The sequence below is a fragment of the Mytilus trossulus genome, chromosome 14, assembly GCF_036588685.1.
Source record: "Mytilus trossulus isolate FHL-02 chromosome 14, PNRI_Mtr1.1.1.hap1, whole genome shotgun sequence".
Classification (NCBI taxonomy): Eukaryota; Metazoa; Mollusca; class Bivalvia; order Mytilida; family Mytilidae; genus Mytilus; species Mytilus trossulus.
The window spans coordinates 484,338-556,426 of record NC_086386.1 but is presented as its reverse complement, the minus strand read 5'-3'; the positions used below and the strand labels follow the sequence as shown (position 1 = coordinate 556,426).

General features: G+C 31.8%; 3 protein-coding genes across 5 annotated transcripts; 2 read left to right on the top strand and 1 right to left on the bottom strand.

Annotated features, from left to right (window-relative positions):
* Positions 1-16,064: 16,064 nt before the first annotated feature.
* On the bottom strand, positions 16,065-20,677 carry LOC134695976 (uncharacterized). Its single transcript, XM_063557481.1, has 3 exons — positions 20,538-20,677; positions 19,322-19,549; positions 16,065-18,814 (listed from the first exon to the last, which is right to left on the bottom strand). The coding sequence occupies exons 1-3, from the start codon at positions 20,589-20,591 to the stop codon at positions 16,229-16,231; spliced, it is 2,868 nt and encodes a 955-aa protein (XP_063413551.1). The 5' UTR covers positions 20,592-20,677; the 3' UTR covers positions 16,065-16,228.
* Positions 20,678-21,004: 327 nt separating this feature from the next.
* Positions 21,005-26,416, top strand: LOC134695977 (uncharacterized). Of its 3 annotated transcripts, none has more exons than XM_063557482.1 (5): positions 21,005-21,257; positions 21,900-22,730; positions 23,227-23,576; positions 24,784-25,036; positions 25,528-26,416. In XM_063557482.1, the coding sequence occupies exons 1-5, from the start codon at positions 21,053-21,055 to the stop codon at positions 25,665-25,667; spliced, it is 1,779 nt and encodes a 592-aa protein (XP_063413552.1). In that variant the 5' UTR covers positions 21,005-21,052; the 3' UTR covers positions 25,668-26,416. The 3 variants fall into 3 exon arrangements, with proteins under 3 accessions (XP_063413552.1, XP_063413553.1, XP_063413554.1); XM_063557483.1 differs by lacking the exon at positions 25,528-26,416 and adding an exon at positions 24,147-24,193; XM_063557484.1 differs by lacking the exon at positions 25,528-26,416 and adding an exon at positions 24,147-24,193 and having other exon boundaries at positions 24,787-24,920.
* A 37,471-nt stretch (positions 26,417-63,887) lies between these two features.
* LOC134696856 (uncharacterized) lies at positions 63,888-65,412 on the top strand. The gene is made up of 2 exons (XM_063558812.1): positions 63,888-64,757; positions 65,281-65,412. Exons 1-2 carry the CDS (start codon positions 63,888-63,890, stop codon positions 65,410-65,412), a joined length of 1,002 nt encoding a protein of 333 aa, XP_063414882.1.
* The last annotated feature ends 6,677 nt before the right edge of the window (positions 65,413-72,089 follow it).

Sequence of the window (72,089 nt, the reverse complement as noted above, 5' to 3'; positions counted from 1 at the left end):
AAAACGACTTTTAAGAAAAATGTGACCGTACGAAATTCTGACGACAGGGCAAAAACCAAAGAAGACATACTTGTCTTTAAGTTAAGACCATTTTTAGCCGTGTGTTATTTGGGGAGATTAAACTCGCGATCTAGACGACTTTTTACACTTCTGTCACCGCACTAATATATGCATCAGCTTCTTGAAATCACCCACATATAAAAAAAGATGTAAATTAAAACGTATGATTGCCAATCAGTCAACTCTCCATAAGAGACAACATGACACAGAACTTCACAACTATAGGTCACCGTTCGGCCTTCAACAATGAGTAAATCCTGTCAATTTTGGAGACAAATAAGTGTAGTCTTGATATGACATTAGATGAAGAATCAACCACTATTTTGGTATGCAAATGTACAGTACATAATTATTTGTCTTTTCTTTTATTTAACCCTTTATCAGCATGAAGCACATGTGTCCGTAAATATTGTGAATGCAGTTTTTTTTTTTATTATCTGAAGAATAAAAAGTTCAATTTCCTTTGTGGCCGAATGGTCTGGCAAAAGATACACTGTACCATCCATACTTTTTTCAGTTACTCATTTCTATGAAACATATTCAGTGCATTAAAACTGATTCCATTTTTGATATACAGTGTTGTTTATACTTTAAAAATAACTTGTATTTAATAATGCAATTTGACTTAATGCATACATCAATCAATTATGTGTTAATCTTAAATAAAGGCAACAGTAGTATACCGCTGTTCAAAACTCATAAATCCATGGACAAAAAACAAAATCGGGGTATCAAACTAAAACCGAGGGAAACGCATTAAATATAAGAGGAGAAAAACGACATAACACCGAAACGGACCAAACATCAGACAAAACACCACGAGAATAAAAAAATATATAACATGAAAACCAAATACATGAATTACGGATGGACAAATACCGTGCCACGTCTTATCTCAATATCTCAAAAATAAGAGAAAACACAAACCACTCAACGTTAAAATGCAACACACACATAAACGAACAATAACATAACAATGGCCATCTTCCTGACTTGGTACAGGACACTTTTAAAGGGGAATAAAAGTGGTGGATTGAACACTATTTAGGGTCACTGTGACTTGACATCAGTTTCAGTTACATTTGGATTTGCATGCTTACATAAATTGTTTTAATTTGTTTACAGTTCTTAAATTGGAAATGGTTGTATGGTAACAGCAAGATGTCACAGGTCCCAAAAAAAGAATGAAAGTCCTCATGAAATAGAGGTAATAGATATAATTCATGTTACAATAATCTGTCTTAAAACCAAACAAAAATAAAACAGAATCATTTGAAAGGTGTTTTTTTTCTCCTTCATGTAGGCTACCACAATATTATTTAAAGAAGTGTCATGAGTACCAATGCGACAATTTTCTATCTAAGACAATGTAGTTCAAGCTGCAGTATATATGGTCTTAATGTAGAACTCAACTCTTAACAAAGAGCAAGCTACTTACTGCTATATAAGGACCTATTGTTATGTTTTGTATTTAAAACTTTTTCAGGTTCATTATGTGTACTGCTACTTTGAAGGAAGGTGATAATACATGTATATCTCCTAAACTGTTCAATGCTGCATAATCTATATTTACAAACCTTGTTAGTATATTACACTTACCACTGGTAAGAGATTGAGGTTCAAGTCCTCGACGGGAAATATATAGATGTGCATTTATTGTGTTGACAGTTTGAGTTTTTGTTTTAGTAAATGGTCCCAAAAAACATATAATCATCTATTTGTTAGTTATATAAGTTAACTAAATATCAGCATTCTGCTTGTCATTACTTCTGTTCATTTATCAGTGAGTGACCTTTAGGATTTTTATTTGTTGAAAATATCACCCTTCTAGTTCTAAATAGATATAGGAAGATGAGGTGTGAGTGCCAATGAGACAACTCTCCATCCAAATAACAATTTAAAAAGTAAACCATTATAGGTTAAAGTACGGCCTTCAACACGGAGCCTTGGCTCACACCGAACAACAAGCTTTAAAGGGCCCCAAAATAACTAGTGTAAAACCATTCAAACGGGAAAACCAACGGTCCAATCTTTATAAACAAAACGAGAAACACGTATATATTACATAAACAAACGACAACTCATGCGAAGCTCTGATTCCTTTTATGGATTTGGCTATACTTTTTGGACCTTTTGGATTATAGCTCTTCATCTTTTATATAAGCTTTGGATTTCAAATATTTTGGCCGCGAGCATCACTGAAGAGACATGTATTGTCGAAATGCGCATCTGGTGCAAGAAAATTGGTACCGTTAATTTTATTACTACCACTGGGTCGATGCCTCTGCTGGTGGACTATTAGTCCCCGAGGGTATCACCATCCCAGTAGCCAGTACTTCGGTACTGGCATGAACATACGGATTTTTTGTGTTATTAAAATTTGCTGTTATAAAATACAAGAAATTATTATAAATTAAGGAATGTATCTCCCTCATGCAAAGCTCTGATTCCTTTTATGGATTTGGCTATACTTTTTGGACCTTTTGGATTATAGCTCTTCATCTTTTATATAAGCTTTGGATTTCAAATATTTTGGCCGCGAGCATCACTGAAGAGACATGTATTGTCGAAATGCGCATCTGGTGCAAGAAAATTGGTACCGTTAATTTTTTTACTACTGTACATCAAATTCCTGACTTAGGACAGGTGCAAACATTTGCAGCGGGATTAAACGTTTTAATGGATCCAAACCTTTTCCCCTTTTCTGATACAATAGCATAACATCACAACATAGAAAAACATACGATAAAATATCAATAGGCAGACTTAACTCAATCAAAAAACGTATGATTACACAATGAACGAATAAATTTGATCTGCGATATCTGAATACAAATGCACAGTTAATTAAATATTAGAGACAAACATTCATGACCAAAAAGCTAACAAACAAATTCAAACAAAGCCATGGCAGGACATCACTGAGAAAAATTTAAAAAGCACACAAGTACAAATCAGATGACATGATGAACAAAATTTAAAGCCCTTGTGTAATTGTCATTTTTGTATATACAATTTCCATTGTTTATTTGTGATCTTGTCCCAAATACATTTAGGGCTAATTCAAGCAAAGCACCAATTTGTTTACATAATTTGGCACAACGGTAATAGACGTATACTGAAAAAAGACCAGTAACCAACACTCAATTTTTGAACTATCCTTCCTATCATCCCACATAAAGTTTATTAAAACAGCCATTACTCAATGTTCCTTATATTTTTTACCTGATTTTTATTTGTTATTCTAACAAGCCCAAATGACGGAAAGCATATAAGCACAAGATATATAATTAATATTTACCTGTCTTATATCTAACATTTGACATTACCAATAAATAAATGGTGACGAAGTCTATATGTATAAATGTTCATGCTGTATCTTCAATATTACATACACATTTTTGGTATGTTACGCATATTATGGATAAACAAAGAAAGCTGTTTTCTAGTTTGAATTGTTTTACATTGTCATATTCTGATCCTTTATAGCGGACTATGCAGTATGGGCTTTGCTCATTGTTGAAGGCCGAAAAGTGCCTATAGTCGTTAATGTCTGTGGACAGTTGTCTCATTGGCAATTATACCTCATCTATTTTATGTTTACAAAAAAATGAACATTTATAATTTGTGTCTTTTTCTTGTTTTGTGGATATCCTTAGTGGAAGGACCTGCTTTAGAGTCCAGCAATTGCTCCTGTGCTATAGGAAAATCAGGTACATGTGGCCATGTTACTGGTCTTCTTTATACTTTAGCACACATGAAAGTTTCAAATCTGAAACCAATTCCATCTGACATCTTGAAGACTTCTTTGCTTCAGACATGGCATATACGTAGAGGTTAGAAACTGAAAGGCAGCCAAGTTCATGATGTGGTTGTTTGTGGATATGATTCTAAATCTCCGTATAGGCAACCCCGTGGTCTCCGGTCAACTCTATACAATCCGTCAAAACTGGATTTTTCACCTGTAATTTAATTATCTGGCTGAAGCAGTTCTAGCCAAGAAACAGACACAAAATTTGGATAATTTCCTACAGGGTCTGCAATAAGTTACCAACAAAAGCTGTCATCTCATTATATAGTAAATATCTTAGATGAGGACTTCCCAATACTGCCAGTAGATAACGTCATGATAAACACTGTCCAAATTGCCTTAGACAGGAATAAAGCTTCAATGCAATTCAAGTCAGTATGGATGAGACAAGGACCATAGAAGTGATGACCAGACTCCAGAGTAATGATTCACGGTGACATGCTCTTCGTCGAGACAGGTTGACAGCATCAGTCGCTGGCGACATAGTCAAGAGGAGAGCAGTTTTGTTTTCTTCCAAATATTATACCATGTGTTGTTCAATTCTATTCATCGTACTTGTGATAATCTTTTTATAAATAGTCCATCTGTCTGTGAAAATAGATTTAATTTTAAAATGAGGTGAAATAAGAATACTAGTCTTATTCGACATAATTGTATAGCTATACATAAAAAAAGTATTTAAAGACTGCACATGATTTCATTGTTTTGACCTATATAAAGGAGCTCATTAACAAACAAGTTCATTGTTGAAGACTTTACATCAACTGTTAAAATGTTTAGCTTTACAGAGTTATCTCCCAGTAGTGTTATGTACCACCTTAAAGTAGATTGAAACCATTTGATTTAGCATCTTTCAAAATTGTAAATTACAGATGGGTGCACTCCTAACCTGTACAGCAAGTTAACTTGATAACCAGTCATTTGGACTGGTCAAAGTTAACCTGTGACCAAATATAGGACTGCTCTGACCAGTCCTAGGACCAAAATCTAGTTAACTTGAAAAGCGGACTTGGTCCTAGGACTGTTTTTATGTCTGCCAAAAAGTTAACTTGGAAACAGGTCCGCTATTGATATAAGTTAACTTCAAACCAGTCCTGTCATAAGTTAACATAAGTTAACTTCGGAACCAGTCCTGTCATAAAGTTAACATAAGTTAACTTGGAAACCGGTCCTGCCACAAAGTTAACTTCTGCTTGGACAAATCCGATCAAAACCAGACCTGTTCCCAAGTTTCATATGAACCAACAAGGCCCTGTACATACAATACACTCTCAACATGTACAACCTTCTCCAACTCCAGTGCAAAACCAATGGTTACAACAACCAGTTCATCCTTTATTCCAGCAGACAGTTCCAGCTCCACCACCTTATTTGTTTATACAACCAAGTAGAACTCATATGGCACCCTCACAAAACATGCCAAATAGTCACATGCAAGCCCAGTATCCACAAATGATATATCCTAGAGCTGCAGTTGCAACACAATTATCTCCATTTGATAGTAATAACAGTATTGCTGTCACTCCATCAATTCATCCTCATTCTCAAATTCTCCACATGCCCTCTACTCAAGGAAAGGTACAGACAGACACATCTAGTAATAAAATTGTCCCAGAGCTTATCACAAAGTCTTACGTTTCTAATGACACAAGTAACAGTTCATCAGGAGATAGTAATAACAGTTTTGCTGTCAATCCATCTACTCATCTTCATTCTCAAATTCACCATAGGTCATCTGCTCAAGGAAAGGTACAGATAAACACATCTACTAATAAAGATGTATCGGAGCATATCATAAATTCTTATTCTTATGTTCCTAATGTCATAAGTAACAGTTCTACAGGAGATAGTAAAAACAGTTTTGCTGTCAGAAAAGGAAATGAAATGAAAGCAAACCTGAATGATTCTTCACAAAGTGGTCAACCTAGAGATTCAGCAAAACCATATGTTGATCCTAAAAATCCTGATCCCAATATCATAACAAATTTCCAAAACTCAAATAGTAAAAACTGTTTTGCTGTTGAACAAAGGAGTGAGACAAGGATATCAGAAAATTGTTCTGCCACAGTAGGATTGCCTCCAAACAAGAATGTTCAACACATCTACAATCCTTTTTTAGACAAAGGTCAAACATTCCTCCTAGACCCAGATATAGCACCCCCTGTGACAAGAATGATATAACTTTAAGAAAATCAAGTCCGCTCCGAATTGTTTCTTTCAACATTAAAGGCTTTAATTCCAACAAAATCTACTTTGATCAACTTCTTGATAAACATGATATTGTACTGATACAAGAACATTGGCTTTTTAACTATGAAAAAGAATTATTGAAACAACATCATTCAGATTTTATAACTTTCTCGAGACAAATTGATGATAATGAACCCTTATCTCCAATCAGTAGACCAAGAGGCCATGGAGGTATTGCAATTTTGTATAGAAAGTCCATGTCAAATATGTTTTCTCAACTTCCTGATGGAGATAACAGAATACAGGCTATCGAAATTTCAACCACAAAAAACCCAATCTGTCTTATAAATGTATATCTCCCTTCGAGAGGTACCGACAAAGGGCATGATGCTTATAGAGCAGCTTTGGACATCTTAAAAGAATTACTACTGAAATATCAAGGAACTCATTCAATTATTATCGCCGGCGATTTTAATGCTTCATTTCATAGACATTACAAGGACTCCCAAGATGAACTATTTAAAAACTTTTGTAAGGACAATCAAATAGTGCTACCATCTAACTACCCTATAGACCATACGTACCATCAGGGTGATTCAAAATCACAGATAGACTACATTTTAACAAAATCTAGAGAGAATGATGATGAGTCAACTGATTATATGCAGGTGAAAATCCTAAAAGAAGGTCATAACACATCAGACCATTATCCCGTCTCCGCTGATTTTTCTGTTAGTTTACAGACCGCTCAAAAACAACTAAGTGGAGATATTGTGACTAAGATTAATTGGGAAAAGGTTGATAAAACAAGTTATGAACAAAATTTGAAGGAGGAACTAAAAGATAGAAAATATCTGAACATGAGAACACCTTACGGTATTGAACAAGCTACAAACCAGCTAATATCTGGTCTAACTAATGCTTTAAATCTGAGCTATCCCCGTAGGAAATCCAAATTTAGTAGAAAAAAGAAGATCAGCTGGTCTCCACAACTTGCTAAAGCTGTAGGTCTGTCAAAAAAGGCATTTTATCTGTGGAAAAAGGTTGGTTCACCTCCGTCGAAAAATAATATTTACAACTTAAAGAGACTAGAGACGAAACGTTCGGTCAGATCAATACAAAGACAACAAACCGCTGACAAAAGAATTAAACTACATGAAGAAATTATGATGGCTTCAGATAGGGACAAGGATCTGTTTTTTCGACTTATTAAAACTCAACGATCTTCTTCTTCTCATTTCACACACACCCTTAGAACTGAAGAAAAAGAAGCATCAACTCCAAATGAGATAAATAATGTCTTTAAAGAACACTTTGAAAAATTAGCCAAAACCAATTCAAATCCTTTTTTCAACACTGGTCATGATAATCTTGTCAAGCTAGACATGGAAACCATCGTCAACATCTGTGAAAACCAAGAAATAACAATTCAACCTGTTACTTCAACAGAAATCACCGAGCGTATTTCGATATTAAAAAGAAAAAAGGCTGGGGATGTAGAAGGCTTAACTGCAGAACATCTAATTTATGGTGGAACAGAGTTGACTGAATTCCTGGTAACCTTAATTAACAATATATTCTATACAAAGCATGTACCTGAAGTCATCAAAAAAGGTCTTCTGACCCCTGTCCACAAAAAAGACAAAGACCCTACTATTCCATCCAATTATAGAGGCATCACAGTCATTTCCATCATTTGTAAGATTTTGGAGCTTTGTATTACAGCCAGAATTGAGGGTACACTAAATAAACATCAAAACAAGCTTCAGAAAGGCTTCACTAAAGGTGCATCCTCTATTAATATTGCTCTTCTCATCTCTGAAGCAATTAATGAAGCCAAAGATAAAAATGAGTGTCTTATTCTAATAACTCTGGATGCAGAAAAAGCTTTTGACGTGGTAGACCATATACACCTATTTTGGAAATTATATCATCAAGGAATTAATGGAGCTTCATGGTTACTAATTAAGGAACTATATAACAAGACAACTACACAAGTTAAATCTCAAGGATACATCTCAGAAACATTTGTAAATGAGCAGGGAGTCAAACAAGGAGGAATTCTCTCTGCCAATTTTTACAAGGCCTATAATAAAAATATCCTTGATACTCTTGAATCCACAAACATAGGAATTAAAATTGGAACGAATTATGTGGGTTGCCCAACATGCGCAGATGACATAATGCTATGTGCTGGCTCAGAACATGATGCCTCAACCCAACTCCGCATCATTGAAAACTGTACCAAAAACGATCGGGTAAAGATAAACAGCAAAAAAACTGAAATTCTAATGATTAACAAGAAGAATAAAGATATAAATCTTCAACTTTTTAATGAAAAAATAGAGGAAAAGCAAAACATCAAACATTTAGGAATTGAAAGACAAGAGAAAAAAATAATCCAAATGTAGAGAAAAGAATCTCTGCTGCAAGAGCTACAATGTATTCACTATTAGGTGCTGGATTACATGGAATAAATGGTATAAATCCTCTATTATCTTATAAGCTATGGCGGACTTACGTTATACCAAGAATGCTCTATGGAATTGAAATTCTCAACATTACTAAAACTGATATCCAAAAATTAGAAGCTTTTCAGAAAAAATCATTTAAGCAAATTCTATCTTTACCACAAAGAACTGCAGATGCTGCTATCTATATCTTGCTCGGAGCTGAATCCATTGAGCAACTTGTACATAAAGCCGTCATTTCCTTATTTCTTAGAATATCGAAAGATCCCAACTCAATCGAGTGTAAAATTGGAATTAGACAGCTAGCTACAAAAGATGATAAATCAAATAGTTGGTACATAAATGTGGACAAAACTCTCAAATCTTATGATCTTCCATCCGCACATGAGATTATACTAAATCCGGAGAAAAATTGGAAAAGATTGACTCATGATGTCATAGACCAAACCTGGAAAAATAGATGGACCGAAACTGCTAGAAGTAAATCAACGCTCAAATATATGGAAGTTAACAATTGGAACTTTAAAAAACCAAACTTCTGTTGGAGCAGTGTCAGAGATCATAAAAGAGATGTTAGCAAAGGGATAATAAAATCCAGGATACTTACAGGAACTTACAAAACCCAAAGTATTACCAACCGTTTTGACGTTACAAAATCTGCAGAATGCAAATTATGCATGGTAGGACCTGAAGATTATAAACATTTTCTAATCAAGTGTGAAAGTCTGAGTTCTGTGAGAAAAATTCATCACAATAGACTGAAATGCCTACTAGAGGATAATCAAATACCCTATTGCAGTATAATTGATTCTGATGAGGATCTTCTCGAATTCTTGATTGACGTTTCTAGGAACGAACTTATAACTGTGTCTCAGCAGAGAGATTTAGAACGAATCTGCAAAGACTGGATCTATGCATTGCATGCTAAAAGAACCCAACTTTTGGAAAGCAAATGAACAATCAGTTGAGTTCTGGGTTTAACTTGCAAGTGGCTGTCAGTCGTGGGAATGTAACATATAAGAAGTAGTAAACTACTATCTCTATATACTTAATTAAATTCTAGGTGATATAGCTGAGTACTACATAGTTAAACCATAACTAGAGAATATGAATGTTATTTACCCCTGTAAATAATCTTATAGATCCAAATTGTATTGACAAAATTTACTGCTTTACATAAAACTAATTTTACAAGTTTCTTTTTATTCGTATCCTTTACCATTTTAGATTTTAAATACATATATATATAATTTAATTATGAAACCATATGCTAGCCCATAAAATTCAACCCATTACTAGTACTGATTAGTAGTTCCTTTCAATTTCCTTTGTTAAGGGGAAGTTAAACAACTGATAAGATATTATTTTTATCCATTTTAAAATTTTAAGATGTATAGTGTACATACAAGTTCCTGTTTTTAACTAATTTTTAGTTATATCCTATTCTAACTCTGTTACTATTATTTTATTTTAAATTTTAACTAGTAGATAAGATTTTAAATAACGCAATTTTAAAAATAAACAAAATTTTTAAATGCGGTGACCCTGCAGATAGGGTGGACTTCCTGAAGAAGAAGAAGAAGAAGAAGTTAACTTTTGACTGGTCTGCTCTACACTAAGTTAACTTGTAACCAGGACCGCTCTTCGTTGATTTAAAAAAAAATAATATCTTTTTTTCATAGTATAATTAAACATCGAAAATAAAGTATTTTGAAAATTAATACTTCCGTTTTATGAACAGGATTAAATACAAATATTTGAAAATAAGTACGCACAGAACGTAACACAAATTTATCTGTGATCTGACAATCTATCTATTATAAAAACGATATCGGTTACAATGATAACAGGCACTGAATATATATATATATATTCCGAGATCAAAATCAATCATATTATGTATATTTTTTAAAAGAAGTATATTTGATGTTAGGTGTATACGTCCTTGTTAGTTATACATCCTTGAACTATGCAGCCACAATCAGCAATAGTTTAATTCATTTAAATAATGACTACAAATTTTTGCTCGCCTAAATTAAGGGTGCCAGCATGTCCTCTTTTTATTCAAAATACTGATACTAACAAAATTTCAGTAGTTTTGATGCCTTTCAGTTGACCTGTACAACAAAATTATTTGACCGCATCCACCAAAACTGACCATATATGCACTTTAATTTGTAAATCTATATACCCGCATAGTAAATCAGCCATATTTTTATGTCAGGATTCAATGTATAATACAATCATGACAATGGACAGCAAAATTGCAATATAATAACAAAAAAGTTTTGTTCGCATAAATTTAAGATACCAGCATGTCCTCATTTTATTCAAAATATTGATACGTAACAAAATTTCAGTAGTTTTGATACCTCCAGCTGATGTGTACAACAAAATTATTTGACCGCATTACAAAAACTGACCATATGTGAACTTTAAATTGTAAATCTATATACCAGCATAGTAAATCAGCCTTATTTTTCATGTCAGGATTCAATGTATAATACAATCATGACAATGGACAGCAATTTGCAATTTAATAACAACAAATTTTTGTTCACATCAATTTAGGATACCAGCATGTCCTCATTTTATTCAAAATATTGATACTTCCTGTACGAACTGTGACGCCCGTATATGACACGGAAACCAGGCGTAAAAATCATACTTTATCCTGGCGGCATTGCAGTGTTTACAAAATGCATGTCCAGGCGTCAACCAGGCGTTAACCAGGCGTAAATTAGGCGTAACTAAGGCGTAAACCAGGCGTAAAATTAGGCGTAATATTTAAATGAGTACGCCTGGTTCACAAAAAAATAGGCGTAATATGCAAATGAGTACGCCTGGTCAATAAATAAACCAGGCGTAATATCCTTTCATAATACTACACATATTTTAGTTCTGTGTATTAACCTAGCTGTGTACTTTTGTGTATTTGATACAAACTTCTGTACTGTTGTTTTTATTTCTTATTGTTTGACAAAATACTTGAAATATTAACCATTGAAGAAGCTAATATAGAAATAAATACATATTATGCAGACAATGGCTCAAATAAGTTTATGTTTAAATAATAATTATGAGTTTTTTATGACCATTATTTTTTCTTGAAATCTAAGTAGCATTTTAACTAAGTTGTTTTTGAAAATTATTGTATTTTGAACTAAAATATAAATGATAATACTTCAGTTTAACTTCAAGTAAAAGATTTTAATGTTATTATTATAATTCAAGGATAAAGGTTTTGGGATTTCAAAAATTCTGATAGAACATAATTAATACTTAATTATACTCACATTATTATTATTTACCATGTACTACTACTTTCCTTTTATTTCACAATTTTCATTAATTTATTTGATTCAGTGTTTCCAATTTTAGATTCTTCCAAAAAGCACAAAACAAGCAAATTATCCCTGAATATATGAAGCTGCCATAGCATGTGTCCACCTCTTGAAAACTAAAACCAAAGAGCCAAATTTTGAAAAAAATTCCCATGATCCTTTAAACAAAGCATTATGGGTATTTTTGTTTACGCCCGTAAGAAAATTTACGCCTTGCTTATTTCAATTTACGCCCGTAAGAAAACTTACGCCTTGCTTATTTCAATTTACGCCAGGTTTACTGCTTTTTTCTACGCCCGTAAGGACTACAAATTTACGTTTCCTGCTCCCTTACGCTTGGATCTAGACACGTAACTACCACTTACGCCTGGTTTACGCCTTATAATTTCGTACGGGTTAACAAAATTTCAGTAGTTTTGATACCTCCAGTTGACTTGTACAACAACATTATTTGACCGCATTACCAAAACTGACCATATGTGCACTTTAATTTGAAAATCTATATACCCAGACAGTAAATCAGTCATTTTTTTTATGTCAGGATTTAATGTATAATACAATCATGACAATGGACAGCAATATTGCAATATAATAACAAAAAATTTTTGTTCGCATAAATTTATGATACCAGCATGTCCTCATTTGAATCAAAACATTGATACGTAACAAAATTTCAGTAGTTTTGATAACTCCAGTTGACTTGTACAACAAAATTATTTGACCGCATCCACCAAAACTGACCATATGTGCACTTTAATTTGTAAATCTATATACCCGCATAGTAAATCAGCCATATTTTTTATGTCAGAATTCAATGTATAAAACAATCATGACAATGGACAGCAATATTACAATATAATAACAACAAATTTTTGTTCGCATAAATTTAGGATACCAGCATGTCCTCATTTTATTCAAAATATTAATACGTAACAAAATTTCAGTAGGTTTGGTGCCTCCAGTTGACTTGTACAGCAAAATTATTTGACCGCATCCACCAAAACTGATCATATATGCACTTTAATTTGTAAATCTATATACCCGCATAGTAAATCAGCCATATTTTTTATGTCAGGATTCAATGTATAATACAATCATGACAATGGACAGCAATATTGCAATATAATAACAACAAATTTTTGTTCGCATCAATTCAGGATACCAGCATGTCCTCATTTTATTCAAAATATTGATACATAACACAATTTCAGTAGTTTTGATACCTCCAGTTGACTTGTACAACAAAATTATTTGACCGCATCCACCAAAACTGACCATATGTGCACTTTAATTTGTAAATCTATATACCCGCATAGTTAATCAGCCATATTTTTTTATGCCAGAATCAATGTATAATACAATCATGACAATGGACAGCAATTTGCAATTTAATAACAACAATTTTTTGTTCACATCAATTTAGGATACCAGCATGTCCTCATTTTATTCAAAATATTGATACGTAACAAAATTTCAGTAGTTTTGATACCTCCAGTTGACTTGTACAACAACATTATTTGACCGCATTACCAAAACTGACCATATGTGCACTTTAATTTGAAAATCTATATACCAAGACAGTAAATCAGTCATTTTTTTATGTCAGGATTTAATGTATAATACAATCATGACAATGGACAGCAATATTGCAATATAATAACAACAAATTTTTGTTCGCCTAAATTAAGGGTGCCAGTATGTCCTCTTTTTACTTAAAATACTGATACGTAACAAAATTTCAGTAGTTTTGATGCCTCCAGTTGACTTGTACAACAAAATTAAAGTGTATTTGACCGCATCCACCAAAACTGACCATATATGCACTTTAATTTGTAAATCTATATACCAGCATAGTAAATCAGCCATATTTTTATGTCAGGATTCAATGTATAATACAATTATGACAATGGACAGCAATATTGCAATATAATAACAACAAATTTTTGTTCGAATAAATTTAGGATACCAGCATGTCCTCATTTTATTCAAAATATTGATACGTTACAAAATTTCAGTAGTTTTGATAACTCCAGTTGACTTGTACAACAAAATTATTTGACCGCATCGTCCAAAACTGACCATATGTGCACTTTAATTTGTAAATCTATATACCCGCATAGTTAATCAGCCATATTTTTTTATGCCAGAATCAATGTATAATACAATGATGACAATGAACAGCAATATTGCAATATAATAACAACAAATTTTTGTTCACATCAATTTAGGATACCAGCATGTCCTCATTTTATTCAAAATATTGATACGTAACAAAATTTCAGTAGTTTTGATACCTCCAGTTGACTTGTTCAACAACATTATTTGACCGCATCCACCAAAACTGACCATATGTGCACTTTAATTTGAAAATCTATATACCAAGACAGTAAATCAGTCATTTTTTTATGTCAGGATTTAATGTATAATACAATCATGACAATGGACAGCAATATTGCAATATAATAACAACAAATTTTTGTTCGCCTAAATTAAGGGTGCCAGTATGTCCTCTTTTTACTTAAAATACTGATACGTAACAAAATTTCAGTAGTTTTGATGCCTCCAGTTGACTTGTACAACAAAATTAAAGTGTATTTGACCGCATCCACCAAAACTGACCATATATGCACTTTAATTTGTAAATCTATATACCAGCATAGTAAATCAGCCATATTTCTATGTCAGGATTCAATGTATAATACAAATATGACAATGGACAGCAATATTGTAATATAATAACAACAAATTTTTGTTCGCATAAATTTAGGATACAAGCATGTCCTCATTTTATTCAAAATATTGATACGTTACAAAATTTCAGTAGTTTTGATAACTCCAGTTGACTTGTACAACAAAATTATTTGACCGCATCCACCAAAACTGACCATATGTGCACTTTAATTTGTAAATCTATATACCCGCTTAGTAAATCAGCCATATTTTTTATGTCAGGATTCAATGTATAAAACAATCATGACAATGGACAGCAATATTGCAATATAATAACAACAAATTTTTGTTCCCATAAATTTAGGATACCAGCATGTCCTCATTTTATTCAAAATATTAATACGTAACAAAATTTCAGTAGTTTTGGTGCCTCCAGTTGACTTGTACAGCAAAATTATTTGACCGCATCCACCAAAACTGATCATATATGCACTTTAATTTGTAAATCTATATACCCGCATAGTAAATCAGCCATATTTTTTATGTCAGGATTCAATGTATAATACAATCATGACAATTGACAGCAATATTGCAATATAATAACAACAAATTTTTGTTTGCATCAATTCAGGATACCAGCATGTCCTCATTTTATTCAAAATATTGATATGCATTACAATTTCAGTAGTTTTGATGCCTCCAGTTGACTTGTACAACAAAATTATTTGACCGCATCCACCAAAACTGACCATATGTGCACTTTAATTTGTAAATCTATATACCCGCATAGTTAATCAGCCATATTTTTTTATGCCAGAATCAATGTATAATACAATGATGACAATGAACAGCAATATTGCAATATAATAACAACAAATTTTTGTTCACATCAATTTAGGATACAAGCATGTCCTCATTTTATTCAAAATATTGATACGTAACAAAATTTCAGTAGTTTTGATACCTCCACCCAAGTCAAAGTGAACTGCCTATTTAAGCAGTTCCTTAGCAGTTCCTTGGCAGTTTCTTAAATTTTAGGCAGTATTTTAGCAGTACAAAGCAGTTTTGATTTAGGCAGTTCAGAATAACTGCCTACTGGTATATGATAACTGCCAAGCTTAGCAGTTCAAATATTTCTAGGCAGTTTTCAAAAGCAGTTTTTCTCAATGGCAGTTATTTATTGGCAGTTATTTAATTTTTATTTCACAGACTAGATTTCAGCTTTATAAGCTTGGCAGTTATTTTATATAGCAGTTTCATTAGAATTTCTTTTAACTCTAAAAACATTTCTTGGCAGTTGTATTGAAATCAGAATAAACATGATAAATGTTGATCATCTTCAACTGACAATATATGTGCATGTATAAAATATTTGTTTTAGCTTATAATTTTACCCCATGCCATATATATACTCATGATCCTGAAACTCATCATTGTACTTAACAAGTACTTAATATTAATATTTAAAAAAACTTCTTAATACTCTTATTAATAAAGAAATAATATCATAACAAATAAATCATTTCAGGTATATTATTAGATCATATAATAAACAGATATATCTTGATGGTTGACATAAATACGTTTATACTCATGTACATTTTTACAGATTATCTATTAATTATTTTCCTGAAATTAATCTGAGCTAATATCATATGTTCATAATAAAGGATTTTCTTACTTTAATCTTTCTCATATTTGTTTGGAAACTCGACAACAAAAAGATTTTTTCCACATTTCACAAAAGTGCATACTTTCAAAATATTTTGTAAAGGAACTGCAACAATATTTTCAAATTGAGTTGTTACTTGGTGACAAGACTGTTGATTTGTATATGATAACAATGTTGTAAACGGATGTATAAGAGCCACATTCAAAATTCCACCGTCAAAATTTTCTATCTGAATAAATGTTTTTACACTCCCAAAATGTACTACATCTAGTGCATCATACTTCACAACACTCTGATTTCTTTTAAGTAAGCGCCCATAGGAAGTACCGTAAACTGCACTTGATATTTTGGTTATGAATATTTTTTTGTATTCAACTATATCAAGTTGAGGCAAGCATGTTCCTAGAAAATCACATACAGCAGTGTATTCTGAATCATCAAGTCTCATTTTAAATGTTTGCCCTAAGTGAAATATTCCCTCTTCGATACAATCTGCATTGTGAATGAAATTTGGTCTTGTCATGCTATTAAATAAGGCTTCATCTGTTGATCCTTTGTCAATATGAAGTTCCTGTAATGTTGGTAGTGCTTGCATTTTTGTAATTGCATTAATAACTTGCATTTCAATTCCAGTAGTTCCGTGAATGTTTTTAATAATATAGCCATTAAGATCTTCAAAAGCAAAACAATTATTCACAAACAATGGTCCATTAGCGCGTACACAATCAGTGATATGCAAAAGCTGATGACAATTCATTGTTAGATATCTAGAAGAATATAAATTTGGGAAATTCTCAATGAAAAGAAATAAACATCTTTCGGCATTCTTTAGATCCTTGTCGGAAACATTTTCCCTTGCTAGGTTGTAAATTCCACGAACTAATAAAGAAAAATGTAAATAATATTCATTTGGCAAGATATCATGAAGGACAGGCAAACTCCAAAGAAATAAAAAGTTCCGATACTCTGCAGACTTCCAATGGCTTAAATCATCTAAACTTCTTGGTGGTCTGGTTATATGTAAGTTTGGATGTATTGAACTTAGTCTTGTGTTTACTGATCCTTTATGTATAAACATTGAAAAATTCTCTGTTTTATGTTGCTTGTCAAACCACAAAGTAAGAAGCATTTTCATAACTCCAGCACATACCCCATGCATATAATCAATGACAAATCCATGGATAACATTGAAATGTTTCAAAAACATGAACCAGAAAGGTCCCTTGATCCCTCGAACAATAAAGTTCTTTTCATTTGTTTGGATTTTCCCAACAACTTGATTAACGTCGTCTTGTAAATTCTCCACTGTTCTTAATGGTCCCTTAGGTTCATTTTCACAATATGGGAAAATGTGAACGTGTCCTCCTTTGTTAGTGGTATAAGTTTCACCTGGTTGAAGACAAAACCAGCATCCATATTTTCCGTTAAACTGCATACTATTGCTGACTAGACATCTTGCTGGTAAATCACATACACAGTTCAGTAATGTACCCATCAAAGTAAAATTGCTCCCACAATTGTCTACGAGTTCTACCCCATCTTCTAGCTTGCAGAGTTCTTCATGCAATGGTTTTAAATAACTCCACATAAGTGGCTTCTTTGCTCCAATCCATAAACCATAATAAACAATGTTTTCTTTAAGTTTTCTTTCTGAAGGTGGTAGTTCATTTATGATCATAAAAACTGGCCACATGGACATACTTGAACTTTTAAATATTTGAACTCCATCTGTATTCATTGAAAAGGATATTGAATTGGGGTTTTTAAGAAAGCCCTTTTGAAAAACATTTTTGTAATTTGATCCATCATATATATCACGGTAGTTATTGTCAGGATTTTTTGAATAATGATCAAATCTGTAAGACCGAATTTTCTGCAAGAAAGAACTTCTTTTAGCCATAAGCTGCAACTGTGCTATGACAGAATGTTGAATGAAGTAACCAACCGATCCAAACTGAGTTAAATCTTTTTCACAGTGTTTGTTTGTACAAGTTTTAGCATCCTTTTGAGTGTGTGTTCCACAATGTGAACAAAGATAGTGAATTGTAGGGAAATTTACAAATTTCTTAAGATACTCTTTAACAGTATAGACACTTTTAATCATGTTATTTTCATCTGGCATTATCATATTCATTACTGCAATAATGTAACTGAGTGCTTCATCAGACAATTTGAATCTAATGCTTAGACTACATATCATTAGCAAAATTAGTCCTACAGATTTAGAACATCCTACATAAAGAGGAATGTTTGTATCTCTAACTTCATTTTCTGTTGGATTTGGTCTTTCTGGTATATTGGGTGTTTCATCAATTATAGTCTCTGCAATAGGATCAATGATAACAGAAGCATTTTCCTCATCAGCAAATTCAGTATCTGCCAACTGACCATCAATTGGTAGTTCATCTATCTCCTCATTTACTAGTTCATTGTATTCAAAGTTTTGTGTTCTCTGATTAATGTTAACAGTGTTTGTTATATGATCTTCACTTATGACAGAACTGTTGTCCATATCAGCATCAATGCAATCTTGATCAGCTACAACTGTATTGATATCAACACGATCAATTGTAGAACTTGTCTTTAAATTTCTCAACTAGAAAAAAAAAATGAAAATAATTTACATTTTTATTATATAATGTACATTAACATGATTAAGGTAAACATATATATATATAATCCCAAACTGAATAATTTGATTTAAAATTAATAAATATATATAATGAAAAAAAAAACACTGCTGACCAACAGCTTTATTAACAGGCACTAACCTTCACCCTAACCAAAGACAGTAGTGTAACAGTATACCATGAAAAGACAAACTATAAAAAAATAATTAAAGCCCTTTATCATTGTTTATAGCTTGCTGTTTGGTGCCAGCTAACACTCTGTTTTGAAGACCATACTTTGACCTATAATTGTTGCTTTAAATACATTGTGACTTGGATGGAGAGTTGTCTCATTAGCACTCATACCACAATTTCTCATTCATATAGTACGTACAGTACATGTACAATAAAGTCAATATGTATAAAAAATTAAGAGAAATGGAAAAATAAAATATTCATACATGAGAAGAGGTATTGTTTCTTTTATAACTTACCATAAATGTCTCATCTACATAGTTTTTTGCACTTGTTGATGATGGAACTTCATCTTCTGGTATACATGTAGGACTTGGGGAACAAGCAGATCCTATATTATCTGATTCTATTACTACAGCTATGGTATCTTCCTCATAAGAAGCTGTGTGTATATCATGGTTGTCATATTTACTACATGTTGTGACAGTTTCTTCTTGATCATTGTCTGAATGTTCATCAATTCCAGTCTAAAATGTACAAAAATATACATAAAAACATATTTGTAAATATGTAGGAACAAAAGCATAACGTCAGGTACCCAGATCGTCCACCCCATTTTATTTTGATAGTCTGTCAATGGCGAATGCAGATCAGAAATGTGACTGAAAACCAGTACTGTATGTCAGACAATCAGTGTTTACATGCTAATTAAATGTATGTGTGAAAAATACTTGAGAAGTCTATATACTTGTTCAAAAATAAAAATCAACAATAATGCAACATATATATAGAGTTTTTTTTCAATTGTCAAAAACCACCTCCAAACTGGGTGATTTGGGTACCCAGACGGTATAAATTAAATACATGTGCATGTTCAATATGTATACAGTCATGGCGTAAGTGCAAAAGTTTGTAAATCAGTGGCAGATCCAGAACTTTTTATAGAAAAGGGGGGTATTGACTGACCAAAAAGGGGAGGGGCTCCAGTCTGGCTTCACTTTCACTTCAGTGTATTAATTATCCAAATTTGCCCATGTAAAAAGGGGGCAGCCCCTTATGACAGTACTTTCTCACTACCCCTCCCCCTTTCGGCCTTTGTAAGTTTTGATCTGCCTAGGGGCGGATGCAGGAATTTTCGAAAGGGGGAGAGCTAACCCAGGGCAAAGGGGGGGGGGTGTAAAACATATGTCCCGATACAAATGCATTGATCGGCCAAAATAAAGGGGGGGTGCGAACCCCCCCCCCCCCTCTCTGGATCCGCCACTGCTGCCACTGACCACATATGAACGCCATTTCTATCGGAATGCACACATCCCACAACACAATATTATTGTCTTCTTTACGAATACAATAGTGTATGTCAAAGTAAAGCAAATCTGTACAAATCAAATCGATGTCGAGAACCTCGGAAGAATAATCTTCAGTCTTCATTGACATTCATTGCCGATTGTCATATTGGTCTTGAGAATTCTTACTTATTTTACTTTCTGAATTTGTAGTGCAACATGTACTTACCTCAGTTTTACGTCTTTTATTATAAGGTCCTCTTTTTTTCTGATTCTTCGGCATTTTTACATATATATTTATCACTGTTTGTAAGTTTTATCTGAACAAACGTGAGTTCAAAATAATCACAACTTCCGGTGTCAGATTTTCCAATTCGTAAATTAATCAGGATGAATAATTATGGATTTAATTTTGCAATCAACTTTCAATTTGAGTAATTTTTTATCATTTAATTCTTTCAAAGCCGTTAAAACAAAAAAAAACATTTAATTACTTCACAAATAATCCACGGATCATACTCGTTTACCTCCGTCTAACATCGGAAATCAACATCCTCTTTGTTCTTCTTCGCCGGAAAAGGCCGAGTAATAGCAAAATTCAAATTTTGAACCCGACTGGTTTCCTGTTTTAAGTCAAAGTGTACGCTGAGCACAAACCTGATATCGATAACGTACCAGATTGCAATTGACCGCCATCATCAGATCAGAGAAAATAATATCAACACAAATAATAACGCAATAAATATGGAGTTTCTAGTTATTTATTTTGCCTTTGACAATGCATTTGAAGCAGTCAATATGTCAAAGGTAGAATGTGATAAAACAGAGGCGGAAATGGTGAAGGGAACTAAATGCCAGGTACCTTTCGAGACCGAAAGCATCAGTGAGGATGGCAAAGACACTGTGGAGACAAAACTTTATGATGGCATTATTCTCTGTTCTGGACAAGGTAAGAAAAGTGTTGAGTTATTTTCCAAAAAAAATGATAGTACACATTGGCATGAACATAAGAAATTAAAAAAAAATGGAATAATTTTGTTAGTCTTGCATTTGGCTTAATTTGGAGAAAAAGGGGAGGGGGGATGGTGTTAGGTACAAAAAAATACATTACAATATTACCAGAGTGATATAAAGTGTGTAGAAGATATATATACACATACTATTTCCAAAGACCAACTTGTGTATGTAGTTGGTGTCATCATATAGTATATTATATATATATACATGCAGACAGCTAGTGGATGCAAATGACATGTATTTTATAAATGAAAAATATTATCTTAAAATTTATGTTATATAGTCTAATAATAAGAATCCCTTGATCCTCTTAATTCATGAACCATGCACATTTATTCTTGACAGCGGCAGATCCATAGGGGAGTTCAGGGTTGGAACCCCCCTTTTTTTGGATGATCAATGCATTTGAATGGGGACATATAAATTTGTATATACATATTTCTCCTTGATTGGAACCCCCTTTTAAAATGGTTGGATCGATCCGACCCTGCTTGATATAATTAAATTTAAGAAAATATCATTTGATTTATTTATGAAAATAAAATCATAACATATTACATGATATTAATTGCAGTTAAAAAGAAAGCAGAAGAGTTGGCAAACCAATGTCAAAAGAAATTAACAGATGGTCTACCAGTTCAGACATTGTTTAAAGATTTTCAAGCCAACACCAAAAGAAATGCCTCATCCAAATTAACAGAGGCCATAAAGGAGCTACAAGATGAAGAACCATGTCCATCTGAGAAGAAGAAAGTGAAAAAGGACAAAGTCTCAACCAAGTCAACTATTAAGTCTAAGAAAGTACATGTAGCAACATCAAATGGTTCAGCAAAACCCGCCAAAAAATCAACAGATACATGTAAGGCTACAGCTGTTAAGAGTGCTCTTCATCCTGATAAGATGGCTGAAATTTCAGCAATGTTGAACATAGAACAGTCTCAAGGAAAAGAAGATCTAAATTTGGTTAAAGTTATGAGCAGTACTACTTGTACTTCAACACCTAAAAGACAGGACATATGCAGCCCAAAAAAGACAGTCACTTCTATGTATGAAGATATATCACCTGTTAAACAGACAGTTACAATTGATCCCATATCAATTGCAAGTTTAAGGCGCTCACCAAGAAAACACTGTAGTTCAGTTCTGTTTACCCACAAATTGGATGATGCAGTACAAATACATGTACCAAAAGAAAACATATCAACAATAGGCCAGTCAACTGACAAATGGGATGGTGTTTTTGTCGACTCAGTTAATAGCATCTATGACATGGACAAGAAAGAAGTGCATGAATTGCATTCGAACTTTGGGAAAGAAACTGATGAGTTTGAAAAACTTAACAATGATCATGACATGCCAACAGACAGTAGTCAAGAGCAGACTAAAAAGGAACTTATATGTAATCGTAAGTTTTTATAAAATTGTAACACCAAGTGAATGATAAAGTATTTGTTGTAGGATTTTAACACAAAATCATTTACAATGTGAGTTTTTCTAAATACTTGTTTTCTCAATGAAATTGTAAGCAACCAGATCATAGTATTTATAAGTTAAAGTTAACTACATTTACAAAATCAGTTTAATGAATAAAACATACACTAAAGTCAAAACTGAAGACAGCAACTTGTTAACTGGATCCTATAGATTTGAAAAGGTAAATACAAATGTTCATTTAATTTATACATGACCATTACATGATGTACATGTACACACAAAGTTAAATTATATAATATGGGACTTGGGTATACATGAACAACATGAAATTAGAATTTAACTGAATCAGCCTTCAATCAGGTATAAAAAACCATTTAATTGTTGTATTCATAAATTTAACATGCTTGGAACATTTTTGTACATACATGTATATATACAAATACATGTACATTTTTTTATACTTATAGTTCTTGGAATAACCAAAGAGGAAGCAGCCACAACCAGCATGGTATTGGGAAGGTTGTCAAAAATACTAGGTGGTCATGATTTTATTAGTTCAAATAATACTCCATTTAAACCACCCAGCATGCCTAGTATCTTTAACAATGATCCTGATGAAATTAATGAACCCGATGTCAGTAGCATTATCAACACAGAGAATGATTCAATAGTGGACATGAGTACAGAAGAACAAGACAATTCGCAATCTACTTGGAGCTCAAAGGACAGCTGTAATGTTAGTCAAAACAGTTCAAATGCATGTTCTGAGGCTGAATCTTCAAACTCTAGGATTAGAGGATCCAAACCCGATGACAAGGTATATATATAATACATACAATTTTTAAGAATAATATGGCATGGGCTTTCAAGCATGTGAATGAAATGATTTCAAAAGTTGTTTAGTGCTCAATAACAGTCACATTTTACTTGTCAGACATGTACATGTAAGTTTGTAATTCAACATACATACATTGTTCCAGTAATCCTCATGACTAGGCTAACAGTGTATATGTTTTTTCAGTTTAAAAACGCAGTACAAACAAGAACCAACGTACATTTTGTATACTGATTTTAATTATCAATAATACATATATGTTAAAATTTAAATGCATGTGCACTTATAGTTTAATTTAGCAAAGACGAGAACTTAAATGGATGCCTAAAAAGATAAATGCATAATTTAAACCCCTGTCTTGATTTGTATGATTAACTAAAATCTTATTGATTCCATAAATGCATACCATTTGATTTAATATTTACACTGTTTTGCATGATACTGTACATGTTGATCAACACCTTCAAATACTAATATACTGTATGATTTGTAATTTAATTTGCTATGCTGTTTTTCCTAAAAATAGTTTTCTTTTTTTGCATGTTAATTCAGTTAATTGAAAAGATCAACATCAACCTGGGCATTTTCCTCTATCAGTGGTAAGTAAATTAAAGGGATTTTTTTTTTCAGTGAGTTTGGATAAAACAAGATGATTTATTAATTATCTTCATTACTGAAGTGTATGTGTTCCAAAAATCTTTCATCTACTTTTATATGTGTTCGAATGATAAATGAGAAAAGCTTATTCACGTCAACCATGAGACATTACAAGTGTCCAGCAGGTGGGCAGTTTAAATTTAAATGTCTCCCTTGACAGAAATTTTTTCAAACTCAACTGAATTGTCTTTCTAAAGTATTTATACATGACGTGTGTGAGTTATAATAAATTGTTTTCTGGAACAGACCTACTTAAGAAGTTCCTTTTCTGCATAAATAATGTAATACAAACTACCCATTGTACATTAGGTCTAATGTTATTATACACACTGCTGTCTGCATGCATTCAGCTATGTTGTTATAAATGTAATTTATATGTACATTTTGTTGTATAATTATTATAGACAGTCTTTCTGTGCATACATGATATAGCTGCAAAAAAATGTATTTAAAATTGTAAAAAGTATCTAAAAAATTATTAATATAGTACACATTCATGTACATGAATTCACAATTTGTTTTATTCTTTCAGCAGCTGACTGTTCTTATAAAAGACTCCTTGGACCCTAACAAGTTCAAGGATGTTCTAGTAGTAAAAACTGAGGAAAGACATGCACGTTTGCAGGCCAAATCTTCAAAGAGACCAGCCATAGCCTTATTGAATGCTATATTGACATGTGTTTTCACCAAAGCAGAATTAGCTGTTTCTTCTGGACTAGGCATCAGAAAGATGAAAGGAGAAGTAGGTTGCCCGTTGGATGGTACAAAAATTGAAGCAATACGAGGTAATTTAAATATAAGCATTCTGTTCTTTTATACATACATGTAATATCATGTACAATGTACTGTAATTTTGCAATGTTTTTTACATGTATATATGTATAAATAAAATTGAAAATAATGCATACATGTTGTTTTATAAGCTAGATTATACAAAAAACCATTATTTTCAGTATTAAACATACAGTATACAACTGATATACACGTACATGATATATATACAAGTCTAAATCAAAACAACAATTTATATATATAAATAAAAACATAATTAGAATAATGAATGGAATGGGGGTCGGGGAATATGATGATGAAAGCTTACATCAAATCATATAGTCACACTTTAATAAAATGATTTATTTCCCTAAGTCATCATGTTTTTGTTCTGGGTATATATAAAATGATGTTTTCTTATTAATGCATGCATGTACATGTTAAAATGATGATCATGATCATTGCGAAACCAAATGCTTAAGTAAAAAATACTTTTTATTTGCAGAGTATATCATGTACCATTGTACGCGTGAGGGATGGCAGCTGCCTTCTAAAGTTGAATTTAATACAACAATAACCAACAAAGTTACAAACTGCAGAAGGAAACTGTTAACTCATCCAGTGCTCAAGAAAAAATCTTGTTGAATTACAATTAATGTACATTTGGATATGGACATACACAACAATCAACTGGATTATTTGCGTCATAATTTTTCTTTACATAAATTTATACATGTGTTGAGTGAACATGGCTTTTATATACACATGTATTTATAAGATGGAAATTTTTTAGTGTTGTCTTAATAATAGTGTGATAGAATTATGAATTCTAGCTAAGCTATCCATTCTCTTTTAAAAAAGTGGCAGGATTCTATTAAGTGTGTGTATAAAAGTGAAAGATGGGTCCTTGTACTATTTAGCAAAGAACACAATAACATTTAGATATTTGCATACATGTACATGAATGTGCATTAGTGGCACACAATATATATTGAAAGTAAATACAATGTATATTTGTATATATGGGATATAGTTTATATGGAAAATGTGTTTATTGAGAAGTATAAGTTTAATTCTTATTGAGGTAAGTTGCTGTATTGCCATGAATATTACTTTATCAAGTTTCCTGCCAGCTAGCTATCTGACTATAAAACCCTATTTTGAATACATGTATATAAAAATGTAGGTTGTTAAACATGCATGGTGACTGGACACATCCCCCCTTAGAATAAAGATCTGATGAAAATACTTTTTTTATATTGAAAGACCATTTTTAATTACATATATAATGGTATATACATTTGTGTACTTTGTCAAACTGCTATACATATATATTTAACATGTTCAATGTAACTATTAATTCAATGAGCTAAATCTTTTTCATTAAAACAAAACATTTGGTACTTATAAATCCTCAGTGCCCCTTAATTCATGCTAATTTACTGGTGTAAATAATATTTTTTTAAATGATTTTAATGATCACTTAATTTCATGTAAATGTACTGTATGTTCTTTATATGATGTGTTTTGATATTTTGAATTATTAGCTGATCAGTTCATATATCATGAAAATTATGCTTAAATTACATTTCTAATAATTTGATTACCAGTATCATGATATTCAATGTTAAGCTATGAGCTACATACATATATAGCTAGAAAATTGATTTCCATTTCTTGAAATTACATATATATTGCATGCATTTTATTCTGACATCAATATTTGTTATCATATTGAAAAGCTAAACATATTATTTAAGTTACATGTACTTCAGGATTGTTAATTAATAAAAATAAATTTGTTCTGATGTTTATTATATTTTATTGCTTTAATAGTTACTAAGTGCTCGTCACTTTGGTCATTTACATGTAGCAGTATAAGCAGTACCTTTATGAATATGCATAATTCATGACCATATAAGTATTCTCCTTAGCAGTTGCATCCCAGTTTTCCATGCATATTAATTATCTGGTAGCAGTTAATTATGAATATTCATGAAATGAAAGCAGTTTTTAGTACTAAATTTAAATATTTCGTGAAAAAAACTGCCAAGGAACTGCCTAAAGCAGCTAAGGAACTGTGAAGGTTAAGGAAAACTGCTAATTTTTGTATATGAAGTAACTGGTTAATTTTGGAAGGTTAAGAACTGCCAAGCATTAAAAACTGCTTAATTTGTGAACTGTGAAGGCTAATGAACTGCCAAGAAACTGCCTTTCACTTTGACTTGGGCAGTTGACTTGTACAACAACATTATTTGACCGCATTATCAAAACTGACCATATGTGCACTTTTATTTGAAAATCTATATACCAAGACAGTAAATCAGTCATTTTTTTTTATGTCAGGATTTAATGTATAATACAATCATGACAATGGGCAGCAATATTGCAATATAATAACAACAAATTTTTGTTCGCCTAAATTAAGGGTGCCAGTATGTCCTCTTTTTACTTAAAATACTGATACGTAACAAAATTTCAGTAGTTTTGATGCCTCCAGTTGACTTGTACAACAAAATTAAAGTGTATTTGACCGCATCCACCAAAACTGACCATATATGCACTTTAATTTGTAAATCTATATACCAGCATAGTAAATCAGCCATATTTCTATGTCAGGATTCAATGTATAATACAAATATGACAATGGACAGCAATATTGTAATATAATAACAACAAATTTTTGTTCGCATAAATTTAGGATACAAGCATGTCCTCATTTTATTCAAAATATTGATACGTTACAAAATTTCAGTAGTTTTGATAACTCCAGTTGACTTGTACAACAAAATTATTTGACCGCATCCACCAAAACTGACCATATGTGCACTTTAATTTGTAAATCTATATACCCGCTTAGTAAATCAGCCATATTTTTTATGTCAGGATTCAATGTATAAAACAATCATGACAATGGACAGCAATATTGCAATATAATAACAACAAATTTTTGTTCCCATAAATTTAGGATACCAGCATGTCCTCATTTTATTCAAAATATTAATACGTAACAAAATTTCAGTAGTTTTGGTGCCTCCAGTTGACTTGTACAGCAAAATTATTTGACCGCATCCACCAAAACTGATCATATATGCACTTTAATTTGTAAATCTATATACCCGCATAGTAAATCAGCCATATTTTTTATGTCAGGATTCAATGTATAATACAATCATGACAATTGACAGCAATATTGCAATATAATAACAACAAATTTTTGTTTGCATCAATTCAGGATACCAGCATGTCCTCATTTTATTCAAAATATTGATATGCATTACAATTTCAGTAGTTTTGATGCCTCCAGTTGACTTGTACAACAAAATTATTTGACCGCATCCACCAAAACTGACCATATGTGCACTTTAATTTGTAAATCTATATACCCGCATAGTTAATCAGCCATATTTTTTTATGCCAGAATCAATGTATAATACAATGATGACAATGAACAGCAATATTGCAATATAATAACAACAAATTTTTGTTCACATCAATTTAGGATACAAGCATGTCCTCATTTTATTCAAAATATTGATACGTAACAAAATTTCAGTAGTTTTGATACCTCCAGTTGACTTGTACAACAACATTATTTGACCGCATTATCAAAACTGACCATATGTGCACTTTTATTTGAAAATCTATATACCAAGACAGTAAATCAGTCATTTTTTTTTATGTCAGGATTTAATGTATAATACAATCATGACAATGGGCAGCAATATTGCAATATAATAACAACAAATTTTTGTTCGCCTAAATTAAGGGTGCCAGTATGTCCTCTTTTTACTTAAAATACTGATACGTAACAAAATTTCAGTAGTTTTGATGCCTCCAGTTGACTTGTACAACAAAATTAAAGTGTATTTGACCGCATCCACCAAAACTGACCATATATGCACTTTAATTTGTAAATCTATATACCAGCATAGTAAATCAGCCATATTTCTATGTCAGGATTCAATGTATAATACAAATATGACAATGGACAGCAATATTGTAATATAATAACAACAAATTTTTGTTCGCATAAATTTAGGATACAAGCATGTCCTCATTTTATTCAAAATATTGATACGTTACAAAATTTCAGTAGTTTTGATAACTCCAGTTGACTTGTACAACAAAATTATTTGACCGCATCCACCAAAACTGACCATATGTGCACTTTAATTTGTAAATCTATATACCCGCTTAGTAAATCAGCCATATTTTTTATGTCAGGATTCAATGTATAAAACAATCATGACAATGGACAGCAATATTGCAATATAATAACAACAAATTTTTGTTCCCATAAATTTAGGATACCAGCATGTCCTCATTTTATTCAAAATATTAATACGTAACAAAATTTCAGTAGTTTTGGTGCCTCCAGTTGACTTGTACAGCAAAATTATTTGACCGCATCCACCAAAACTGATCATATATGCACTTTAATTTGTAAATCTATATACCCGCATAGTAAATCAGCCATATTTTTTATGTCAGGATTCAATGTATAATACAATCATGACAATTGACAGCAATATTGCAATATAATAACAACAAATTTTTGTTTGCATCAATTCAGGATACCAGCATGTCCTCATTTTATTCAAAATATTGATATGCATTACAATTTCAGTAGTTTTGATGCCTCCAGTTGACTTGTACAACAAAATTATTTGACCGCATCCACCAAAACTGACCATATGTGCACTTTAATTTGTAAATCTATATACCCGCATAGTTAATCAGCCATATTTTTTTATGCCAGAATCAATGTATAATACAATGATGACAATGAACAGCAATATTGCAATATAATAACAACAAATTTTTGTTCACATCAATTTAGGATACAAGCATGTCCTCATTTTATTCAAAATATTGATACGTAACAAAATTTCAGTAGTTTTGATACCTCCAGTTGACTTGTACAACAACATTATTTGACCGCATTATCAAAACTGACCATATGTGCACTTTTATTTGAAAATCTATATACCAAGACAGTAAATCAGTCATTTTTTTTTATGTCAGGATTTAATGTATAATACAATCATGACAATGGGCAGCAATATTGCAATATAATAACAACAAATTTTTGTTCGCCTAAATTAAGGGTGCCAGTATGTCCTCTTTTTACTTAAAATACTGATACGTAACAAAATTTCAGTAGTTTTGATGCCTCCAGTTGACTTGTACAACAAAATTAAAGTGTATTTGACCGCATCCACCAAAACTGACCATATATGCACTTTAATTTGTAAATCTATATACCAGCATAGTAAATCAGCCATATTTCTATGTCAGGATTCAATGTATAATACAAATATGACAATGGACAGCAATATTGTAATATAATAACAACAAATTTTTGTTCGCATAAATTTAGGATACAAGCATGTCCTCATTTTATTCAAAATATTGATACGTTACAAAATTTCAGTAGTTTTGATAACTCCAGTTGACTTGTACAACAAAATTATTTGACCGCATCCACCAAAACTGACCATATGTGCACTTTAATTTGTAAATCTATATACCCGCTTAGTAAATCAGCCATATTTTTTATGTCAGGATTCAATGTATAAAACAATCATGACAATGGACAGCAATATTGCAATATAATAACAACAAATTTTTGTTCCCATAAATTTAGGATACCAGCATGTCCTCATTTTATTCAAAATATTAATACGTAACAAAATTTCAGTAGTTTTGGTGCCTCCAGTTGACTTGTACAGCAAAATTATTTGACCGCATCCACCAAAACTGATCATATATGCACTTTAATTTGTAAATCTATATACCCGCATAGTAAATCAGCCATATTTTTTATGTCAGGATTCAATGTATAATACAATCATGACAATTGACAGCAATATTGCAATATAATAACAACAAATTTTTGTTTGCATCAATTCAGGATACCAGCATGTCCTCATTTTATTCAAAATATTGATATGCATTACAATTTCAGTAGTTTTGATGCCTCCAGTTGACTTGTACAACAAAATTATTTGACCGCATCCACCAAAACTGACCATATGTGCACTTTAATTTGTAAATCTATATACCCGCATAGTTAATCAGCCATATTTTTTTATGCCAGAATCAATGTATAATACAATGATGACAATGAACAGCAATATTGCAATATAATAACAACAAATTTTTGTTCACATCAATTTAGGATACAAGCATGTCCTCATTTTATTCAAAATATTGATACGTAACAAAATTTCAGTAGTTTTGATACCTCCAGTTGACTTGTACAACAACATTATTTGACCGCATTATCAAAACTGACCATATGTGCACTTTTATTTGAAAATCTATATACCAAGACAGTAAATCAGTCATTTTTTTTTATGTCAGGATTTAATGTATAATACAATCATGACAATGGGCAGCAATATTGCAATATAATAACAACAAATTTTTGTTCGCCTAAATTAAGGGTGCCAGTATGTCCTCTTTTTACTTAAAATACTGATACGTAACAAAATTTCAGTAGTTTTGATGCCTCCAGTTGACTTGTACAACAAAATTAAAGTGTATTTGACCGCATCCACCAAAACTGACCATATATGCACTTTAATTTGTAAATCTATATACCAGCATAGTAAATCAGCCATATTTCTATGTCAGGATTCAATGTATAATACAAATATGACAATGGACAGCAATATTGTAATATAATAACAACAAATTTTTGTTCGCATAAATTTAGGATACAAGCATGTCCTCATTTTATTCAAAATATTGATACGTTACAAAATTTCAGTAGTTTTGATAACTCCAGTTGACTTGTACAACAAAATTATTTGACCGCATCCACCAAAACTGACCATATGTGCACTTTAATTTGTAAATCTATATACCCGCTTAGTAAATCAGCCATATTTTTTATGTCAGGATTCAATGTATAAAACAATCATGACAATGGACAGCAATATTGCAATATAATAACAACAAATTTTTGTTCCCATAAATTTAGGATACCAGCATGTCCTCATTTTATTCAAAATATTAATACGTAACAAAATTTCAGTAGTTTTGGTGCCTCCAGTTGACTTGTACAGCAAAATTATTTGACCGCATCCACCAAAACTGATCATATATGCACTTTAATTTGTAAATCTATATACCCGCATAGTAAATCAGCCATATTTTTTATGTCAGGATTCAATGTATAATACAATCATGACAATTGACAGCAATATTGCAATATAATAACAACAAATTTTTGTTTGCATCAATTCAGGATACCAGCATGTCCTCATTTTATTCAAAATATTGATATGCATTACAATTTCAGTAGTTTTGATGCCTCCAGTTGACTTGTACAACAAAATTATTTGACCGCATCCACCAAAACTGACCATATGTGCACTTTAATTTGTAAATCTATATACCCGCATAGTTAATCAGCCATATTTTTTTATGCCAGAATCAATGTATAATACAATGATGACAATGAACAGCAATATTGCAATATAATAACAACAAATTTTTGTTCACATCAATTTAGGATACAAGCATGTCCTCATTTTATTCAAAATATTGATACGTAACAAAATTTCAGTAGTTTTGATACCTCCAGTTGACTTGTACAACAACATTATTTGACCGCATTATCAAAACTGACCATATGTGCACTTTTATTTGAAAATCTATATACCAAGACAGTAAATCAGTCATTTTTTTTTATGTCAGGATTTAATGTATAATACAATCATGACAATGGGCAGCAATATTGCAATATAATAACAACAAATTTTTGTTCGCCTAAATTAAGGGTGCCAGTATGTCCTCTTTTTACTTAAAATACTGATACGTAACAAAATTTCAGTAGTTTTGATGCCTCCAGTTGACTTGTACAACAAAATTAAAGTGTATTTGACCGCATCCACCAAAACTGACCATATATGCACTTTAATTTGTAAATCTATATACCAGCATAGTAAATCAGCCATATTTCTATGTCAGGATTCAATGTATAATACAAATATGACAATGGACAGCAATATTGTAATATAATAACAACAAATTTTTGTTCGCATAAATTTAGGATACAAGCATGTCCTCATTTTATTCAAAATATTGATACGTTACAAAATTTCAGTAGTTTTGATAACTCCAGTTGACTTGTACAACAAAATTATTTGACCGCATCCACCAAAACTGACCATATGTGCACTTTAATTTGTAAATCTATATACCCGCTTAGTAAATCAGCCATATTTTTTATGTCAGGATTCAATGTATAAAACAATCATGACAATGGACAGCAATATTGCAATATAATAACAACAAATTTTTGTTCCCATAAATTTAGGATACCAGCATGTCCTCATTTTATTCAAAATATTAATACGTAACAAAATTTCAGTAGTTTTGGTGCCTCCAGTTGACTTGTACAGCAAAATTATTTGACCGCATCCACCAAAACTGATCATATATGCACTTTAATTTGTAAATCTATATACCCGCATAGTAAATCAGCCATATTTTTTATGTCAGGATTCAATGTATAATACAATCATGACAATTGACAGCAATATTGCAATATAATAACAACAAATTTTTGTTTGCATCAATTCAGGATACCAGCATGTCCTCATTTTATTCAAAATATTGATATGCATTACAATTTCAGTAGTTTTGATGCCTCCAGTTGACTTGTACAACAAAATTATTTGACCGCATCCACCAAAACTGACCATATGTGCACTTTAATTTGTAAATCTATATACCCGCATAGTTAATCAGCCATATTTTTTTATGCCAGAATCAATGTATAATACAATGATGACAATGAACAGCAATATTGCAATATAATAACAACAAATTTTTGTTCACATCAATTTAGGATACAAGCATGTCCTCATTTTATTCAAAATATTGATACGTAACAAAATTTCAGTAGTTTTGATACCTCCAGTTGACTTGTACAACAACATTATTTGACCGCATTATCAAAACTGACCATATGTGCACTTTTATTTGAAAATCTATATACCAAGACAGTAAATCAGTCATTTTTTTTTATGTCAGGATTTAATGTATAATACAATCATGACAATGGGCAGCAATATTGCAATATAATAACAACAAATTTTTGTTCGCCTAAATTAAGGGTGCCAGTATGTCCTCTTTTTACTTAAAATACTGATACGTAACAAAATTTCAGTAGTTTTGATGCCTCCAGTTGACTTGTACAACAAAATTAAAGTGTATTTGACCGCATCCACCAAAACTGACCATATATGCACTTTAATTTGTAAATCTATATACCAGCATAGTAAATCAGCCATATTTCTATGTCAGGATTCAATGTATAATACAAATATGACAATGGACAGCAATATTGTAATATAATAACAACAAATTTTTGTTCGCATAAATTTAGGATACAAGCATGTCCTCATTTTATTCAAAATATTGATACGTTACAAAATTTCAGTAGTTTTGATAACTCCAGTTGACTTGTACAACAAAATTATTTGACCGCATCCACCAAAACTGACCATATGTGCACTTTAATTTGTAAATCTATATACCCGCTTAGTAAATCAGCCATATTTTTTATGTCAGGATTCAATGTATAAAACAATCATGACAATGGACAGCAATATTGCAATATAATAACAACAAATTTTTGTTCCCATAAATTTAGGATACCAGCATGTCCTCATTTTATTCAAAATATTAATACGTAACAAAATTTCAGTAGTTTTGGTGCCTCCAGTTGACTTGTACAGCAAAATTATTTGACCGCATCCACCAAAACTGATCATATATGCACTTTAATTTGTAAATCTATATACCCGCATAGTAAATCAGCCATATTTTTTATGTCAGGATTCAATGTATAATACAATCATGACAATTGACAGCAATATTGCAATATAATAACAACAAATTTTTGTTTGCATCAATTCAGGATACCAGCATGTCCTCATTTTATTCAAAATATTGATATGCATTACAATTTCAGTAGTTTTGATGCCTCCAGTTGACTTGTACAACAAAATTATTTGACCGCATCCACCAAAACTGACCATATGTGCACTTTAATTTGTAAATCTATATACCCGCATAGTTAATCAGCCATATTTTTTTATGCCAGAATCAATGTATAATACAATGATGACAATGAACAGCAATATTGCAATATAATAACAACAAATTTTTGTTCACATCAATTTAGGATACAAGCATGTCCTCATTTTATTCAAAATATTGATACGTAACAAAATTTCAGTAGTTTTGATACCTCCAGTTGACTTGTACAACAACATTATTTGACCGCATTATCAAAACTGACCATATGTGCACTTTTATTTGAAAATCTATATACCAAGACAGTAAATCAGTCATTTTTTTTTATGTCAGGATTTAATGTATAATACAATCATGACAATGGGCAGCAATATTGCAATATAATAACAACAAATTTTTGTTCGCCTAAATTAAGGGTGCCAGTATGTCCTCTTTTTACTTAAAATACTGATACGTAACAAAATTTCAGTAGTTTTGATGCCTCCAGTTGACTTGTACAACAAAATTAAAGTGTATTTGACCGCATCCACCAAAACTGACCATATATGCACTTTAATTTGTAAATCTATATACCAGCATAGTAAATCAGCCATATTTCTATGTCAGGATTCAATGTATAATACAAATATGACAATGGACAGCAATATTGTAATATAATAACAACAAATTTTTGTTCGCATAAATTTAGGATACAAGCATGTCCTCATTTTATTCAAAATATTGATACGTTACAAAATTTCAGTAGTTTTGATAACTCCAGTTGACTTGTACAACAAAATTATTTGACCGCATCCACCAAAACTGACCATATGTGCACTTTAATTTGTAAATCTATATACCCGCTTAGTAAATCAGCCATATTTTTTATGTCAGGATTCAATGTATAAAACAATCATGACAATGGACAGCAATATTGCAATATAATAACAACAAATTTTTGTTCCCATAAATTTAGGATACCAGCATGTCCTCATTTTATTCAAAATATTAATACGTAACAAAATTTCAGTAGTTTTGGTGCCTCCAGTTGACTTGTACAGCAAAATTATTTGACCGCATCCACCAAAACTGATCATATATGCACTTTAATTTGTAAATCTATATACCCGCATAGTAAATCAGCCATATTTTTTATGTCAGGATTCAATGTATAATACAATCATGACAATTGACAGCAATATTGCAATATAATAACAACAAATTTTTGTTTGCATCAATTCAGGATACCAGCATGTCCTCATTTTATTCAAAATATTGATATGCATTACAATTTCAGTAGTTTTGATGCCTCCAGTTGACTTGTACAACAAAATTATTTGACCGCATCCACCAAAACTGACCATATGTGCACTTTAATTTGTAAATCTATATACCCGCATAGTTAATCAGCCATATTTTTTTATGCCAGAATCAATGTATAATACAATGATGACAATGAACAGCAATATTGCAATATAATAACAACAAATTTTTGTTCACATCAATTTAGGATACAAGCATGTCCTCATTTTATTCAAAATATTGATACGTAACAAAATTTCAGTAGTTTTGATACCTCCAGTTGACTTGTACAACAACATTATTTGACCGCATTATCAAAACTGACCATATGTGCACTTTTATTTGAAAATCTATATACCAAGACAGTAAATCAGTCATTTTTTTTTATGTCAGGATTTAATGTATAATACAATCATGACAATGGGCAGCAATATTGCAATATAATAACAACAAATTTTTGTTCGCCTAAATTAAGGGTGCCAGTATGTCCTCTTTTTACTTAAAATACTGATGGTCCGAGTACACAGTTATTTCGTAGTGCATTTCTTTTAGACAATAAATGTAAATAAAAAAAATCCCACCTGCGCTTTCTCAATAACATTTTTACAGTGTGTTGTACTACTTTTGGGACAAATTATATCAAAATTATAGAAAACTTCATCAGCTCTAACTCAAAATATGGACAATTTTGTGTTAAGGGGGTCTTGAAATCTTTTGACAGCTTCCGAAGTGCTAATTTTTGACCTTTTTCAGCTGGACCTAATCACTACTTTACCTAAATATTTATGACCCAAATTTTTTTACAGCGTCATTTCACCCCCCAACTTGCTATATGAGGCATAAAACATGGAGAATTAAATTTGGAAGGGGTATAACAAAAATTGGCAAGTAACACACTGTCCACATTAAGGACTATATTCGTGAACAACGAAAATCAAAGGACGATAACTGTGTACTCGGACCTGATACGTAACAAAATTTCAGTAGTTTTGATGCCTCCAGTTGACTTGTACAACAAAATTATTTGACGGCATCCACCAAAACTGACCATATATGCACTTTAATTTGTAAATCTATATACCAGCATAGTCAGATAGTAAATCAGCCATATTTTTATGTCAGGATTCAATGTATAATACAATTATGACAATGGACAGCAATATTGCAATATAATAACAACAAATTTTTGTTCGCATAAATTTAGGATACCAGCATGTCCTCATTTTATTCAAAATATTGATACGTAACAAAATTTCAGTAGTTTTGATACCTCCAGTTGACTTTTACAACAAAATTATTTGACCGCATTACCAAAACTGACCACTTGTGCAATTAATTTGTAAATCTATATACACCATGACGTACCCGCATAGTATTAATCAGCCATATTTTTTTATGTCAGGAATCAATGTATAATATAATCATGACAATGGACAGCAATATTGCAATTTAATAACAACAAATTTTTGTTCGCATAAATTTAGGATACCAGCGTGTCCTCCTTTTATTCAAAATATTGATACGTAACAAAATTTCAGTAGTTTTAATACCTCATGCTGACTTGGAAAACAAAACTATTTGACCAAAACTGATCATATGTGCACTTTTATTTGCAAATCTATATACCCGGATAGTATTGTACCGAGCGCCTTAATGTCTTCTCCTGGCGCTCTTGTTCACATTTTAGTAGGACAGTAAATGTACACGTAATCAATAATATTGGAAAACTATTAATGCAAACAATATTCTGAATAAATTGAGAATGTCAGAATTTCATCTCTTTATTCATAATAACAGTCACATCATATATAGGAGTTCATGATGATGTACGTGTAAAACAAAACTATTATGCCACATCATCAAAGTACCAACGAATCCGTACCAACACTGACATGTCTGAATTCATTTGTACTATTTACAATGATTTAATAAAAAAAGTATACGAGGTTCTCTTCTTGGAATCTATTATGTCGGTTGATTGATTTTGTTTATAGTTAAACGACAAGTGGAAACTATTCCATTAAAATACGCATTGAGTATAATTTTAGGACGTCCCATATAAATATCGGCAATGACAAATCTGACGAATTTGACGAGATTGTTGATAGTTTTACCACACCGTATGCTTACGGACACTGTACAATTTCTGTTAGAATATTCTGCGGGAAATAGAATAGTAAATCCAATGCAAACAAGTTGAATATCAATGAAATATCCATGCAAGTATAAATTTATGCATAAAGTAAAATTTAGGAAGGGACAGGTAAACAACGGGGAACGAAGTAACGTAGACAATGTTGCCGATATCCCGTGATATAAGAATATTGTTCCGATGCATTGGATAACCTTTCTATCCGCCTTCTTATAAAAAAAAAACAACTCTGTGTGATCGTATAGCCATTTCTTATTTATATAAGAATACATGTATATCAAATAAAAGAGAGCATTTGTATAATATCTAGTAGAGTCTAGCGAGTAAATAATAAATGATATCTGTGGATAAACCATGCGAATGTTGTTTACATATTTTAATGAAAGCTCAAGTCTGATAAGAAAATTCTTATAACGATAATCTGCCATAAGCAGACCTGTCCTCAGGTCTGGTCAATAGCAGACTTGTCCACAGGTCTGGTCAAAAGCAGACCTGTCCTCAGGTCTGGTCAGGAGCAGACCTGTCCACACGTCTGGTCTGAGGCAGACCTGTCCTCAGGACTGGTCAAAAGCAGACTTGTCCACAGGTCTGGTCTGGGGCAGACCTGTCCTCAGGACTGGTCAAAAGCAGACTTGTCCACAGGTCTGCTCTGGAGCAGACTTGCCGATAGGTCTGCAGCAGTCCTAAAAAAGCAGACCGTAGGTCTGGTCCACCGACGACGAAGTTAACTTGCTTGACTGCTTAAAAATTCTCAAGTTAACTTAGAAAGCAGTCAACAAGTTAACTCTAAGTTAACTTTTGTCAAGGTTAGGACCGCACCCATCTGTATCAAACTACAGTATGCATGTATTTGTCTACTTGTAATGTTATTTCATGTAAAAATTAATTATCCTTTTATTAAGTTCATTTAAGATATATCCATATTTTATGATCCTTTTATACAGTTTACTTTTTTTTTTTAATAGTTTTTAAGAAACATATTTAACCATGAAAACTAAACACTGACCAATGAACCATGAAAATAAAGTGAAGCCAAGGTCAAATGAACCATTCCAGAGAGACATGTAAAGCTTACAATTTTTCCATACAACACATATAGTTTGCCTATTGCTTAAAGTTAAAATTCAAGCCAAAACTCAAAATCATAATACTGAGCAATGAACCGTAAAAATGAGGTCAATGTAAAATAAAACCTGTGTGACTAACATGTGCATCATAAAATATTTCTTTACACGAAGTATAGTTTACCTATTGCACTTTTTGCATGTAGTGCTAAAAAAAGAGAAAAAGAGACCAAACTTAACTATGACCACAGAACCATGAAAATGAGGTGAAGGTCAGATGACACTTGCCCGTTGGATATGTACACCCTTAGGCTTACAGTCCTTCCATACACCAACTATACTAGACCTATTGCTTATAGTATCTAGTATATGGACTTGACCACCTAAACTTAACCTTGTTCATTGATCTATAGATTGAGGTTAAAGTCAAGTGAAAAATGTCTGACCAGCATGAGGACATTGCAAGCTAGAACATACCATTATTACATATGATGCTATTAATTGATTTTTAGCTAGTTCAAATCATGCTTTTTTATTAAAAAAAGGAAAATGTTTTTTATGTTTCTTCTCAAGGAGAAGATAATATGAGATTTGTTTAATTCCTTATACTAAAATCAACATCGTTTTTGTCAAACATGTCAAATGCTTTTAATAAATAAGCATTTCATAGTCAAAGATAAATTTCTATTTATGAAAAATTTACTTAAACCCTTGATCAATCAGGAATTATAAAAATTAATTAAATTAACTTATCTAGTTACAGAATGAAAATGTGAACATTTTCCCCAGTGGAATAATTGTCAGTGCATTCTCACCTAGGTTGGCAGCAAGTCCAGCCAGAAAATTGTACAATCTAGCAATGTTGCCACCATACGGACTGCTTGAAATCAAATGTCCAGTGAAGCCGCTGGTAGATCGTTTGTACTTAAAAAAGTATGATGATGGTAACCTGATATTAAAGAAAAATCCTAATTATTATCAACAAGTGATTATGCAACTCACTGTCAGTGGTCTTAAGTGGTGCCATTTTTATATTTGGAGGGCTGATGAGCAACATCTGGAGACCATAGAATGTGATGATGAAGAGTTGAGAAGAATGAAGACAAAACTTGACTTATTTTATTTTAATTTTTTTTTTGGATTAATCAGTATTACAAATACTCCTTAGGCCAAATAAAACAATATGTGTATTTCCTTTTACATATATATTTGAAAAAAATTGGGTAAGTAGCAAGGGAATTATTTTATTTGTGGCATTTTTATTCATTTTTTATAAAAAAAAAAATCTAATGAGCCCCAATGTTTTTGCAGAAATGAGAAATATCAATCTTTTATATTAGGCAGAAAGTTGGTATATATGCTAAAATTCATACTATTTACCTATATTAAAAATGTCAATTTGAGTTTAATATCAGAAAAAGTGAAAAAAAATGTCACTGAACAAGTATTTAAAAGAAATTAACATGATAAAAACTGCATCAAACATATTATGCTGTATATAAGTCACTGTAAGCCGAATATAGCACAAACCAGCTATTTTCAACATTTTAAAGCCTGTTGCCATGGTAACCATACATAATTCAGGGTGACATGTACAGACTTTTTTCATATTTTTGTTTGTTTTTTGTAATGTGTTTATTGGCAATCTTTTTTTTTAAAGCTACACTATTTACTTGTCCACATTGCATTTTTGTTTTGTATATATAATATTTGGTTAATAGTATTATGAGATTTCTTATGTAGTTTTTTTCTAATATCCCAAATAAGACAATATCTAAATTAAGTGGTAGTTCAATTTGGACTTTTGAAAATATCCATTTATTAAATTATTCCCACACATTAAAAACTATTGGACATGTCCAGAATATGTGTTCAATAGTTTCTATTGAGTCCGAACAGAAAGTGCATTTATTGTTTTGTGAGACTTTAATTTTGTAGAGAAATTTATTAGTTCCTAAAATTCTGTGATTAATCCTGTATTGGAGCCACTGTAATTTTGAGTTTTTAGTAATGTAAAATGGAAGTCTGTATATTTTGTTCCAAATAATATTATGTCTACTTAGGATTAAGGACCACTTTTTCTTTGATGTGATATTTGTTATTTTTTTATTTAACATTATACATGTCTTTTGATCCTTTTGTAGATTTCATAAATATAGAAATAGTAGTTGGTATAATTGGCCCATAAGGCTTCATAAGCTGATTATTTTTAATATTAAGACTTTTCATATAGGAATAAACAGCTGACCTTACGCCTTGAAATATAAGAAAGTTGGTATCAACATCATATGTTTTTTTTCAAATTCCTGCCAATCCATTAAATGTCCATCATTATCAATTAAATCATTTATTAGCCAGACGCCCTTTTCAGTCCATTTTTTATACAGAAGGGTTTGATTACCAATTTTAATTTCTTTATTATTCCAAAGATTATATGCGATAAAATCATCTTCGTTTTAATAGCTACTTTGGTTTGTAGTTCAGTCCAAGCATTAAAAACCTCCAGCCAAATAGGATTTCTTCCATGTGTTCTTGAACCTACCAAGAATATCTTTTTTAATTCATTTTTTTCAGTACAAGTTAGTAACTTACAGTAGTTATTAGTTTGTTTGATTCTTCTTCTTATCCAAGTTAGTTTTAATCCTTTGATGTATTGTTTTAAATTTAACATGTTAAGTCAACCAGTTCATATATTTGAGCAATTGTTTCCCTTTTAATTATGTCTGGTTTACCATCCCAAATAAAATCAAATAATTTTTTTATGAATTGATTTAGTAATCCATTATTAAGATTTGGTAAAGTTAAAAATAGGTGATTGAGCTTTTAAATTATAAGACTTTTAATTATTGTAATGTTTCCAATTGGGGATAAGTATTGGTTAGACCAGCTTTTCATTGTTCTTTCTATCTTTAGACCAGACCATTCAGCATATAGTTCTAAAACACAAAGAGATGCATCTAAGGATTCTGGTGAACCATCTAAAACAAGTGTGGTGTCATCAGCATATTGTGATATCAAAAAATCTGAGTCTTCAATAGTAAAACCTTTTATGATTTAGTTTTTTCTAAGTAATATTCCTAAAATTTCTGCACATAACAAGAAAATGTAAGGGGATAAAGGATCCCCTTGTCTGCAACCTCTTTCAATTGAAAGAAATCTGATAGAAAATTATTCTGCGTTGTTGCTGATTTAGTATTTGTAAAAAAAAGTTTTAACCCAATGTTTTATGGAATTTCCAAAGTTGAAAAAGTCAAGAACTTGTTCTATGAAAATCCAGGATATTGTATCAAAAGCTTTTTCAAAGTCAATGAGGAGGAGAATGCCTGGGATATCATTTTCTTCAGTGTAGTGTAGTAAATCATATATTAATCTGGTGTTTTCACCAATAAATCTTCCAGGTATAAATCCTGTCTGGTCATTATTAATTAAGATTGTTAAAACTGACTTTATCCATTCTGCAATGCAACTTGATGCTAATTTATAAATATTATTTAAAAGACTGATGGGCCGCCAATTCTTCATGTATTGTTTTGGTTTGTCACCTTTTGGTATGCAAGTTATAATATCTTGTTTTTGGGTAATAGACATTTCCCCTTGATTATAGCCATATTTAATTGATCTATGTATGAATTTACCTATATCAATCCAAAAAAAATTAAGGAATTCATTTGTATATCCATCCGATCCAGGGCTTTTCTCAATATTCATTCTTTTAATTGCATCAGTCAATTCTATAAATGATATTTCCCCTTCTAACGACTCTTTCATCTTTTCAGATAGTTTTGGTATATCTTTATGGGATATAGCATTGTTCAGATTAATAGATTTTATAGTCTCATTATTGGATTATAGATTTTTGTAATAATTGTTGGCTTCGTTTAGAATTCGTTTTTTGTTTTCAATTATATTTCCTGATTGACCAATTAATTTAGGAACTGTTTTATTGGCAAAACTTTTTGTCTCTAAATTTATGAAATACTTTGACGGTTTCTCTTCTTCTTCTACCCATTGTGTTTTTGACCTTATGTATTGACCCCTCATTTTTATTTTGTCTGATAATTCTAAGATCTGTTTTCTTTTTTTCTATCTGTTCCAAAATTTCATCTGTTTGGATTATTTCTTCCAACCTGTTTATATCTTCAGCTAGCAAATGTTCTAATTTATTTGTTTCTTTCTTTTTAAATGTAGCATAAGATATTGTTTTCCCCCTTATTTCAGTTAACAATGTTTCTAAAAATAATTGATCACTAATTGTGAACTCAATGTCACAAGGGTCTAATAAGTTTAGGTTTTCTCGATTATATACAAGAGAAGCATATTGTTCTTTAGTTTTATTTATTACCTCTTTAACAATATGGACATAATCTGAATCATATAGAAGAGAATTGTTAAATTTCCATATATTTGTAAAATAATGGGCGAGTGATCTGATCTATAACTATTTTGTATCTTTAAGTCATGTACATTTGGATAAAAGCTCTGTGAAACTAAAACAAATCTAGTCTGGCCTGTTTTATAGAGTTTGGTTTCCTCCAAGTATATGTTTTACTTTCTGGATATAGTTTTCTAAATGGATCAGTTTTTCATATTTTATATCAATGTTTGTTGTCAGAAAGTTTCAACAAAATCAGTGACCACCCGTGCCCAACTTTGGTTGACGGTTACAGAGAATCCATGTTTTAAAACACTCGAGATCTGTAACAGTTCACTTTTAATACTTCAAAACTCTTCAAATGCATGGTATGATCGTCCATTAAAAAGACGCTATCATGAAGGTAATCTTATTATCATATAACAATAAAAAGATTTTCTAAATAAAAGTTAGAAGTTTCACACAGTTCTTACTTGTCTAAACTATTATAAACACATTTTATACCGATGGTCATTATAGACGGTTATTACCGATTTGTTATTACGAGTGAATGGCAATATGTCGACTTTAAAAAATAAATTCCAAATATTTCTGAATGAACTGTTTATACACAACAAGTCACTGGAAAGTAACATACATTGTAGTTTATTTAAGCTGTCGTGTGAATATGGTGTATTGCAGTCATGTTACGATATTTGAGATCTAGCCCGTAGACATCGGAATGGCTCAAGACCAATATCACTGCACGCAGCTGCTGAAAGGCTAGGTTTTCATTCGCAAAGAAAAGGTGTAAATGAAAAGGATCAAGCACAACCAAGACTTGCAAATGCAAAAAAGCTGCGATACCTAGTGGAAGTAAATATCACCCCAAGCCTACATGCAAGAATGTAATTTATCAATATTTATTTTTTACTTAGTCTTTGCATTGTATAATAAATGCATTCCCTGTTGTCCTGTAACCATCATTGTATTTTTGGATAAAGTTGTTTGTATCATTCACTGGTATTAAAGAGATAATGGTAACTGCAATTACGATTATCCCAATATGGCGACGGTAGATATAGGTAAAATCTTTACACTCTTTTTTCTTAAATGTAGCATGTATTTGTCAATAGTTACTCAGCTGCAAGGTTTATCTATACCATTTCATCATATTTGAATCGTAACGGTGCACTGGAATTGTCTAAGCGCTGTGAAAATAGCCGTTGAAAAATTCGGGATGATAATCGTAACTCGGAAAAAAGATAATCGTAATTATGTATCTAAAAATAAAAAAGATAATCGTAACTGGAAACTGTTTTATTAATATTGACACTAAAAACGTAAATCTGATAGCATATTATGAAATTATGGCGATGAATTATTGACGAAACGTTCCAACATCTTATGACATTTCTTTTTATGCATATATAATTAATAGTTCTTATGAAAATGGCTACATACTAGTATATCAGACAATTGGAAGGGCGAACAAGCTTCAATAAATTTGGAAATGGGAAAACACGAACTTTGTTAATTTACAGAAATTTCCAAACACTAGGTAAGCCACACAATATGTGAATGAGCGATGGAAATTATGATACATGATAATAATTGTCAGGCGACACGCATGTGTCACCTTATATATCAGATTTCTGATTAAGACAGTAAACAAAAATTAATTTCTGAAGTAAATAGTAAATATAGTTAATATTGTTTAAATTCATTTATTGCAGGTGGTTATATGTGCTATTTCTGCCCCGGTGATTTAATTCTAGAACATACCCTATTATGCCATAACGAAGTAGGAAAGACATTTAGTATTCGTCAAAAACCGTTTGACGAGAAATTAGTGGCTACAGTTTTCATGTCACTTCGATCATTTTTCATGGATGATATCACAACTTAAAAGCTATGATGAAAAAGGGAAAACTTTGAAAAGTGTTTTACAGTGTCATTTCGGAGTCTTTTATAGCTGACTATGCGGTATGGGCTTTGTTCATTGTTGAAGACCGTACGGTGACCTATATTTGTTAATGATGAGTCCTGTCGGTCTCTTGCGGAAAGTTGTCTTATTGGCAAACATACCACATCTTCTTATTTATATTGGCTACTTCATGACTGTCACTGAAATTTCAGTATCTCAGATATAAACTATAAAAAAATCAAATTTAATTTTGAATTATGATAATATGACATCCTTAAAACATTTAATGCTATATAATTACATTAGATGTATGTTTCATTATAATACGTTATTCTGATTGGCTTATTGCACATCACATGTTATTCCGTATGCAATTGCATGAGACAATAACATTTCATTCATGATGACACGAGGTCCCACAATAAAGTGCACAGGTGAATTTAAAAATTTAACTTCATGAAAATCGTGTTTTTATAATCCTAGCTAAAAAATATAATTATTAGTATTGAATGCTTCTTTTTGTAACTTTATAGGGTTGTAAAAGCGTTGACCGTGCGTACATTTTTAGAATGAAGCACTTCCGCGCTTCATACAAAATGTACTTCGGTCAACGCTTTTACACCCCAATAAATTTACAAAAAGAAGCATTCAATTCTTAAATAAGATTAGAGATAGATTGGCCCTACATGGGATTCTTTGTGTATTATGAAATTAAGTAACGTGGAGTTCATTGACAAACATGGATTTGTGTTCTTTTATAGTATGGCCAAAAGCCCGAAAATCAAGAAATAAAATTGATGTGGCTTTAAATTTTCTTACAGGAAATACTTATTCAAAAAATGACTGCAAAATTGAGAATAATTGAATAACCCATATTCCGCAAAATAAGAAACAAACTTATTAAAATTCATAAATACTCGGTATATGAAAAATATGCTGCATACATATGCATGGAAGATATTGTAGAGTAAAATATTGAAGGTACTAAACAAGGAACATTTTTGTATTTGCATGCTTGCCATATAATTCGTACTTTTCTATTAAATTACATTTTTAACACACAAAATACCATTGAAATGCTGAAAGACACATTTATTATGTTTCAGTTACTATTATCCGATTAAGAAAATTACGATTATCAAAGAAGAAAAATACCATAGAGTTACGATTATCATCCCGAATTTTTCAACGGCTATTTTCACAGCGCTTAGACAATTCCAGTGCACCGTTACGTTTCAAATATGATGTAAAGGTATAGATAAATCTTGCAGCTGAGTAACTATTGACAAAAGCATGCTACATGTAAGAAAAATTAGTGTAAAGATTTTACCTATATCTACCGTCGCCATATTGGGATAATCGTAATTGCAGTTACCATTATCTCTTTAATACCAGTGATCATTGATAAGTTTATAATGTAATTTGAAGAAAAATACCTCTATGGTCCAAATACTCATATGGTCCGGCCCGTTAATAACCTAGTATTATACTCATATGGTCCGACCATACGCGTATGGTCCAAATACTCATATGGTCCGGAACATATATATAATAGGCGATAGCAAACTTGTTACATTTTGTTTTAAAATAAAATTTAGTTTATTTTATATAATAAATAAACGTTTAATCATTTAAACAGAAGAAATTAGATATAGGAAGATGTGGTGTGAGTGCCAATGAGACAACTCTCCATCCAAATAACAATTTAAAAAGTAAACCATTATAGGTTAAAGTACGGCCACCTATCAGTAATATTTTTGTATTTTATGAAAGTAAGTATGAATGTCTTTATTACCTTTTAAATTGTAGGTGCAACTTATGAAGGCCGTACTTTAACCTATAATGGTTTAATTTTTAAATTGTTATTTGGATGGAGAGTTGTCTCATTGGCACTCACACCACATCTTCCAATATCTATATATGAACGAATGAATAAATGAATGAAACTACATTTTATAGTTGAAATCAAGTTGTAGTATATATAGCCATTCAATCCAAAATTTCATTATTGAACAAATGACAAACGCATACGTAAGAGTAACAACTGGAAATGTACATACATGGACTGCCCTGAAACCGTAAAAACCACAGATTACCAGATTTCCAAGAGATCACAACCACCCACCATCACATGCAGATATCAAGCTATTCCTGTCTAACTTATTAGAGAAAGTATGCCCCTGCCTAGACCCACACTATATGACAGCGAAATACTACAGTTCCGTTGCAGGGAATGGGATGAAGACACCAGGGAGATTGTAGAAACGATACCAACCTTTACCAGCTGTAAATCCTCACAGTATCGCCAACGCAATACTGAACTACCTTGACAGAGAACCAGAACGATGGAAACACTTCTTTACCGTAGGAAAAGCTGGCAGGCTGGGACGACAAACTCAACAACCAGTTAAACAAGGCTCATCCTTACTTGTTCCTCATCATACAGAAGAATATCACTACACTGATGTAGTTTACCACTTACGTTAACTAGGATAACGATCTATTGAACATTCCTGGTCAGAAGAACAGAAAAAAATGAATGAAGAGGACCTATTACAAAAAAAAAGCTTCATCTCATTGAAAAATCTTTCATGAATTAAGTGTAACTGAATAAAAGTGCAACATATATTTTTTCTATCCGATTCACGTTTATGTTAACGGTTAAAAAACTTAAAAATGTTTTCAGATGATTTTCATTACATTAACTAAATGTCAGTTGCACATTTTTACATGTTATGCTAAATAATACTACAGAAAAATTAATCCGGGTATAATTTTCAGTCTTATTTTTCACCTGTCATTCAACCCAAACTTTATTGGAAAAACCTTTGTTCTTGATTACTTTTGATCTCATGTATTCAACTTTTTTTTACTTGTGCTACCTATAATTCTAAAAAGTTGGCTAAATGAGAATGAACCGTCCGCTTCATGTTAAAGTTTTGATGACGCTTTTCGATATACTATTTTTACGAAACCACTGTATTATATTGAAGAATTAAATTTTCTTATGTAATTTGAGGAGTTTACTCAGTTAACAACACTTTGACTACTTTGTTAACAGTTTCTTTACAGAAGACAGCAAAATTAAGATTAAAAAAAAAATTGATCAAAAGAAAAATTAAAAAAGATTTGTGATATGAAAATTTTTAATAAATGTATTGCATTGTATCTTATTGCTCTTATCTTGTGTATTGTTGTCCAAGGCAGCAAAGAAAACAATCGAAAAATCTGTTTCAGACCCCAAAAAAATACATATGCAACACATGATCAAACAAAAGATAAAAAATTAGTAAATATTTTTTTAATGCGGGGACCTTATGAAATGCACGAGAATAGTTATATTCTGAAATTTATTTTACCTCTATGTATGTGAAACAATTAATAAATTCAAAGTGTTCATAGCAAAAAAAATGGAATATTAAATAAAACTGATACCTAAGACAGGAAATAATATGATTCTGTCAATGTGACATCAACCCAACAAACATAATCAAAATATATGTAGATTGAGCATGTTGAGACAGCAACAACAGCATATGCAGACAAATGTAAAAGAAGATGTGAAGTAAAGATCATTATGACAAATTATTTTCAAATGCAGATCCCGGCCCAAACAAGACAAAGTTGGAGAGGAATAGATAACAAAATCTGAATCAAGCACTTATGTAGCTCCATAAGGGGTGACCAAGGCACCCAACCCCCTTTATCTGTCCCTAAATTTACACATTGTTTCTGAATATTTTGTAAATCGCCTGAAAGATTATATTAGAAATCATTTAAATGATTTTTTTGAAAATATGAAGATTGATAAAACATTTTATTATTAAATATTTTGTGAACATTTTCAAAACATTTTATTCTGCGGAAATGATTTTTTATATGTTTTTAAAATATTTCAAGGATACTTGATGAAAAAAACCCACATTCATTGGATTTTAGATCATCAATGCGCTTCAACTTTGTACTTGTTTGTCTTTATAAATATTTTGATATGAGCGTCATTGATGAGTCTTATGTAGACGAAACGCGCGTCTGGCGTACTAAATTATAATCCTGGTACCTTTGATAACTATATACAATCAAATCATTTATAAGACTTTTTACAAACATTGTTGTCTGAATTCAGAAATATCTAAATAATGTTTTAAAAGTATCATAAAAATGTTTTGAAAATAAGTTAAAGGCATACATTTTTGAGAAATTTCTGTAATATTTTTTTAACCTTTGTTTTGTCAAGGTAATATATTTCACTTGCTATAATAATGTGCATAACATAACTGTTATTGTCTAGAAATATTCTTATTTACATTGCAAACAAAGGTAAAGTGTTGAAAAAAGTAAAGACTTGGGAAAAACTAACAAAGTGTGAGGGAATATTTGAAGACAAAAATACATCCCTCGGTATTATCTCCATACCAAAACTGTCCGAATTGAGCTGTTTACTGAAGAAAAAATAGAACAAAAAGGTTTAATACTTTACTGTAAAATATAAGAATAATATAAATATATAATAACGTAATCCTGTAATATCCTGACATGACATGGTTATCAAATGGTTTAATACGGCAAACTTGTTCGAATTTTCCGCCCGTTTTTTGTTTTTTTTGGAAGAGCAACTCTCTAGAAGCCTTCTCTCCATTTCAATAGCATTTCATCGTCTTTTGTGAATCTGTTGCCCTCCTTCAGAATAATTGCAGCCGGGGACACAACAATTTTATTGCATAGTTTAGTTGGAAAGCAAGCTCTTGGAAACGTCCGTTGTCGTCAAGCTCTATCAGCCACAATAGCGGTTAGCTCTTCGTTGCAGTAGCCTCGGGTAGTATGAATATTCATGAGTTTTATAAAGCAACGCGAGATACGAGATCACGTCATTGGCGCGATTATCTGAGAGAAATTTCAGCAAGGGGGAAACAAAAAAATGGTTAAAATCTCCCAAGATGACGGGCATGTATCAGGGAACAGAGTCAATATCAAAATTAGATAATATGGGGACGAAGTCCCCTATGACAGAGGAACATTAAAAAAAAAATCAAAAAAAAATTCCTGAATTTTTCATTGTACTAATGAACTCAAAATCATTCCATTTTTTTTGGTCGTCTTTTTGAATTTCTAGATCTGCGCAGAAATCTACTCCCGTTTCCGGTTTTGTTTTCATGAGATTTTGAATACAATGTATATTTATCAGTCGAAGGAAGGAACTAATACTTATTCATTTAAAAAAAAATGTTTGTTATTAAAAAAACGTTTCCTGATGACAGCGTTTCTTTGTTTACATTGAATATGACGTTATCATGGTCATAACTTAAATAACGGCACAACTAAAATCCCTAACAATAGAACCAATATCGGAAACGTTACGGTATTTCCGTTTCTCTTTTTTTTTGTGTTTTTTTTTTTTTAACAACATAATATAATATTTATTTCAAATATTGGCTTGTTACAATATCCTTCAAGAGTCCAAGCTCCTCCTGATGTTCCCTGTTACAATCGACTAATCACTCAGGGTAGTGAATAGTTGTAAAATACATATTACATTTGTATATCAAATATATATTAAATAATATCACTTAGTATGACTATTCGTATGTTTTCTAATAGTTGCTAAAAAATTACTTTTAATTTTCAAACATACTCTTCTATTGAACTCATTTAGAAAAATTGAGAAAACATTGACATTTTTCGTCTTTTGATCAGATATGTAATAGGCTTTGTAAATTGAAAAACCAACAATTGTTAAAAAATAGTTAAAGTCAAAATATTCTTCGTCAGAAGTTTTATATCCAAATACCAAGTGTCTTAGTTTTATCTTAAACATTATTTTACTGTTCTTTAAAACTTGATCTATTTTATTCCAAAAAAGTTTTAAATACGGACACAGTATAAAGAAGTGATCATAATCCTCTTCCTGTGTACAAAAATTACAAGAGCTATTGGTTACAATTTTCCACCTGCATAAAAGTTTCTTTGTAGTTAGAATATGTTGTAGTAATTTCCATCTGAAAATTTTAAGTTTATTTTCTTTTAAATATCTGAATAAAAAATTGTTTAAATTGTTTTGATATAACACATCATCTATATTAAATATACGTAGCCATTTTTTTGGTCCAATAGCTGGTTCAATTTTTTTATTTATAAGAGACTTGTATAAAAGTTTATTCGATAGTGATTCTAATTTTATAGGTAAACCTTCCAATATAAATTGGTTTCTTTTTATATTAACAATACTTTTTATAGAGTTTTCCGATTTTAAAATTACTGCCCAATCTTTTGGTATTGATCTCTTTACTAAATTCATTTCAGCTATCCAGTTTGATTTATTTTTTAGTTTATTTAAAATGATGTCTTGTGAAATACAGCCTTTTTCATCTATGATATCATTTACATAAATAAGATCGCTTTTAATCCAGTTTTTGAAAAATATAGCTTTATTTTCAAATTTAATAAATTTATTGTTCCATAATATTTGTTTTCTTATATCTGTAAATGTATCTGGCTTTTTTGTTAGACCTCCACCAGTTAATTTCCAACATTTTATGATATCTTTATAAAAATCTGGGATGTGTTCAATGCTTTCGTCTGGCTTATCCCCACTGTTTGTCTGAAACACTAACCAATTTGACCCAAAATTATAAAAATAGTGCTGAGGTATAATTTTCCAACCTCCTTCACAATCATTTACTAATCTTTTTACCCAACTAGCTTTTAAAGCAGTGAAATAACTCCTTATATCTATCATATTTAATCCCCCCTTTTCATATTGACCAATAATTGAATTTCTTTTTACTTTATCTGGTTTATTATCCCAAACAAATTTAAAACAACTTTTTTCTATTTCTTTTAAATATTTCTCTGGAACTATGCAGGCAGATCCCACAAAAGTAAAAATGGGCACAATTAGTGTTTTGATTATCAAAATTTTTCCCAAAATAGTAAGATTTCTTTTTTGCCAAGAACAAAATAATTTATTCATCTTTTCTATTTTATTTTCCCAATTTAATTTTTCACATTCCTCCCTACAATGCCCAAAGTATATGCCAAGAATTTTAAATTGGTCCATTACTCCAGTTGATTCCCTCAATTTTGTCTTTACATGATTTAAGCTTTCCTACCCATAACCCCTCTGTTTTATTTCTATTTAATTTCAATCCTGAATAAGAACCAAATATTTCAATTTCGTTCATAGCTATTTGAACGTCATATTTAGAACAACAAAATAAAGTAGTATCATCTGCTAGTTGCGAAATTTTTATACTATGACTTTTGCAATCTAATTTGATTTTTATACCTTTAAAATTAGTATTGCTTCTTAATCTTGAAGCCATAATTTCCACAGATAAAACAAATAATAAAGCAGATAAAAGACAACCTTGGCGAATACCCCTCGTGTTTTTAAAGACATCAGATATCCAACCATTATTCATAACACATGTTTGAATATCACTATATAAAGTCTTAACCCATCTTATAAAAGAATCATTAAATCCAAAATGTTTTAAAACTGAAAACATAAAATTCCATTCTAGAGAGTCAAACGCTTTAGAAAAATCAACAAAGACTATAGCCCCCTCAATTTTGTATAAATCAGTGAAATCAATGATATCTTATATCTGTCTAAGATTAAAACCAATAAATCTATTTTTAACATATCCAGTCTGATCTTCTTTAATCAGTTTTGGTAAGATTTTTTTCAATCGTTGTGCTAGAGCATACGAAAGAAGTTTCATGTCTATATTTAAAAGAGAAATAGGACGATAATTATTTAGTGACAATGGATCACCTTTTTTAAATAATAGCGTTAATACACTGGTACGCTGTGAGTATGTAAGTGTTTGATCTTTATATCCACTATTTAGAATATTTACTTCTATGAACTTTAATTTATCCCAAAATTTTCTATAAAATTCAACTGTTAAACCGTCTAATCCAGGAGATTTATTAAGTTTCATTTTAAAAATAGCTTCTGAGCATTCTTCTATTGTAACATCACCATCGCATAGTGATTTATCATTTTCATCCATTTCTTTCTCTAGTTTTGTCTCAAATATATAATTATCACTTGATGTTTTATCAGGGCTGTGCGTTGAGTATAACTTTTTATAGTACTCTTTAATATTACATAATATATCACTTTGATCCGTTAAAATCTCATCATTTTCCCCTTTTAATTTATTTATTGACTTTTTTACCTGTCTCTGTTTTTCTAAACCTAAAAAGTAAGAGTTATTTTTTCCCCAAATTCAACCCATTTCTCTCGTGATCTTATTTGCGCCCCTTTAGCCTTTTGTTCATAAATTTTGGTAATATTATTTTCAAGTTCTTTAATATCTTTATCTAAAATGTTATTCTCAATTTCCTGCTCATCTCTAATTTTCATTTTTATTTCTAATTGTTTTTCAAGAGCACGTAAGTTTTCTCGTGTAAATTTGGCTTTAGATTTACAATAAGCTATAGTTGCCTCCCTTACCTTTACTTTAAATATATCCCATGCTAAACCAAGATTTTTTAAATTACGATTACCCTTAAAGCATCTTTCCAGTTCTTTATCAACTAATTTTATGTATTCATTATCTTCTAATATAGAATTATTTATTTTCCAGTACCCCCTTCCCTTTTCTGATGCACCTGTTCTAAACTTCATAAAAACACTTTGATGATCCGTAGAATCAATAACTGCAGGTTTAATCTTGCAACATTCTACTAGTGGTATGAAGTCTGAACCTATCAGAATCATATCAATCCTACTTGCCTGAGATTTATCTTTTCTCCGCCAAGTATATTGTTGTTTATTCTTATTTGAATATCTCCAAATGTCTGTTAAGTTATTTATTTTTATTAAAGATTTTAAACTATTTACTGATTGGATATTTTTTACTTCTGAACTAGTACTTTTTCTGTCTATCGCTTTCATCGTATCATTGAAATCTCCCCCCATTATTGTAATTCCTATCCCTTGTTCTTTTAATATATTATTTACTTTTTTGAAAAATATATTTCTATTACTTTTACAATTGGGTGCATATATACACATTAGTGTAAAAACGCTTTCATCAATTTCTACATTTAAAAGAACTAATCGTCCATCTACATCGTTATGTTTATTTCTCTAATTCCACGGAAATTTATCCCTTTCCGAACCCATTGTATAAAAAAATTTAATCAACGTGTGGTTGCTGGTGATCTCAAAAGATCATTGGATGATTTTAAGGGTCATGACCTTTTTAGCCAACTGGATGAATCAAAATATGCCAACAGGTGTTGATGAAATTGACAACTTCGTGCAATGTGAAAGGCACTCGAAGGGGATTTTCGTTTAAAAAAAAAGAAAATGTATTGTTTAATCATTAGAGAAACAGATTCTTACATAGTTACTCGTGGATTATCGGATTTATCCAATCTCCATAGTTAAATTATAAATTTTAAAGTCCTCGCCGAGGCGGCTTGGACTTTAAAATTGATAATTTAACTATCTCGATTGGATAAATCCGATAATCCACTGGTATCAATGTAAGAATCTATATTTATCAATTTATAATTCAGTGACTTTTTAATGAAAATAGCCACACCCCTACTAGATGTCGTTCCGTGACTGCAAAATATATCATATTCTGAGTTATTTCTAATTTCTGTTTCTATGTTTTCATCAAAGTGAGTTTCTTGCAAAAAACAAATAGAACTATTTTGACATTTAATCCATTCAATTACTCTGTCTCTTTTAACTTTATTTTTAGTACCATTTACATTTAAACTACTTAGGTTTATTAAAAATTTAGAAGCCATTTCTAAGTATAATTTCATTTGTTTGTATTATTTCCTCACATAACTGTACATGCCTACAAACAGTACTTTTAAAACACATGCGTATAACAATCATATAGAAATCAACAATGTATAACTTTCTATTTCTACGAACATTAAAAGTACAATTTATCTGACTACATAAAATTACAGGTAACAAATAAAACACACTACCTGTAAATACGGCATTTAATTTACCGGCCTGATTTGACCTTATGTTAAAATCAATAGACAATAAAATTGACACTGAAATAATCAACAGTCTTACAATGACTATGTGGATGGATATATATGTCTGATATACGTGTCTTATTCACAGAATGCGTGCATATATTTTTATTAAAATAAGTGAAATGGAGAATATAGACAAATTTAAGATATATTAAGAATGTATGTATACTTTGTCGTTTTTAACGTCTATAGCTGTTTCGTTTGCTATGTTTACTAAAGAATTAATCTGTTTGCAAGAAGTAGATATTTTACATGTATCTAATAGGAAGTGTAAAGGAATATCCGATAGTGTATTTCGTGGATTTATTACAAGTACAATATTCAAATATGTTTCGAAAATATAGTTTGTTAAACTACAAATACAGTATTGATGAATACTCTGACACTGAGGTAAGTATTTATACATTTTAAACAGCAAACAGTTGTGTATGGTTGTATTCAGTGTCTTACCTAATGTCAACAATTGTTCATTCACTATTAATAGCATACAGCATTCGTTTACTTGTGCTAAATATAGCACAGGTAAAAACCAACATAAAAGCAATATGTTAAATATAACAATAAATATTCGCTGATTGATTTTGTTCAGCGATTGACCTATAATCACAATCTTTGATATCAATGTTACAGTTGTAATGCACATTATTATACAAAAACATATTTTATGAGATAGCTGGTGTTCACTACTCCAAATATGATACATTGATTGATTGAAAAAGTACTTTTGTTTGATCAATGTATAAAGATCAATTATAAAGAACAAACAAAGAAAAATCATGTGTAGTTTTTTCCAGATTTCAAAATAAATAGTTACTATAACTTTTACTTTCCACAAGTATGATTCAGAATTTAATTTTTTGGATAGTAAACTGAAAAATAAAATAGTTGACAATATACTTCTTTTTGACATATATCTTTTGTTATAGCTTAATAAAGCCTTTAAAAAGAAGGTTTTGAGTTTGAATTTATAAAAATATCGACATGAGTTGCATTTATGACAAATGGTCAACTTTACAATCAACAAAATCAACACATTGAAGTAAACTCTTTTATAGAGCTGAAAGTTTTTTAGCATTTTCATTTTATTTATTATTTTTTTTAATTTTTTTTATATATATAAAAGATCATTGTACTGAAAAATATTTACATTAAAATATTTTACATTGTCTATATGACTACAGTTATTAAGCTTTGGCCTTCTTGGGGCCATTATTACCAGTAGTCATGTAAGTTCTCTGTGGGTGTAGGTGGGGTATGTTGCTGAGACAGGTTCCTGCGTTGACTTTGTGGTGTGTTCATAAATTTGTCTATATATGATTGTGTTTTGTCAGAATTGCTGGAATTTGTCTCATTCACACTAGACTTTTCCTTTCCTGGTTTTGTAGGATTTGGCTATGTACATTGCTTGGATTAGCATCTGTTGTTTTTGAATTTCTGCCTTTTGATTTATTTGTCACATTTGTCTTTGGTTTCAGCTTCTCAGCTTGTTCAGTTGACTGAGGATCATTTACAGATTCATGATTGGTCACTGTTTGTTCTTCAATATTGCTCACTACTTGGAATGCATTTGGACAATCCATCATCTTGTGACCTGGTAATTTACATTTTCTGCACACCCAATCATTTGGACAATCATACACAAAATGACCAACCTGTAAGCATTTATAGCATGGTTTTGTATTGCCATCACTGTTAGAGCTTCTGTTTTCAAATTCAGGCTGTCCACTATGCATGACTATGGCCATGTATTTGCCTATTTGCAAACTTCTGGCTATGGGTTTGTCTAACAGCTTACTTATTATTATTCTATCTCCAGTTTGGCAGTTAGTGACTTTGCCTTTAACCCGTAATCTTTTTCTATGTAGACCCTGTATGTCACATCCTTGTAGTGTAAGGGCTCTGTGTATTTGGCCATCATCAGCGGAAATCGGCACATTTTTAACTATAATTCTGATGGTATCTGGTTGTAAATTGCCTGGATTTCGGGGATTTTGAGAGTGCAGGGGAACTTGCCTGCCACGCAAGTTCATTCCTGTCACTAACAGAGACAGTTTGTCCTCCTCGTTATCCATGTAAATGCGCCACATATCACGGATTCTCTGAATACCTTTTATCCGTTCAGCTGGAATTTTTGTATCAATGGCGTTGTATATTTCTATGTTGGTCAGCCATAGGGGTCTCGGTGGTTTAACAGAACCAAAAACATCGGTATCTGTCAGAAATATTGGTTTTATATAGTCACTGGGATCACTTGATTCACCTGTAACGTTATCAGCTCCAACTGCTTTGTTTTGGTTTGTGTTTGTGTTTGTTTTTGATAGTACCTCGGAATAGGACGCCATATTTGTTTTGTTTTGATTTGAAATGTCCACCTCGGGGTCAAATAACTCTCCTTGCATACCTTGCATATCTTCTAAAAGACGTTTAAAACGATCGTTTGACATTTGTTTACATATTGCTTCAATTTCAGGTTCCATCATAAAGTTTAACCTTACAAAAGATTATATTTTTTTCTGGAGCCGTATCTCACTAAGCCTTAGCAATAAAGGGACATCACTCTTTTTAACATTGTTGATTTAAACAAATATCATAGACTTCGTCCCCATTCACAGGTAATATGCCTCATATTAAGTGCTTCGAATACTGAATTAAATTAAAATATTGTACACATACGGCATATACATGTAATATAGGCAATTGAAAGATAATTTAAAACTAGAGGCTCTAAAGAGACTGTCGCTCACCTAAGTATATGTGAGTATCTAAGAAAGGAAGCAGATGGATTCATGACAAAATTGTAATTTAGTAATGGTGATCTGTTTTTACATCTTACTTTACTAAACGTTCTTGCAATTTACAATTATCTCTATTCATAATGAACTTGACCCAGTAGTTTCAGTGGACAGTAACTGCGCGTGGGTAAGGGTGGGGGTGCTGCTCCCGTCCAGGTCAAACGTCTACGTCCACTTGAAAAAAAAAGATTTATTGGTGATACGTCAGATTTGTACTTGTAGTCCAGTCCCTAAGTCCAGTCATGTCTGGGTGATTCCCTTTATATACCACCAAATTTTCCCCACAAAGGGGGGGGGGGGCAATCCACCCTGCTCACTCAACCCCTAAATCAGTGTTTTAGAGACACAGATACACAAAGGGGATGGGGGCTAGGGTGATTGTTTCATCTTGTGCACAGTTGTATGCTTTTGTATGTATACAGACATCTGGCTGGTGTAAACCAGACAGTCTGACACCCATTTATATACATTTATTGTACATTTATTTTTGTATGTAATAATAAATTATATATTTAGCTGCCTACTCAAATTCTTTTATTGTTTGTTCTCAGTTTGTTTCTTTTTCTTTTAATCTGATAAAACACAAAGACTGAAAAACACCTGACACTTGTGAAAAAAGAAATAATCTTTATTAATAATTTAAATATATTTATATACATGCTTTTAAAAGGTAATTTACAAATGATATATTTTGTTCAAAGTAAGCTGATCCCTTTTTGTTTAGTTTCAAGTAAAAACTATGAGTAAATTAATTCAGACAATTTTTAAAAAATCAATCTAATGACAAATATATATTAATTTCACTAGTCCACTTAACCATGTTATTACAAAAAGTTAAAGTGCAATGAGTACATGTATCTATTTTTCTGCATTTCTTGTTTCAGCAACTGCTGTACCTTTCCAGTTATTTTGTATGTGCTGTGTATTATTTAAAATGGACTATAACACTTTTGAGTGACTGGACAGGTTAACAATATCATTTCACTAGCCTAGGGTATTGGTCAATTATCAGGAATCACTAGTTAACAAATCCATGTTACTATCCTAGGGTAGTGATCAAATATCAGGAATCACCAGTTTACAACGCCATATCACTAGCCTAGGGTTGTGGTCATTTATAAGGAATTACCAGTTAACAATATCATTTCACTAGCCTTATTTATTGGTCAATCATCAGGGATCACTAGTTGACAAAGTCATGTCACTAGTCTAGGGTAGTGGTAAATTATCATCAGTGATCAGTTCACAAAGGCAAGTCACTAGCCTAGGGAAGTGGTCAATTATCACAAATGAAAAGTTATCAAAGTCATGTCACTAGCCTAGGGCAGTGGTCAATTATCAGTGGCTATTGACAAGACTTCGTTTTCTGGTGATCCCTGATAATTGACAACTACCCATGGCTAGTGATATGACTTAGTTAACTGGTGATTCCTGATAATTGTCCAAAACTCTAGACTAGTGACATGACTTTGTTAACTGGTGATTCCAGATAATTGTCCACTACCCTAGGCTAGTGACATGCCTTTGTTAACTGGTGATTCCAGATAATTGTCCACTACCCTAGGCTAGTGACATGACTTTGTTAACTGATGATTCCTGATAATTGGGCACTACCCTTGGCTATTGACAACTACCCATGGCTAGTGATATGACTTAGTTAACTGGTGATTCCTGATAATTGTCCACAACTCTAGACTTGTGACATGACTTTGTTAACTGGTGATTCCTGATAATTGCCCACTACCCTAGGCTAGTGACATGACTTTGTTAACTGATGATTCCTGATAATTGGGCACTACCCTTGGCTATCGATTACTACCCATGGCTAGTGATATGACTTACTTAACTGGTGATTCCTGATAATTGTCCACTACCCTAGGCTAGTGACATGACTTTGTTAACTGGTGATCCTTTATAATGAACCACTATCCTAGGCTAGTGATATGGCTCTGTTAACAAGTCATTCCAGATAATTGTGCACTACCCCAGGCTTGTGACATGGCTTTGTTTACTGGTGAATCCTCAAAATTAACCACTACCCTAGGCTAGTGATATGACTTTGTTAAATGGTGATGATTAATAATGGACCACTACCCTAAGCTAGTGACATGGCTTTGTTAACTGGTCATTCCATATAATTGACCACTACCCTAGGCTAGTGACATGACTTTGTTAACTGGTGATCCCTGCTACTCTAGGCTAGTGATATTACTTTCTCAGCTGGTGATTCCTGGTAATTGGGCACTACCCTAGGCTAGTGATATGACTTTGTTAATTGGTGATTCCTAATAATGGACCACTACCCTAAGCTAGTGACATGGCTTTGTTAACTGGTCATTCCATATAATTGACCACTACCCTAGGCTAGTGACAGGACTTTGTTAACTGGTGATTCCTGCTACTCTAGGCTAGTGATATTACTTTAACTGGTGATTCCTGATAATTGACCACTTCCCTAGGCTAGTGACATGACTTTGTTAACTGTTGATCCCTGCTTCTCTTGGCTTGTGATAATACTTTCTCAACTGGTGATTCCTGGTGATTGTCCACTACCCTAGGCTAGTGACATGACTTTGTTAACTGATGATTCTTGATAATTGGGCACTACCCTTGGCTATTGACAACTACCCATGGCTTGTGACATGACTTTGTTAACTGGTGATTCCTGATAATTGTCCACCACCCTAGGCTAGTGACATGACTTTGTTAACTGGTGATCCTTTATAATTGACCACTATCCTAGGCTAGTGATATGACTTTAACTGGTGATTCCTGCAAATTGTCCAGTACCCTCGGCTAGTGACATTACTTTGTTCACTGATGATTCCTGATAATTGGGCACTTCCCTATAAAAAATATGTGGTATGATTGCCAATGAGACAACTATCCACAAAAGACCCAAATGACATAAACATTAATAATTATAGGTCACCGTACGGCCTTTAACAATGAGCAAAGCCCATACCCCATGTAGTCAGCAATAAAAGGCCCGAAATCTTATAATTTGACACTACCCTTGGCTAGTGACATGGCTTTGTTTACTAGTGATTACTGATAATTGACCACTTCCTTTTGGCTAGTGACTCGACTTTGTTCACTGGTGATTCCAGATAATTGATCACTACCCTAGGCTAGTGACATGGCTTTGTTAACTGGTGATCCCTGATAATTTGGCACTTCCTTAGGCTAGCGACATTGTTTTGCTAACTGGTGTGTCCTGATAATTGATCACTACCCATGGCTATTGACATGACTTTGTTAACTGGTGATTCCTGATAATTGTCCACTACCCTAGGCTAGTGATATGACTTTGTTAACTGGTGATTTCTGATAATTGACCACTTACCTAGGCTATCGATATGACTGATGACCGATGACTCATTCTTATTGACCTATAGCCTGGGCTATTGATATGGCTTTTAAGGCTTATTTGACCACCTGAATTTGTTTACCTACAACTGCAGCTGTCTAAAACCATTACTGATCTCTCCTGTTTCTTTTACTATAGATGACTATTATCAACCTGTGAAGTCAATCAAAATTGTTATAGTCCATTGTAAATAACTACACAACACATAAGAAATAACTGGAAAAGTACAGCAGTTGCTGAAACAAGAAATGCAGAAAAATAAATACATGTACTCATTGCACTTTACCTTTTTGTATTAACATGGTTAAGTGGACTAGTGAAATTAATATATATATTTGACATTTGATTGATTTTTTTTTTAAATTGTCTGAATTTTCTTACTCATAGTTTTTACTTGAAATTAAACAAAAAGTGATCAGCTTACTTTGAACAAAATATATCATTTGTCAATTTACCTTTTAAGAGCATGTAAATAAATATATTTAAATTATTAATAAAGATTATTTCTTTCTTCACAAGTGTCAGGTGTTTTTCAGTCTTTGTGTTTTATCAGATTAAAAGAAAAAGAAAAACATCAGAACAAACAATAAAAGAATTTGAGTAGGCAGCTAAATATAAAATGGATTCTTACATATAAAAATAAATGTACAATTAATGTATATGAATGGGTGTCAGACTGTCTGGTTTACACCAGCCAGATGTCTGTATACATACCAAGCATGCAACTGTGCACAAGATGAAACAATCACCCTAGCCCCAATCCCCTTTGGCCATATGTTTATGATGGGATCATAAGTAGCAGTAGTCTACATAATTATGACAAAAAAAACTTTCTAGACATCATAATTATTGGTCTAATCAGTTACTGAGTTAGGCTAAGGTGTAGTTTTAGATTAGTTTGTTCTGAGACAAAGATACAAGTGTATCTGTGTCTCTAAAACACTGATTTAGGGGTTGGGAGAGCAGGGTGGATTGCCCCCCGTAAGTGGGGAAAATTTGGTGGTATATAAAGGGAGTCACCCAGACGTGACTGGACTTAGAGACTGGACTAGAAGTACAAATCAGACATATAGCCAATAAATCTTCTGCAGTAAGGGAATATTTTTTTTTCTCAAGTGGACGTAGACGATTGACCTGGACTGGAGCAACAACCCCACCCCTACCCACGCATAGTAACTGTCGCTGGTTTGATATAGCTCCTGTATATTTTCATAGCAACAAAAAGGGTATCCCTCGAATGCATAGTCATTTTTCGTTGTATGAAACCACTTTTTTTAAATTATCTTTCAAATGCCTATAATATATGCCGTCTCTGTACAATATCTTAAGCTAATTCAGTATTTGAAGCACTTATTATCTATTAATTATGGTAAATGAATCATACTAGAATCATACTAGAATATTCTAGATTGATAGTGAAAGTACTTGTATATATTTATGTTCAAGAAAGCTTTGGCAATTTCAGGAATTTACCCTGTTACTAAAAATAGATTATTTCCCATTTCTCTAGTTTATTATAGTTTGTTCTAGATTTAGAATGTTCTTATGATTTTAATATATAAGCTAAGGGTTTTTATGGATAATTATCATTGTAAAAATAGTAGTAACAGAAGAATAGAAGTTTTATCAGTTGAACTAGAAAGAAAAAAGACGGATTATTCCAATGTGGTATTTATTAACTTTTACAAACTGTACATACTGTAAATAATTGTTAGTTATTTGATTAAAGATATAAAAGGATTCAGTGTTAGTCTGATTTCGCCACATTTTATGGTGCTGGAACCCGGCAATAACAGTAAAAGAAATTTATAAAGGACAAGGAAAAGAAGTAACCATAGAAAAGATGGCAGTCTCATATTTGAAAGGACTCTGTACAAGGTACAATAATTTGTTAGCTAAAGAATTAGATAAAAGTGGAGATGTAATAGCACAAGGGATTCAAGATGAAAGTGTGACAACACAATTAAGGCAAGTTTTATCAGCAGAGAGACGATTAAAGGATTTTGCAGCAAAACTTGAAGATAGTATGAAAGAAATTTCACTTTTATTAGAGGAGAAAGAAGATAACGAAGGTGAAATTCTAAAATTTAAAAAGGCAAGTGAAATATATTTTAAATTGCTTGACGGTGTAACACAGCGCTTAGACGAATTAAAAATATTCGAGGAAGAAATTCAGGATAAAATTACACATATTAAGAAAACAGAATCGGCCACGGACCACAAGCATTTATTACAATTACAGACACAAATGCAAGAACATATATTACAGTTTCAACAGTTACAACTCCAAGAATTACAGAGGAAAAGTCAACCTTCAACAGTAAGTGCAGTTAAACTTCCTAAATTAGACCTAGTTTCGTACAATGAAGATAAGTTAAAATGGACAGAATTTTGGGATTCATTTGAAGCAACAGTGCACACAAATCAAATCTTGACAAAAATAGAGAAATTGAATTACTTGAAAAGCAAACTGTTTGGAACAGCTAATTCTGCTATATCTGGCTTAACGCTCTCCCATGAAAATTACGATGTAACAATTTCAATACTAAAGGAAAGATTTGGAAATGTTCAATCTGTTGTCAACAAGCACTATTCAGATTTAATAAACCTTCAGTCAGCTTCAAATCAAACTACACATCTACGTAGACTTGATAATGACTTGGAACGACACTTACGTAGTTTGGACGCAATGCATCAAGATGTAACCCAAGATGTATTTATCTCGATGATAACATCTTAGCTACCAAAGGAAGTCCTTATTCAACTTGAAATACAGAAAGGTAACAATGAAAGATGGACAGTAGGGAAGTTAAGACATTTTTTTCAACACTTACTTAACTGCTAGGGAAGCTGCAGAAAGTCAGTCTAAGGAAACACATACTGGTCCCAGTTCTGAGGAAAACCAGCAGTCGAAAATCCAGTCAAACAACAATTATTTTCAACCAAGTAAACACTTATCTGCAGAAGCTCTGATGACAATAAATGCATTTGGAAAAAACTCAGTCAGTGGAAATTCAATGGTTTGCCGATATTGGGATGGACACCATTGGAGTGATGAGTGCAGAGAGTTCAGTACTATATAAGACAGAAAGCAGAAAATCAAAGGTAGTTGTTATACATGCTTGAAACCAGGACATGTTAGTAGAGACTGTAAATTTGAAAAAACATGCTATCATTGCAAAGAGAAAAAGGGATACCATAGAAGTTTATGCCCAAAGAAAATTCCCTCTCAACAGAAAGAAGTTTCACATCTAGCTGATGAAATTTGTGAGATAGCTTCAAGTGAAGAGAATGTACCAGAGAATAGCTTGTTGTCCTCCGGAGATATAGTTTTGATGCAGACAGCTCAAACAACTGTGTCAAAATAGAAGTTAATGAAACAGAAGTAGTAAGACTATTAATGGACTCCGGATCTCAGCGAACATATATAACAGAAAATTTGGCCAAGAGACTATACTTGAAGAAGAAGACTACAGAGGAGATAACTCTTGTAACATTTGGTGCAGATAAGCCAAAAACATTAAGAACACAAAAGGTGTCATTAAAGATCAGACTAAAAGATGGAGTTTGTATGCTTATTGATGCTAATGTTGTTCCTAAGATAACAGGATCAATACCAAGAAGACCTTTACAATTGGATGTATGTGAAAATGTGAAATATTTATGTAACAATCTGCAACTTGCTGACACACTGCCCACTTGCTTAGAAAGTTCAACAATAGAGATTCTTATCGGAAATGAGTATTATTTGGATATCATATCGTCACAGAAAATAGAAATTCAACAAGGGCTGTATCTACTTGGCTCTAAGCTAGGATGGATCCTTACAGGAAGGTCACAATTAAGTGACGAAGAAAGAGAAAACAAACTGACGATGACTGTAAATAGTGTATTATCTATAAGAGAATGCTGTCTCCACTCTACAATTGACACATGCCTGCAAATCGAGCCTTTAATAGAAGATTCCATGAACTTGGAAAATATTGGATCAAAAGAATTTCAATATCCATCAGACGATGAAAACACTTTTAGTAACTTTGTCATCTCACTCAAAATGGAAAATGGAAAAATTTTGTGCAACCCTCCAGCAAAGATTGGTGTAGTGATAATAAAGGACAACCTTGCACATAAGTTGAAAAATTGGCCGTAAATGTCAATTAATAGTCAGCCGAGATGGTCAAATAAGATCTGGTAAAGTTATGCTTCCTAATAAGAAGAATTTAAACAGAGCTCTGAATATGCTTTATCCTACAGAATGTGAAGAGTTAGATAAGGGCTTAAAAGACGCAGATACGGAAAAGGATACTGAGTTGATAAATGACAATACTAGTTCTACACGAGAGAGAACACTATAAAAAGCAGCCCGACAGCAATGAAGAAGATACAAGAACAGTTGGAATCATGATAGACTTTCTTTGGGGATTTTTGGTCCTCAATGCTCTTCAACTTTGTATATGTTTTGGCTTTTTCACTATTTTGTTCTGAACGTCACTGATGAGTCTTATGTAGACGAAACGCGCGTCTGGCGTATGAAATTATAATCCTGGTACTTTTGATAACTATTTGGCCTCTGGCGTGGTGCGAAAGTACGCAATTATAAAGACATTGGACTTTTATTTTGACATTGTGTATATAAAATTACATTGTTATTTTAATTAGAGTAAATGAATCATACTAGAATCATACTAGAATATTCTAGATTGATACTGAAAGTACTGTAAATAATTTTTAGTTATTTGATTAAAGATATAAAAGGATTCCGTGTTAGTCTGATTTCGCCACATGCGTATACAAATACAGAAAACAACGGTTATAATTGTAAATGAAACCGGGAAACCTATTTCAAATTTCTACACAATTCTGAAGCCATCATTTAATTTTTTACTATAATACATCAATTGTAGTGACCACCAGCCATGTCAATTTGTATCTGGTTTTAGCTGCGTTTCTACTTCAAAACAGTGAAGTTTAGCTTCTTTTCATTGTACCTGTTTCAAACGTACTCTAAAAACTGATTTTATTAAAGATATGAATGAAGTTTTGATTAAATTTGTGTTTTTTTCACAATTCCATACGACACTTGTATTTTAAAGTAACTAGAACCCCTTCTGATCCCCTACACAAATTGACGGTGACATTGGTTTTTTTTCCAACATACGTCACGTAACGTTAAAACAAAATATTTAGTCAGGGTCATGTACATAGTAAACATTTACACATTGGAAAAGTGAAACAACAAACAAATATCTCCGTTATTGCGTTTGAAACTATACATCTCGGGAAATTTTGACAAATCTGACAAATTATTACACACTTGTGATCAGAAGCAGGTACCATGAAAGAAAGGAAAGATTTTGTTTTTTTATTAGAAGGCGGATAGAAAGTAACCCAGCGCGTCGGAACAACATTCTTATATTATGGTTTATCAACATCATTGTCGACGTTGCTTTGTTACCCATTCTTTACAGTATCTTCCTAAATTTTACTGTATGCATTACATGGATATTTCCTCGGAATTCGTCTTGTTCGCCTTGGACTTACGATTCTGTTTTCGACAAAATATTCTAACGAAAATAATACATTGTACGGATACGTAAGGAGTTGTATAATTATGAACAATCTCGTCAATTTCGTCAGATTTGTCTTTTGTTATACACAACGTCATGAACTACTAACTTTAGTAACAGTTCAATATTATGAAAATAGATTATGCATTTTTTCCCCATACTACTTTCATTTGTAAAATACAATCCATTCTGACATAAAAAAAAAAAAAGACCAAACAACTTTTGATTTATAATGCAGCCACATAGATTTCATACTAAAATGCAAATATCGTCAGTTTTGGTTGATATGGTAACAAATGTTGTTATACCAGTAAGCCTGAGATATTATAACTACTGACATATTATTACTTATCAATATATTGAACAAAAGGAGGACTTGCTTGCACTCTAAATTAAGAAGGATGAATTTTGTAGTGCTAGTAATTGTATTCAAATATTGCTGTCATGTGTATCGTACATTAAATCCTGACATAAAAATATTGCTGATTTACTTTTCGGATATATGTATTTACAAAACAAAGTGCAAATATAGTCAGTTTTGTGACAGTTTATGACTAAATTCAGTAAAGACCCGTCGAAATTGCATTTAATTGATAAATTTCACAACACTTACCGTTATCTTGATGATATTTTTTCGTTAAATAATCAAGAATTTTCTCAATATACTGCTGAAATTTTCCCCAAGGAACTTACTTTAAATAAATCAAATTTTATTCGGTAATAACTGTCCTTTCCTGGATTTTGATATTTCGGTTTTAAAGGGGAAACTCCACACTAAAATTTACGACAACAGAGACGAGTTTTCCTTGCCTATGGTTAATTTTCCATTTTTAGATGGTGCTGTTCCTTTTGCACCATCTTACGGTGTTTATATTTCACAACTTGTTCGCTATGCCGTGGCTGTTGTGACGTTTTTGTTTGGTTGTACCTGTAGAAAACTTATTTCAAACGGGATAGCACATATTAATGTTTACGGAAATGTTGTTAACCGTGCCCGGCAATTTAGAAATGATCCATGTAAACTTGTCGCTCCTTTGAATAAACTTATTCTAAAAGGTTACCTATTCAACACTGTAATAAGATCATTGAATATTGTTTTTATTGGTATAAATATTGATTTTGTTATCAGTATGTAGCCAGGTGTATAGTGAGACTGATAGAAAGTGACATATTTGATGATAAGATCTTTATTGTTTTACTAGTTAACAAAGGTGGCAGGTAGTCCTGCAAATACACAAAAAGAAGGTTTTTATAATACAATTGTCTACATGTAGAACACAACTTCAGTTATAATGTACACTATAATGTAAATGATATCAGCAAAATACATAGTTACAATAATTTGCTTGCCTTAGCCAATAATTACTCAGTATTAATACCAATAACTCTTGTATACATTTAATATGACAAAGTATGGTTTATATGCAGTAAACATTACTTAAATCATTTCATTAACTCTCTTTCATATTCAAAATGAAGTTTACTTAATCAAAACACTCATTTAAATAGAATTACAAAATATTGTTAAACCTATGTTCCATATTAACATGACACATTAATGTTAAACAGGATTTCCATAGTTTTTATAGCAAATAGCTCTCGTTTGGTGTACAAAATAAATGTTAATTAAACTTTGCAGAAGTGAACACGGATGGTTATTGTTCCATCATTATAGATGCATGTGATTAATATACCAAAACAATTATTTAACAATGAAAAATACAATGTTTATGCAACAAAAACAACTAACCTAAATTATAGTATTCTACGTGACATAAATTATGTGTCACATAATTACAGAAGATATAATACGATATGTTTGTCAGTGTTGGAAATTCATAGTGCTGCTGTATACACAGATAATGATACACAAATATGAAAATACGTCGGCAATGGTTTGCCGTATGAATATTGTTTGTTTGATGTGTTTATCATGTTTATATATGTGTTGAAGACTTTACACAAACAATAAATTTAAAGTAATGTATAATAATATAAAGGCCAGGGAATAATTAATACAATAATAATTTACCTGCAGATGGTATAAAAAGGCTTATTTTACGATGTTTCTTTCATTCATTCCAGCGTTATCATAAGTGCATATTAATACGTCATCAAAACGGTGGTTCCAGTTACAATAAAAATAGAAAACTAACGGTAACACATGAATAAATTCCGGAATCATAAGTGACTTACATATTCATGGATCTACAATCTGTCGATACCTGTAACTTGTTGGTCATGTTTTTCTCTGGCTGTTTATGACGTCTTTACCCTAAATCCATTGGATGTTGGATGTGAACGGATTGATAGTCTAGTCTTAGATTCATGATATTTTTATTAGTTGTTAGTGGCTTTGAACTAGCTGTCAGATAACTGCGAGTACTCTCAGATCTGTTCATTGTCTTTTTGTGTCGGAATGTATAAGTACCCGGCCACGTCCACTTGTGTTTTTGTCAATCTGATGAGTTAAGCCTTTTTCAACTGGTTTTTGTAGTTCGATCTTACGTTGAACTGTTATAACACTGTCCCAGGTTAGAGGGAGGGTCGGGATTCCGCTAAAATGTTTAAACCCACCACATTATTTATGTATGTGTCTGTCGAAAGTCAGGAGCTTGTAAATTCAGTGGCTGTTGTTTGTTTATGTGTTACATATTTGTTTTTCGTTCATTTATTTACATTAATAAGGCCGTTAATTTTAATGCTTTACATGGTCTTATCGGGGCCTTTTATAGCTGACTATGTGGTATGGGCTTTGCTCATTATTGAAGGCCGTACGGTGACCTATAGTTGTTAATTTCTGTGTCATTTTGATTCTTTATGAATAGTTGTCCCATTGCAAATCATACCACATCTTTTTTAAACTTTAAAAAAAATCGTAGCTCTGGTATGGTGGTCGAATTTGTCGGAACAATTGAAGGTCTTTTCACGAAAACAAAACCCCAAGTATTTTGATATGAAAATAGTTAAAACTTGGTTTAAAATGTTATTAACAGCTTAAAATGACAGCTTATAGAACGCTGATTCCAAAAATATATGATTTCTATTCAATCGTTTTAAATAAGGAAGCTAATATGTTACTTCTGGTTTGGAAAAAGTTACTAAAGTTATAATTTAAACGTTTGATTGGCACTAATACCAAAAACATCTGGTTTTATTAATTTTTAAAAATTTATAAGAGAAACTTGTTCTGATCCAATATGTTACTAGAATAGAATATGCTACCCGGTGTTTACATTTAGATTATATTTCTATAAACTAACTTATTTTCTTGCATACCTATTTGTAGCAGACTTGTTGCTGACATAGTTTCTGTATTTTTTTAAGACCGAAATACATTTTTTTGGGACCGTATAATCGTGATAATGGTATGATGTCATCGTCTGCGTCTTTGTCACGTGTTCGGACAATAACTTTAGTTTACGAGAATAGATCTCTTTGAAATTTAATACGAATGTTCAATACCCCAAAAGGAAGGTTTTGATTAATTTTGCTGATGATGGTCTCAACCGTTTAGGAATTTGAGGCCGTAAAGGGGCCCAAAACAAGCATTTTCTACTTCAAGGATTATCAGTTGTGTATGAGTATTTCAATTACTCTGTTATTGTACCAGAATGTTTAATACCACAATAAGAAGGTTTGAATGAATTTTTTAGGGGGTTATGATGCAAACAGTTTTAGAATTAGGGACCAAAAAGGGGCCGATAAAAAAGAGGATTTTTGTAGTTCCGTACAATAACTTCTGTGTTAGTGTATGGATTTCTCTTACATTGAACCACAAAGTACCAAATCACCAAAGGCAGGCTGGGACTATGTTTGGCGGTTGTTGCCCCATTCATGCAGGAATTTCGGACCAAAAAGGGCCAAAAAAAAGCATTTTTTTAGTTTCCAAACAATAACTTTTGTTGATGTGTTTGAATTACTTGGAAATATTCTATGTTCTGACAAATCAACTGTTGAATGGAAAATAGCAAATCGTCAATTGAAAGTTAAATCGTGCAAAAGCAACAGTTTGTTCATAGATGCAAAGAAAATTTGTTTAAAATATCAACTAACTGATTCAGTAGAATTTTTGGATATTATAACAACAAAATAAACATGGAAAAAGAAGCATGGTAAATGAAATTAAAATATACTGGCATAGAAGGATGTTGGATGAGAAAGAACATTTTAATAGCCTACAGTACTTATCTCCAATATACAGCCTTGGTGATTGCCATCCGTTGGTCAGTATATCAATTTCTGACCCCAAAATAGTACAAAAAATTACCACCACGAGTGAAAACTGCAACAGGAGATACATCCTACTATCCCAAAGAGCCAAATATAGTTCTAATGCAGTGGACCTAACATGTCAACTATGCAAAATTGGAGAAGAAACATTATCCCATTTCCTGCTTACATGTGTAACTCTAGATGCTGTAAGAACACCCATATTTTAAAGATTGATTGATTGTTGGTTGCTTAACGTCCAGTGG

What these genes read in the sequence shown, in the direction of transcription:
- LOC134695976 (XM_063557481.1), bottom strand. Translation starts at nt 20,591, where the DNA reads ATGCCGAAGAATCAGAAAAAAAGAGGACCTTATAATAAAAGACGTAAA. An exon ending in ATAAAAGACGTAAAACTGAG is followed by an intron (nt 19,550 to 20,537) that starts GTAAGTACATGT and finishes TGTACATTTTAG; the next exon opens with ACTGGAATTGATGAACATTC. An exon ending in ATGTAGATGAGACATTTATG is followed by an intron (nt 18,815 to 19,321) that starts GTAAGTTATAAA and finishes TTTTTTTTCTAG; the next exon opens with TTGAGAAATTTAAAGACAAG.
- LOC134695977 (XM_063557482.1), top strand. Translation starts at nt 21,053, where the DNA reads ATGGAGTTTCTAGTTATTTATTTTGCCTTTGACAATGCATTTGAAGCA. An exon ending in TATTCTCTGTTCTGGACAAG is followed by an intron (nt 21,258 to 21,899) that starts GTAAGAAAAGTG and finishes TATTAATTGCAG; the next exon opens with TTAAAAAGAAAGCAGAAGAG. An exon ending in AAAAATTGAAGCAATACGAG is followed by an intron (nt 25,037 to 25,527) that starts GTAATTTAAATA and finishes TTTTATTTGCAG; the next exon opens with AGTATATCATGTACCATTGT.
- LOC134696856 (XM_063558812.1), top strand. Translation starts at nt 63,888, where the DNA reads ATGGCAGTCTCATATTTGAAAGGACTCTGTACAAGGTACAATAATTTG. An exon ending in ATCAAGATGTAACCCAAGAT is followed by an intron (nt 64,758 to 65,280) that starts GTATTTATCTCG and finishes CCCTCTCAACAG; the next exon opens with AAAGAAGTTTCACATCTAGC.